General features: G+C 48.0%; 1 protein-coding gene across 1 annotated transcript; it reads right to left on the minus strand.

Annotated features, from left to right (window-relative positions):
- Positions 1-19,472: 19,472 nt before the first annotated feature.
- LOC121833889 (calcium-activated chloride channel regulator 2-like) lies at positions 19,473-42,691 on the minus strand. The gene is made up of 4 exons (XM_042287600.1): positions 42,536-42,691; positions 32,407-32,692; positions 29,391-29,488; positions 19,473-19,592 (listed from the first exon to the last, which is right to left on the minus strand). The coding sequence occupies exons 1-4, from the start codon at positions 42,689-42,691 to the stop codon at positions 19,473-19,475; spliced, it is 660 nt and encodes a 219-aa protein (XP_042143534.1).
- Positions 42,692-72,089: the final 29,398 nt, after the last annotated feature.

Consider the following 72,089-nt stretch of genomic DNA (forward strand, 5'->3'; position numbering starts at 1 on the left):
CGTGTCGCCTTTCCTCACGCAACTCCCGCAAGTTCATCTAGTTGCCGATCCACTGCAGCCTCGGCGTCGCTGGGTACATACAAGAGGCGGCTCACGCCGGTCGTCCAGCAGCATACTGGAGGAACGCAAAGCTAGTAGCCTCCTTGGTGCACGCAAGACGATGCTGAGCAGACCTTCAAGCTCTTCTTACGCACATGTTCACTCCAATGAGACCGGTGTTGCACCCGGATTCCTAGAGATGTGGTCGCACTGGCAGTCTTGTTGGTCCTTGGGGGCCGTCGAGGAGTGCCAGAAAGCAGAATTACATCCTCCTTGCGCAGGTAGTTCCCCAGCTAGTCACTTCCTCAAAGACGACGTCGCACCCTCTCTGGAAGCAAGCTTCGGGATGCTCTTGTGCACCCATTTGCAGGTCATGTCGCGTTTCCTCGCGTAACTCTCGCAGGTTCAGCGAGTTGCCGATCCACTGCAGCCCCGGCGTCGCTCGGTACATACAAGAGGCGGCTCACGCCGGTCGTCCAGCAGCACACTGGAGGAACGCAAAGCTCGCAGCCTCCTTGGTGCATGCAAGAGGAGGTTGAGCACACCTCCAAGCTCTTCTGACGCACATGTGCACACCACTGAGGCCGGTATCGCACCGGCAGTCTTGTTGGTCCTTGGGGGCCGTCGAGGAGTGCCAGAAAGCAGAATTCCATCCTTCTTGCGCACGTACTTCCCCAGCTAGTCACTTCCTTGAAGACGACGTCGGACCCTCTCTGGAAGCAAGCTTCGGGATGCTCTTGTGCACCCATTTGCAGGTCGTGTCGCCTTTCTTCACGTAACTCCCGCAAGTTCAGCGAGTTGCCGATCCACTGCAGCCCCGGCGTCGCGCGGTACATACAAGAGGCGGCTCACGTCGGTCGTCCAGCAGCACACTGGAGGAACGCAAAGCTAGCAGCCTCCTTGGTGCACGCAAGATGAGGCTGAGCAGACCTCCAAGCTCTTCTGACGCACATGTGCACTCCAATGAGACCGGTGTTGCACCCCGATTCCTAAAGATGTGGTCGCACTGCCAGTCTTGTTGGTCCTTAGGGGCCGTCGAGCAGTGCCAGAAAGCAGAATTCCATCCTTCTTGCGCAAGTAGTTCCCCAGCTAGTCACTTCCTTGAAGACGACGTCGCACCCTCTCTGGAAGCAAGCTTCGGAATGCTCTTGTGCACCAATTTGCAGGTTGTGTCGCCTTTGCTCATGTAACTCCCGCAGGTCCAGCGAGTTGCCGAGCCGCTGTAGCCCCGGCGTCGCTCGATCCAAACAAGAAGAGGCTCACGTTGGTCGTCCGCCAGCAGACTGGAGGGACGCAAAGCTCGCAGCCTCCTTGGTGCATGCAAGAGGAGGTTGAGCACACCTCCAAGCTCTTCTGACACACATGTGCACTCCAATAAGACCGGTGTCGCACCCCGATTCCTAGAGATGTGGTCGCACTGGCAGACTTGTTGGTCCTTGGGGGCCGTCGAGGAGTGCCAGAAAGCAGAAGTCCATCCTTCATGCGCAGGTAGTTCCCCAGCTAGTGACTTCCTTGAAGACGACGTCGCACCCTCTCTGGAAGCAAGCTTCGGGATGCTCTTGTGCACCCTTTTGCAGGTTGTGTCGCCTTTGCTCACGTAACTCCCGCGGGCCCAGCGAGTTGCTGAGCCACTGCAGCCCCGGCGTCGCTGGGTACATACAAGAGGCGGCTCACGTCGGTCGTCCAGCAGCGTACTGGAGGAAAGCAAAGCTCGCAGCCTCCTTGATGCTTGCAAGACAAGGCTGAGCAGACCACAAGCTCTTCTGACGCAGATCTGCACTCTAATAAGACCGGTGTCGCACTGGCAGTCTTGTTGGAGCTTGGGGGCCGTTGAGGAGTGCCGGAAAGCAGAATTCTATCCTCCTGGCGCAGGTAGTTCCCCAGTTAGTAACTTCCTAGAAGACGATGTCGCATCCTTTCTGGAAGCAAGTTTCGGGATGCTCTTCTGCGCCCATTTGCAGGTCGTGTTGCCTTTGCTCACGTAACTACCGCAGGTCCAGCGAGTTGCCGAGCCACTGCAGTCCCGGCGTCGCTCGGTGCATACAAGAGGCAGCTCACGTCGGTCGTCCAGCACCACACTGCAGGGAAGCAAAGCTCGCAGCCGCCTTGGTGGTTGCAAGACGAGGCTGAGAAAACCTCAAAGCTCTTCTGACGCACATGTGCACTCCAGTGGGACAGGTGTCGCACCCCGACTCGTAGAGATGTGGTCGCACTGGCAGTCTTGTTGGTCCTTGGGGCCGTCGAGGAGTGCCAGAAAGCAGAATTCCATCCTTGATCCGCAGGTAGTTCCCCAGCTAGTCACTTCCTTAAAGACGACGTCGCACTCTCTCTGGAAGCAAGCTTCGGGATGCTCTTGTTCACCCCTTCGCAGGTCGTGTCGCCTTTGTTCACATAGCTCCCGCAGGTTGCAGGGCAGCGAGTTCACACATGAGCCCTATTCGTCCCCCTATTGATGGTCATATGAGCTCTATAAACCAACCTTGCCATGTTGCTTGTCCATCTCCGGCTCCATTCTTGGCACTCTTTGCTGATTAAATCATCGTATCTTGTGATTATGTTACATGGAGCGTGCAGAGCTGTTTTGGGTGCAGTTTTCACAACAGAGCTGACATTTGAGTGAAAATGCCTTGGTGCTGCAGTGGATTCGTGACCCTTATCAATGCCCGCGAAAGATTACCAACCTCGTCAAGAACTGTCGGATGGTGCTACCTCTTTCTGCGGCACTCTGCTGACGGCACATGTGGTGGATTCGCAGCTTGAAGAAGTATTCCAGGATTGTCTTGACCATAATTGCGCAGTGGGACTGGTTGTCGATTGTCTGTGCCAGGAAGATGTGGTCAAAGCTCTTAAACAGCGGGGTCATGAAGATGATGGCCATTGCCTCTGCCAGCAGTCTTTGTCGCCAGTTTCGACCTCCTTTGGCCGCCTTGTCAAAGTGCCTGCGAAGCACCTTCTCCGCTATTTTGCATAAGCCCAGGATGTCCTGTGAGGGGCTGTGGAGCCCCCCAGCATCCTTGATCAGTATAAGGTCGCTCTTGGCTCTTGTAAGAAGTGCGATCTTAGAGCATCCTGCGCACTTGGTCATTTTTGCAAAGTTGACTGCCACGTTCCCAGCAATGTATTCTACAACACATTCGGCGAATTCTGAAAGCGGCTTTGAGGAGACAGTACTGTTGGCCTCTTCGCCTCTTGCATCCTCAGCCCTTCTCTGACCTTGCTGGTGCTGCGCCGACGAGCTTACGAGAAGCGTCTGGGTGCTGTCGACCTGGCAGTTGCCGCAAGTTGAAGGCAGGACGTTGGCGAGCAAGCACTTTCTGTATGCTGACCGAAACTCTAGCGCTGTGGTGTTCTTGTTGTTACCCGTCCTGTTGCGTACAGTGGCAAAAAACAGCTCAAGGTGGTTCTGACTGAGCTTTCGCGTCAGCAGGCACCTGAGTGGCGGACTGGGGCTCCAGACCAGGTCTTCTCCCAGACCTTTGATGGAATCAAGGACAAGTAGGAAACCGAGGACTGGAGTCTTCCTTGCCCCTTGGCTCAACGGCTTGCCCATTATGTCTTTCAGGGCCCGAAGGTAGCGTGAAGCTTGCTCAGTCCTTTCCAGAATGGTGACTTGGTTGCTGGCACGAATGGGACATTTGCTTCCACGACCAAGGGGATGACATGAGTTCGTCAGGTCAGATATATCATCGACTGCTGCGGCAAACTTGGCAGTCGCCTCAGCACCCTCGAAGCCTTTGATACCCTTTTCCTTGCAAAACAGCAAGGCGGAGCTGACGGACCGGCTCAAGGTTTGGGCTGCCAGTGAGACCTTCATCTTCTGTCTCTCGAAGTCAGTGTGCTGCTTTCGGCGCTTGTTGGCTGCATGAAGGCCTTCTTGCTGCTGCAGGTTGTCCAAGGCCGCAAGGTACCGCCAGGCCACGACCTTACCTGCCCCATCTCTGATGCACCCTTTCTCGGCCAGCAGGTTCCGAATGAGCTTTAGCATATGGCAGGCGTCCAAGACGGCGTGGACCCTGCTGGTGGGGTCCGATGGATGTGTGAACCAGCTCTTCATCGGCTGAGGAAAGCGCACTCCGAGCGCTGTGAGCATGGTGATGTTGCAGTTTGTCCCGTCACAGGTCACACTTATATACTTTGCTCCAGCATCCTTCAGTTTAATGATGTACTCCCGTACCAGGTTGGCGCGAGCGTTGCCGTCTAGACCATCGATGAGGGCGTAAACCAGGGGGATCTTCCAGTTTCGGTTGACTGCCACCGCCAAAAAAACAAGTGCGTGCTTTTCAAAGGTGACGCAGTCGTTTCGGATGATGCCGTGACCCAGGTCACAGTACCCGACGACTTCTTTGGCATCCCAGTCTGTGTGTCTTTTTATTCCCATCTCATCGACCATCAGGCTGACGAAAAGAGGTCCCTTCTGGGCTTCCTGTGCAACTTTGTCGAACGACTACTGGGTGAATCCTTGTCGTGCATCAACCACCGCTGCCTATTTCCGCAGAGTGCTTGGGAGTGGTAGCTTGACGTGCTTTCGCAAAAAGCTGTATGCCTTTGCCGAGTAAAAATGGAGCGTGAGGGCAAACTTGCGCAAATCCTCTGTACATAAGTTTTCGTTGCGCCTGACTCTTTTTAAGACGAGGTTGCGCATTGTGTTGGTGAACGCGTTGTCAAGTATGTCAACAGCTGGCTTAGGAAGTCGTGTCCTCAGTTCACGGAGCAGCGTGTTCAGCTTCCTAATCCTGGCCGTCTTCCGACTGATCTTCTTCTTTGCCTGTTTCAACAGTTTCCTCGCCTTCTGCAGCCTGTGCCTACTCGTGGCCAGGACCCTGTGCAGTCGTGGTGACACAGCTGCGTACGAGTGGTCACAGAAGGAAGTGTTGCGTCGCATGAACACAGCTTCAGGGGGAGTCTCTGACGTCCTAGCCTGAGAGGGGGAAGCAACCAGCTCTGCGCTCCTTCCAGAACCAGCAGCAGCTTGGGCCTCTCCTGGGGTTGGCTGATCAGTCGTCGATCCAGGCCTTCCCGTGCACATATATAGTGCTCAACAAGGAAAGCAGCTTGTAAGCTGATCCCACTGCCAAAACTTCAATTAGATTCATGCCTTCCGCAGGAGGAAATGCGATTCCCTACAAAAGTATGGCATTCTTATTGCTAGTTTCCGAGAGCAGGGCGATTTGAATAAATAAGCACATACCTTAACCTACTGTTCCTCAGAGTGACTCAAAGAAGTGGTCAGTCTGCAAGATACCAGATTCTTGTTCATTTATACATTTGTAATGTGCCTAAAACAGTCTTTCACCAGATGGCTTGGTGCATTTCTCTTTGCATGCAAAAAAAGAGGTTTCACAATTGCTTCATTATACCATCACAGGTTGCCACTGAATGATCCGGAACTCCTAAAGGCATGGACGGAGAAGCTGCCCTGCCGAGACTGGAAGCTCAGTAGATGGTCCAAGTTGTGCTCACTGCACTTTGCGGACAACTGTTCCTACCAACTGAACAATAAGACGTACCTCAGGCAAGGAAGTGTGCCAACGGTGTTCAGCTCTCCAGCAAGCAAGACAAAACGGTCACCTCGGAAGCGATCAAGATCGCGGTCTGATGAGGCCTTCCTTCTGTGCCAGCGACCGAAGCACAGGCATAGATATGAATAGAGCAAGTTTCATTGCAGCAGATCACAATATCGTTATTTGCCTCAAAATCATTGTTGCAGATGCATTAGATGAGGGGGATAGGTTCCATGGAACTCCAATAAACTAGCATGCTCACTGTTTGCACTTGACAACACTGCACATATAGAAAATGTCAGTACAACAATGACAAGGTAGAATTATACATGATGCAGGCTCCAGTCTTCAGGTACTTCGGGCGACTAGTTGCACAATTTGCAAAGGTGTGTCTCTTGTATCTGAAAGTTGTGGTCAACGAATCACTAGAAAAGTGGCATCTTTGGGATGAAGTTCATAGGTTTGAGTAAAACATTCAGGTTCTTTGCAACACTTTCAACCATCACCATTATAATAATTCCATGGCATGCTGTATGCTTTTTACAATCATTCAATCATTAATGGGTTCCGTGTTTTCAGTATACACTGATATGACCTCCAAATGATTTTTCTTGAAATCTGCATAAACCGAAAGAACCCGAATTGAGCTTGCTTTGAAGAAAAATTGCACTTTCCACGGCAGGGAACCTTTATAAACGTCTGTACTTTGGTTGAACCGCAACACCGACCGCGCTGAACTGTCTGCGAGGCTGCTCTTTTTCTTTGGAAATTGTTTTTATGTGCTCCATTTAGCAATGAATAGAGCATATCATGTTGCGTCTCCTAGAAACGCCACAGATATGCATTTGCTTTTACCACATAAGTACCGTTAAACTCAGATTTTTGGTCGATATCAAAAATAGACACCGAAAAACTCAAAATTCGAGAGAACAAATAAGCACCAAAAAATCACCCCCCTTTTGAAAAAAATAAAACGTCGAGAGCACCTCAGCTTTCTTTCATGATGTGAGAATGCGTGAGCATTACCTGTGGCCGAGTTATATCGACGTCAATGAGCAAGGTTGACGCAACGAATAGCACACTAGTTTTGCAATCACGAGAGCATAGGTTCGAAACCGGGCAGGGGATAATTTATTTCTAGGTTTATTTTTTGTTCGATCACGTGATTAATAATTAAGTCACATGACGAAAATGATAACGTGAGCACAGATGTTTGTTTTTCTTGTATTTTCTTTTTCCTTGGATTGCGTCGCATTGGTCACGGCATTTGGACACAACTTTTGGTTACGGCTTTTGGCTGCACCCTTTAATCACGGCTCTTTTTTTGCTCACTGAGCCAGGTAATACTCACAAATTAAAAACACCCAAAACATGGAACCCTATTCATGAGCCAGAACTCCCAGCACCCCCTTTTTGTGGGTCAGTGCCAGTTCTGGCCAAAGCGTAAAAGGTGTGGTCACATATCACACTGCACATTATAACCTGCCATGAATGCATGCCCTGGCACACAGTCTTGTGGAATACAGTCAGTCTTGAATGTCACCACTCGTTGTTCTGCTGACAGGTCTCAACCTCCAGAGAGGCAGCCTGGATCGACGACTGATAAGCCAACCCCAGGAGAGGTCCAAGCTGCTGCTGGTTCTGGAAGCAGTGTAGAGCTGGTTGCTTCCCCCTCTCAGGCTACGACGTCAGAGACTCCCCCTGAAGCTGTGTTCATGCGACGCTACACTTCCTTCGGTGACCACTCGTACGCAGCTGTGTCACCACGACTGCACAGGGTCCTGGCCACGAGTAGGCACAAGCTGCAGAAGGCGAGGAAACTGTTGAAACAGGCAAAGAAGAAAATCAATCGGAAGACGGCCAGGATTAGGAAGCTGAACACGCTGCTCCGTGAACTGAGGACACGACTTCCTAAGCCAGCAGTTTACATACTTGACAATGCGTTCACCAACACAATGCGCAACCTCGTCTTAAAAAGAGTCAGGCACAAAAAAACCCATGTACAGAGGATGTGCGCAAGTTTGCCCTCACGCTCCATTTTTACTCGGCAAAGGCATACAGCTTTCTGCGAAAGCACGTCAAGCTACCACACCCAAGCACTCTGCGGAAATGGGCAGCGGTGGTTGATGCACGACCAGGATTCACCCAGCAGTCGTTCGACAAAGTTGCACAGGAAGCCCAGAAGGGACCTCTTTTCGTCAGCCTGATGGTCGATGAGATGGGAAAAAAAAGACAAACAGACTGGAATGGCAAAGAAGTCGTCGGGTACTGTGACCTGGGTCACGGCATCATCCGAAACAACTGCGTCACCTTTGCAAAGCACGCACTTGTATTTTTGGCGGTGGCAGTCAACTGAAACTGGAAGATCCCCCTGGGTTACACCCTCATCGATGGTCTAGACGGCAACGCTCGCGCCAACCTGGTACGGGAGTACATCATTAAACTGAAGGATGCTGGAGCAAAGTGTATAAGTGTGACCTGTGACGGGACAAACTGCAACATCACCATGCTCACAGCACTCGGAGTGCGCTTTGCTCAGCCGATGAAGAGCTGGTTCACACATCCATCGGACCCCACAAGCAGGGTCCACGCCGTCTTGGACGCCTGCCATATGCTAAAGCTCATGCGGAACCTGCTGGCCGAGAAAGGATGCATCAGAGATGGGGCAGGTAAGGTGGTGGCCTGGCGGTACCCTGCGGCCTAGGACAACCTGCAGCAGGAAGAAGGCCCTCATGCAGCCAACAAGCTCCGAAAGCCGCACATTGACTTCGAGAGACAGAAGATGAAGGTGTTCCTGGCAGCCGAAACCTTGAGCCGGTCCGTCAGCTCCGCCTTGCTCTTTTGCAAGGAAAGGGGTATCCAAGGCTTCGAGGGTGCTGAGGCGACTGCCAAGTTTGCCGCAGCAGTCGATGATATATTTGACCTGACGAACTCATGCCATACCCTTGGTCGTGGAAGCAAATGTCCCACTCGTGCCAGCAACCAAGTCACCATTCTGGAAAGGATTGAGCAAGCTTCACGCTACCTTCGAGCCCTGAAAGACGTAACGGGCAAACCGTTGAGCTAAGGGGCAAGGAAGACTCCAGTCCTCGGTTTCCTACTTGTCCTTGATTCCATCAAAGGTCTGGCAGAAGACCTGGTCTGGAGCCCCAGTCCGCCACTCAGGTGCCTGTTGACGCGAAAGCTCAGTCAAAACCACCTTGAGCTGTTTTTTGCCACTGTACGCAACAGGACGGGTAACAACAACAACCCCACAGCGCTAGAGTTTCGGTCAGCATACAGAAAGTGCTTGCTTGCCAACGTCCTGCCTTCAACTTGCGGCAACTGCCAGGTCGACGGCACGGAGACGCTTCTCGTAAGCTCGTCGGCGCAGCACCAGCAAGATCAGAGAAGGGCTGAGGATGCAAGAGGCGAAGAGGCCAACAGTACTGTCTCCTACAAGCCGCTTTCAGAATTCGCCGAATGTGTTGTAGAATACATTGCTGGAAACATGGCAGTCAACTTTGCAAAAATGACCAAGTGCTCAGAGTGCTCTAAAACTGGACTTCTTACAAAAGCCAAGAGTGACCTTATACTGATCAAGGATGCTGGGGGTCTCCACAGCCCCTCACAGGACATCCTGGGCTTGTGCAAAATAGCGGAGAAGGTGCATCGCAGGCACTTTGACAAGGCGGCCAAAGGAGGTCAAAACTGGCTACAAAGACTGCAGGCAGAGGCAATGGCCATCATCTTCATGACCCCGCTGTTTAAGAGCTTTGACCACCTCTTCCTGGCACAGACAATCGACAACCAGTCCCACTGCGCAATTATGGTCAAGACAATGCTGGAATACTTCTTCAAGCTGCGAATCCACCACATGTGCCGTCAGCAGAGTGCCGCAGAAAGAGGTAGCACCATCCGACAGTTCTCAACGAAGTTGGTAATCTTTCGCGGGCATTGATAAGGGTCACGAATCCTCTGCAGCACCAAGGCATTTTCACTCAAAAGTCAGCTCTGTCGTGAAAACTGCACCTAAAACAGCTCTGCACGCTCCATGTAACATAATCACAAGAGACGATGATTTAATGAGCAAAGAGTACCAAGAATGGAGCCGGAGATGGACAAGCAACATGGCAAGGTTGGTTTATAGAGCTCATATGACCCTCAACTGGGGGACGAATAGGGCTTATGTGTGAAGTCGCTGCTCTGCAACCTGCGCGAGCTATGTGAGCAAAGGCGACACGACCTGCGAATGGGTGCACAAGAGCATCCCGAAGCTTGCTTCCAGAGAGAGTGCGACGTCGTCTTCAATGAAGTGACTAGCTGGGGAACTACCTGCGCAACAAGGATGGAATTCTGCTTTCTGGCACTCCTCGACGGCCCCAAGGACCAACAAGACTGCCAGTGCGACCACATCTCTAGGAATCGGCGTGCGACACCTGTCTCACTGGAGTGCACATGTGCGTCAGAAGAGCTTGGAGCTCTGCTCAGCCTCGTATTGCGTGCACCAAGGAGGCTGCGAGCTTTGCGTCCCTGCAGTGTGCTGCTGGACGACCAACGTGAGCCTCTTCTTGTTTGGATCGAGCGACGCCGGGGTTACAGCGGCTCGGCAACTCGCCGGAGCTGCGGGAGTTACGTGAGCAAAGGCGGCACAACCTGCAAGTGGGTGCTCAAGAGCATCCCGAAGCTTGCTTCCAGAGAGGGTGCGACGTCGTCTTCAAGGAAGTGACTAGCTGGGGAACTACCTGAGCAAGAAGGATCGAATTCTGCTTTCTGGCACTTCTCGACGGCCCCCAAGGAACAACATGACTGCCAGTGCGACCACATCTCTAGGAATCGGGGTGCGACACCGGTCTCATTGGAGTGCACATGTGCGCCAGAAGAGCTTGGAGCTCTGCTCAGCCTCGTATTGCGTGCACCAGGGAGGCTGAAGCTTTGCGTCCCTCCAGTGTTCTGGCGGACGACCAACGTGAGCCTCTTCTTGTTTGGATCGAGCGACGCCGGGGTTACAGCGGCTCGGCAACTCGCCGGACCTGCGGGAGTTACGTGAGCAACGGCGACACAACCTGCAAGTGGGTGCACAAGAGCATCCCGAAGCTTGCTTCCAGAGAGGGTGCGACGTGGTCTTTAAGGAAGTGACTAGCTGGGGAACTACCTGCGCAAGAAGGATGGAATTCTGCTTTGTGGCACTCCTCGACGGCCCCCCAAGGTCCAACAAGACTGCCAGTGCGACACCTCTCTTATTGGAGTGCACATGTGCGTCAGAAGAGCTTGGAGGTCTGCTCAGCCTCGTATTGCAAGCACCAAGGAGGCTGCGAGCTTTGCGTCCCTTCAGTGTACTGCTGGATGACCGACGTCAGCCGCCTCTTGTATGTACCGAGCGACGCCGGGGCTGCGGTGGCTCAGCAACTCGCTGGGCTTGCGGGAGTTACGTGAGCAAATGCGACACAACCTGTGAATGGGTGCACCACAGCATCCCGAAGCTTCCGCCCAGAGAGAGTGCGACGTCGTCTTCCAGGGAGTTACTAGCTGGGGAACTACCTGCGCAAGGAGGATGGAATTCTGCTTTCTGGCAGTCCTCGACGGCCCCCAAGGACCAACAAGACTGCCAGTGCGACACCGGTCTCATTGGAGTGCACATGTGTGTCAGAAGAGCTTGGAGGTGTGCTCAACCTCGTCTTGCATGCACCAAGGAGGCTGCGAGCTTTGCGTCCCTCCAGTGTGCTGGCGGACGACCAACGTGAGCCTCTTCTTGTTTGGATCGAGCGACGCCGGGGCTACAGTGGCTCGGCAACTCTCTGGACCTACGGGAGTTACGTGAGCAAAGGCGACATGACCTAGAAATCAGTGCACAAGAGCATCCCGAAGGTTGCTTCCAGAGAGGGTGCGACGTCGTCTTCAAGGAAGTGACTAGCTGGAGAACTACCTGCGCAAGAAGGATGGAATTCTGCTTTCTGGCACTCCTCGACGGCCCCCAAGGACCAACAAGACTGCCAGTGCGACCACATCTCTAGGAATCGGGGTGCGACACCGGTCTCATTGGAGTGCACATGTGTGTCAGAAGAGCTTGGAGGTGTGCTCAACCTCCTCTTGCATGCACCAAGGAGGCTGCGAGCTTTGCGTCTCTCCAGTGTGCTGGCGGACGACCAACGTGAGCCTCTTCTCGTTTGGATCGAGCGACGCCGGGGCTACAGTGGCTCGGCAACTCGCTGGACCTGCGGGGGTTACGTGAGCAAAGGCGACATGACCTGCAAATGGGTGCACAAGAGCATCCCGAAGCTTGCTTCCAGAGAGGGTGCGACGTCGTCTTCAAGGAAGTGACTAGCTGGGGAACTACCTGAGCAAGAAGGATGGAATTCTGCTTTCTGGCACTCCTCGACGGCCCCCAAGGACCAACAAGACTGCCAGTGCGACCACATCTCTAGGAATCGGGGTGCAACACCGGTCTCATTGGAGTGCACATGTGCGTCAGAAGAGCTTGGAGGTCTGCTCAGCCTCGTCTTGCGTGCACCAAGGAGGCTGCTAGCTTTGCGTTCCTCCAGTGTGCTGCTGGACGACCGACGTGAGCCGCCTCTTGTATGTACCGAGCGACGCCGGGGCTGCAGTGGATCGGCAACTCGCTGAACCTGCGGGAGTTACGTGAGGAAAGGCGACACGCCCTGCGAATGGGTGCACAAGGGCGGAGGGGTCCCGCAAAGCTTGCTTTATGAAAGAGTGAAACATAGTCTTCAAGTGCATGCCTAGCTGGGGAACTACCTGCGCAACGGGAATGGAATTCTGCTCTCCGAGTGTAATAAAGTGACTTGCGCACTGAACGTGACCCTATTCACTACTATTATCAGGCGCTGTGTCTAAAGATAGGTCTGATGTACCTAGGATGCAAAATCTAACGATACGTCAGACGTACCCAGGACGCGGAGTCTGTGTCGGGTGTCCTAGCGTGGGTAGTCAGACTGCGGCCAGACGCTCCCGCTGGTGTATTTACAGCAGTCCGAAAGTGTTCCACACTTGCGTCTTATCGACCTTGCATAAGTGGCTGGCAGCCGCTTGGCCTGGCCGCCGTGTGATACACGGGCGTCTGCCTGTCGTGTGTAAAAACGCGTGGAGTGCCAAGAAAATCAAACATTGTGTCTAACAAACTACTGATTTCAAATTCCCCGACTTTTCCAAGTTTTTCCCTGACTATTTTGATCAAATTCCTCGAGTTTTTGAGTCGAAGGATGACATTTCGGCAACGTCATTCAGCATGGCCGTGCCGACGAGCAACCGCCATGCCGCTTTCACTAGTCGTCTTCCCTTCTCTAGCCCACTTTTTGAATGATTCCCTGACTTTCCCCGATGATCCGAAATTCCCTGGAAGTTCAAGGCTTTCCAGGTTGGCAGATACCTTTTGAAAGTTCGGCACGCGTTTGCGGGGTTTAGTGATCGGGAAGCTGCTCGAAAACAACATAACTATAAGAAAAGCTGGTACAGTACTGCTTACAGGACTGTCGCCCCTTCACAGAAGGCACCCGGCAGGCTGCCGGGAGCCGCCGTCCGCCCGGAGTGACCGACGTTGGTCTTTTTCACGTCACTACGGATCACGTAGTGACGTGGTCCGTAGTTAGCTCAGCACCGAGCAGTTCGGAGATTTCAACACTTCTCTCGCTGCTTCAAACGCGAATCTTGACCGTCGAGCTAAGAAAATTGCCCGGGCATGTCCGCCGTACCGTTAGAACTCCGCGTTCTGGCTACGTCCTACATACCTTTAGACTCCGCGTTCCGGATGGGTTCGACGTATCCTCCGACACAGCGATTATCGAGGAGCTCCCGTGGTTAACGATTGCGGATATTTTAATTAAACTCGAACGACCGAGCGATGTCCGAGATAGTGATCCGAGCCCGTACGAGAAGCACGGGACCGAATCTGGCTTACTCTGAATTAAATAAAAAAGAAAAGCCTCATTCCCTCGTACTTCACGTTATTCCTACGCGGGAGGGCACACAAAACCCTGAAAAACAGAATTCCGCACACGAAGTCCACACACTCCGATCAACGCCCACAACGCTTCCGACACGCACTGGGCGCTGCCATCTTATCGTTGACGCGAGAGATTTGGTCTGGTTACGTCATAGATTTGGCATGGTCAAGTGTCTAGTGGTCAAAATTGTAAACATGGCGGCGGCCAATTGGGGGTCACTTTCAGCTGCCAGTTTATCACTCTAAGGCCCTATACCTCGTTGTTCTTCACCAAAGTGGAAAGACTTAAAGTTTTTGTTTTGACTTTTGGTGGGTATAATATTCTCACAAATGACTATTGATGAGGCGATGATAACTGAAGAAACTAAGCGTTTCTTGGGGCGAACTTGTGCCCCAATCGAACTAAAAAAAGGCTAGCGTCGCAGGCGTCGATGGTGGCGAAACAGCAGGATCGAACGCTGGGGCGAAGTGACCCTAACTTGCCACGCAGAGCGTCTTTTGTAGCCCGGGTAGGTTTGTGGAACATTCAGCCGAGAACGTTGGGCACGTAGATTATGCGTAACTGGATCAGACGAGAAAGTTTTTGAATTTGCGAAAACGCCAATTAGAAATAATAAATAAAAGAACAGTCCGCTCCCTGGAATCGAACCCACACCTTCTGCGCCACAGCCAAGCGCGGTAACCATTTGGCCACGCACGCGCTCGCTCAGCGACGCGCGTGCCATTATATACCAGACAACTAGGGTTCGCAATGTATATGGTATTAAGCGGCCGGTGCATATCGCAAATCCTGGAACCCATTTCACCCAAAAATTGTATGGCAAATTGCAAAAAAATTTCTGATACGTAAAACGTTCTACGCGTGACGTAAATTTTCCCGCTAAAATAAACAGGGTAATTCAATGGGTGTGTTGGTAGGGTGACATTGCTTTTTTCGCTAAATTTAGAGAAGACAATTAATTGCCGTATTCGCGACTTAAAATCACAGTAGATGGCGCCACTGGTTTTTCAAAATTGCTGTTAAAGTAAGGGTCGCAGATGGGTGCCGGCATACTAGTTGCTGAGCCTGTCTACTGTGCTGGTTTCACTGAGCGATACAAATTAGTCCTGCTTATACGAAGAAGTTAGGGTGTTATGAGCGCAGGTCATCGCTTCACCCTTAAAACGATCCGTCTAAACGTGATAATTACGCCAGGAGGCACATTTTGATTCGTAAATGAAACCAAAACGAACTTGTATTTCAGATTTAATTTCTTGCTATAGGCGTTCATTCCGCTTTGTCTCCTAACCCAAGATGTGACTCACAGAGAAATTATTCCACGCCGTCGCGCCTTTGCGCTGCACCAAGTGAGACGGCTGCGAGATACCGACGCCCGAGATACCGACGCCGGAGACGGCCGACGCTGCCAGATACCGAATTCGCCAAGACAGCAGAGACGGCTGTCTACGCTGTCTCGAAGGCTGCTCATGACGATAGATGATGGCAGTCACCCCTCACATTACAAAAGGGGAAACCCCCCACGCTGCCCGCATTCAGCTGATCTAACAACGCAAAACCGATCGGATGCAAGGCCGCTGCATTTTTCCGGGATGAGACGTGTCCTCTGGTAAAGCATATAATTGAAATTTGTTTCGATGGCATGGGCCACGTCAGCGCGAGCCAGCTGCGCACGTGGAGCAGCAACGCGCAGTTGGATAGAAAGGACAGAGGCGCTGTGGCGTGCTTTTCCGTTCCTCTCGGCCTTCCAGCTCCACGACGGCGCGACGCAGACCACTGTCTTGACGAGGACAGTGGGCTGTTCTCCGGACGAACGACAGGCTCCCAGCCAGCACCCCTCAGAAAAATCGAAGCCCTTACATTAGCGTTTCGACGCCTTCGGGTTTATACGGGCAAGCGCACACACTGGTGAGACACCAGCATTGCGTTGGGGTACGGCTGGAACTCGTAGCAAGTCAGAGCGTGAAAGCACGCTCGTGGTTAAGCTCGGGTGCAACTATTGATTTGGCGTCTTCCGAGTTTAATTATGTTCTATGGAGTTACATCAGACTGTTGACAGGCTTTGATTTTTCTAGATGACGTGGTTTTATCTCGCTACATGGCACTCGGCGGTCATGCTGCTCCATTCCCGTGGTACACCGTCTCCATGCAGAGACCTCGATCGTCCTCCTCCTTCCCGGACCCCCGAATGCCTCTCTGTACCATCTCCCTAAAATGCCTTCCAGTATAGCCGCAGCAATAAGCACGGATGAGTAGCTCTGCAATGCAGTGGAAAACATAAGCAAAACAGCTACCGCAGCCTTCATGAGCTGTCACAGATGCAATTCTATCGATTTACGCATTCCCGATGTCGGTAGGGAAGCTCGGACGCAGTTGGAAATGCCTGCGTTAAATGAGCGCCACAAAAAAAAAATGAGCATAGAACTTTTCACGCCGCCTATCTCCTGAGGCAGAGCCCAGCAACACAGTTCCAAACTATCGTAAAAATTTTTTTTTTTACGAAGAAAACGAGGTAATAAACCACGTCACATAGTGATATTAAAGCGATTGCTTGACCCTGCACGGATCTTGCTTGCTCGTGTTAGCGATTTGGACTTGGTCCCAATGCAGCAGTGCCATATAGGTTAAAGTGTAATGGCCCGTTTACACACTCGAAACCTAACCGCTAGACCGGCTGAGACAAAAAAACGCTTCCTAAGCCTCTTTCGACGGCGTACAACATAAGTGGCGCAGCTCTTGGTTTCACGCAGCCTCGTGCAAATTACTCGAAAAAAGTGATAAACTTGAATTAAAATTACTTTCGTTTAGCAATAATTTGATTCGATTATTTGATTATTCTAGACGAAAACCAATTGGCCGTAGTTTTCAGACAAATTAAAAAAAAAGGCTTTCGTACTTTCCGTAATTGGATCAAAAATCGCCGATATATGATCTTTATAATCCACCGATTTTGGTAAACGGTCCTCCTGTTGGAGACTTCGTTCCAAGATTCGTTATAGAGTTCATTGCGATTCAAGGAGGTAGGGCGAGGGAAAGGACGGCGGGGAGGAGGAAGCAGAGGGAACGCCAAAGAGAGGAGAAGGTTTCACCCTCTCAAGCGTTCCGTCTGCTTTCTCCTTCCCGGCTTTCCTTTCCCTCGCCCTGCCTTATTCACTTGCAACAGGCTATAGTAGGAGACTTGAGTGGACAAAGGGCGTCCTTAGAGGGGGGAGGACAAAGTAGCAACAGTTCCAAAGTGTAGTTCTTCGAAAATGTTATAAGATTACTGAAGACAACGCACCTAAGTAGACGAGCTGGTTATTATAAGGCAGTCTACAACCCCAGACGGAGGTGTACAAGGAGGGACAAACACAAACGTCTCAAACTCAGCAACTACATTTTTAATAGATTTTTAATCACCAAAACTTTCTTTTATACAGCCATTCAATCCTCGCATTATCCCCGAAATTGCCCACGCCTCGTCTCGTTATCTAGAAGTCAATCTGTTGTACCCATCTTCGGGGCGGTTCTCCCTTCGACCGGACCCTTACAGGCCCCGTTAGAGTTCCGAAGGTCAGGGGACACACTGTCATGCAACAGAACGACACAATATGCCTCGCTATCTAAAGTTCACACTGTTGGACCCAACTTCGGGTGGTCATCTCTTCTCCAATTCGTCCCTTACCGACATTCCGATAGTCACCAAGGTCAGTCGGGCAACTCGCTGGCAAACAGTAAACTCGCCCTTCCAGAAAACAGTTCGATAACGTACACTGTTTTCATAAACGCGAAAACCTCTTTGTCACCACATGGAGTGTCCTTGAGGGTAGACTAATACAATACCTCAGGGAATCAATCCGAATGGTTTCTTTTAATACACATTTTATACAATTCCTATCCTCGAACAAAGCAGCCGGCTACTCCCATTTTGCTATACAGTTTTTACATTCCTGAACGTGCTTCGCGATCTCGAAGTTAGCAGAGTTATTTTTGTAGCTCTTTTATGTTCATTTAACCGATCATTGAAACACCATTTGGTCTGTCCGACAAAAAAAAACTCACACGATATCGGTATATCATACACACCGCTTTTGCGACAATCAACAGAGGCATCTTTGTGTTTCTTCTGGTACCCGATGTTGTCCTCCCATGAAAAGCGATAGTCTGCTCAGCTTGAAGTCTGTCATAATTATAACATTCGCCTTGAACCTTCTTGTAATAGGCAATAAATTGTGAGAAAACCAATGAAATAATCGAACGAACAAAACCTGCTCAACCTTTTCGATTTGCCCCTTGTTCATCACTCTGATCTTCCTCATAAATCTAATCGCCACGCCTTTTATCATATTGTTGTTGTAACCTGTATCTTGCGAGCGGAGCAACTAATTCCTTACAGAAATTGTTTATTTTTGTGTTAACAGATCTTTCTGAGGGCAGCGTCCCAAAGTGTCATCTTTATGCCTCTCTTAACTAACTTGGAATGACAACTCTTAAAAGGCAACAAAGGTTTTCGGGCCACTTTGCCATACTTTCAACAGAGCCCACCGCGTACAAACAATCTCAAATCCAAGTATTGAATCACAGAACCCACAGGTTCTTCAGCACAAAACACCAACTCAGACGCTGCGCTCGTGGTCACATGCATGGGGAGGCGTGTGGCAACTTGGGGAGGTTACGAGGATGGGATGGCTCTGTAAAAGGACGTTGTGGTGATTAAAATGCAGTTGCTGAATTTGAGACATTTGCGGTTGTGTCTCCTTATAACCCTCCGTCTCGGGTTCTCGAATACCTTATTATAAGATTACACCTGGGATTACTTACTAATAAATGTATTCAAATGATTACAAAACCCCTCCAAACTGTAATCGATTACAAGTAATTTGATTTTATGAATGGGCATTTAAGCAATTGCCATATGAGTATTTTTATTGATTATACTGTTTTCTGACTTGCGGCAAAAACAAACACCACCAATGAAGCCTTGACAGCACGGTCTTTGATAAGTATCTCACTCGATGTCCCTAGTGAAGGTGATATACTTTGCTGCTCAGGTAGCATGAATGGTGACGCAGACATCCTCAGTGGTTCCAGTTTAGAAAGCCATTGAATGTATATCGAGCTATTCACGTAAGCCACGGTCAGATGTACTTTTCCGCAATAGCCATTATCAGAACTGGCGTTGACTTCCAACTGGCTCTAGCATCGTCATGGAAAATTCATTGCTGGACTACGCTGCCAGCGTCGTCTGGCCAGCAAAGCAAGTGTCAAGCAATCAAAGGAGCTTAAGGCTATGTTTTATGCTCTCCAGTTCCTGTTCAGTCCTGAAACCTTGTATGCAGTTGTAAATACACTGATGAGGTGATGATTTTTCTATACGACGGTATTTTGCATACTGAAAAACCATAAACAAAAAAAAAAAGAAAATACGAGCGGCTCAGTTTAGTGACAGAAATAAGCGGCTAAGCTTTAACCGATAAGCTACGCGGCTGCAACGAGAACACCACACATACAACCCTGGTAGACTGAATTATTTTTCTTTCTGCATATTCAAGCAGTGAGAGATGATTCAACTGAATATTAGATGTTGTACCAGGTCGGTATAACTGCTAACCTGGGGTGTTTAACCCAGAGTTAGCAGTCATACCGTTTTGGGGTAAGAATAACAAGCACAGCTTGACTGTAATGTAACTGATATCGTAAATGGTTTAAATTGCTATCCACAGCACCGCTTATTTACCTTAAAGACCCATCGACAACGCCGCCAACGGCGCGCTATGCGCACATTTATCGCACAGTGCGCTATGCAAGGATCCCAGATTTCTGCACGAACATGGATGAATTCGAGTGGCACGACGCGATTCCGAAGCAAAGCTTGGGAGTTTCGGAAGTCTGGAAACTCATTTAGTGACTCTACTTCGTATCCCAGCCAGAGACAGTGCTTTGCCGTGACATCATAAACAGGAGTTGTTGTGAACGCTTTGTTTGCTTCCATGCTAATACGTTCCTTGAACAAACCTCACCGAAGGAAGTCATCATGTTTGCTTATCACATCCCAGGTGGACACTCCTTGGTGACGCTCGTTTTGCAAATTAGGAGCATCGGGATTATGGGTGTCCTGGTCGCAGAACTGGGACACCTAGCAAGGAAGAAGAAAAAAGCTACGAAACAAATCAAAGCGAATGCTTTTGCGAGGACATGAAAAAAATGTTTTACACTTGTTGAGTATTTCACGTAAATTGTGCTAAGACAGCATGACAAGTTTTCATTCATGTTTGCAATTAAAAATTGAAATTAGGTGGGAAAACAATACTCATTTGACCCTCTTCTCTTGAAAAAAATACAAGCGTTCAGTTTTAACTCCCCTTTCCCCCTTAAATATAAAAGTAACAGCAGGTACCGGGGTAGATGTGATGAACTGAGCACCAATTAGACACAAAACTGAAGGTACTGTGAAATTCCGTTGGCCTAAAAGACAGCGTTTTTGAAGCAAAGCTTACCCCGTTTAGGTACGGTAAGAACATGATAGACGCTGGAGCTGGCTCTTTTTCCTGGTGAAAGGCGACATCACAGAGGTCAGACATGTCTGTGCAGGCATCATTTTTTGGACAAACCGACCCATGGGCGTTGCTTAGTTTGAATCCAATCTCATCAGTGCATCTTGTGGCCTCCATCTGAGGAAATAAGAAATAACAGAAACATAACACGCTATCTTATTCAAAGGTCGCTAGCAATTTTACAAATATTTATATCACAGAAAATGAAAGACGTTTACAATTCTCTGTAATGCCGAATTAGAGCGCAGCTTTTGAGGAGGAGGAAGGAAGGGTACGGAGGGAAGGGTATGCCCCCTCCGTACCCTAACCTCCTCATCTTGTTCCCCTCCCTTTTAGCGGTAAATTTTTCGCAAATTTCCCACTAAAATTTAGCGGAAAAATGCTTCCGTTAAATTTAGCGCGTTGTTTCCCCGCTAAATTTGGCGGAACATTTTTCCGCTAAATTTAGCGACAAAAACGTTCCCGCTAAATTTAGCGTAGAAATTCCTTGTTAAATTTAGCCGAAAAATGTTTAACTAATTTTAGCGGGAGCTTTAGTGAAAATTACCGGCTAAATAGTAGGGGAGTAGAAGGAGAGGGAACGGAGAGAGAGGACGTGACGTCACGTGTGATGCCACGAGGGCAAAATTTTCTCGTTAAATTTGGAGGTGAAATTTTTTTCTTGAATGGCGGGAAATTTTTTCGCTAAGTTTGACGCGGATTCTTGTGCTACAAATTTAGCGGAATAGTTTCCCGCTAAATTTAGCGGTAGCATTTCCCCACTATATTAAGCCGGAAAATTTTTCCGGTAAATGTAGCAAGAAATATTTCTGCCAAACTGACGTGTGACGTCACGTGATAAAAAAATTCACGTGTGATGTCACGTGACGTAACACGTGACGTCGCGTGTTACGTTAATGCGGGAAACGTCCCGCTAAATTTAGAGGAAAAGGTTTCCCGACAATTTTAGCCGGAAAAGTTTACCCTCGTGACGTTACAAGTGACGTCACGTGTGACGTAATTATGGTAAGCGTCCCATAATGCAACGCGCGGTCAACCACCGGACAAAAAGCGAGTTGCGCGGCCGGAACACGGATGGCGCCACCGTCAAGGTGTACAGCAGCGCTCGCGTGGTAGGAGGCGCTCACTACTAAAAACTAAACAAAACAATCATGAACCAAACTTCATTTAGCTCTAGTTTTAACTGCATATTATTTCTTTAAATACAAATTCCGTATTCTTAAAAATATAGCATATTTTTTTTAAAGTTCGTGTCAACATCACGCTGTCTAAATTGTGCCCTTTCTCGGTTTTTAGCGCTTCTTAAACGAAACCGCTGCCTGTGCCATGCGCGCTTGCACTCTGCGCGCTCCGAAACTGGTGGACCGTTGTGGAGGTGCCCGTGAGTCTGCTCGGTCGGTGCCAGTGTGTAAGATAGACATGTGGGGAAACGAGAGCCAAATGAGTGACCGGATTGTGTACCCTTCGGTTTTCTCTTTTTTTGTGGCGCCATCTATGTGGAGCACCGTGAACTCTCACTCCGGGTGCGCGACCGGTGGCGAACGGCTAAACTGACGGAGATGGTTTCTCGTGGATTTTCAATGGAGGACTGTCGTGCTCTTGGTCTACTTTGCGCACTCTCCCATAGAGTTTCACGCAAATCCGATTCTGACTTTATTTCCTCTCGCCGCAGCGCCATCTGTTGGAAATCGGGAGTACTCGCAAGCAGACGAGTACACAATCCGGTCACGGCGCTGCGGTAGGCTTCTATGGGCCGTTTCGGCGTTTCCCACCTGTCTATCTTACACCCTGGTCGGTGCTTTCGCTCGCCTTCGGAGCATCAAGCGTCGGCGCCTCGATCATCGCACAGCGCGAGACTCGCATTTTCGGGCGATTGCAAGGCTTTTCGCGTCTTTGAACTACCTCATTCCTGCTGTTACGGAAAGTGGTGCCCAAGCAGCGTCGGGGACAAGAAGCACCTGTTCGTTCGGATCCTAACTGACGATGGTGAGTTTGATAGTTTTCACCCCAATTTAAACTTTTCCTAAGCTGATCTTCCAGACACAAATTGCTCCATTTGAGGGTTTTGCACTCTTTTAGGTGATTGAATATATCGTTTTATTTTTGAAATTCACAAAATGCCACCGTGATTTTATTACAATGCACACATTTCGGCGAGCGCTTTTGGCCCGTAGTTTTGTGGATGAAGACCGTCCTGCAAATATTTCATGATCTGTACACTGTTGGCGAAATCTCACCTCCTCTGCATCTCGTCGATTTTGTGCAGAGCAGTGTAGATCCCCGTTGAGTAAATTGTAGTCTATATATGAATATACTTCTGCCAGTTTTATATTTCACAGAGTTCGTATCTTACAACATGTGCCTTTTTTTATTAATGTATCTCATGTAGATACTTTCAGAGCCCTACGACTAGTTAGCCATGTTTTATTTCCTTCAGTAATAAATACAGGGTGTCACAAAAGAAAATTTACACGGTCTTTTTTACCGCAAAAATAAACTAGGCATCGCCGAACGCTCATTCTCCGCCCAAAGGTACAGCTAGAGGTCACAACCAGATGCCAAAGTTTCAGCCCCATCCGATAACTTAATCAAAAGTTATTAGTGATTTTCTGAAAATCTCAATGGGAAAATGGAGCCCATTTTCGCCCGTTTTCGGTTTCTGGTGCCATAGAGCCCCATGTGTTTGAAAACTCCGTCGGCCGCCATTTTCCCATTGAAATTTTCAGAAAATCACTTATAACTTTTGATTAAGTTATCGGATCGGGCTGAAACTTTGGCATCTGGTTGTGACCTATAGCACTACCTTTGGGCGGAGAATGAGCGTTCGGCGATGCCTAGTTTATTTTTGCGGTAAAAAAGACCGTGTAAATTTTCTTTTGTGACACCCTGTAGAAAGCTGGATAGTAAAATAATTTAAGTTTGAAAGACACTTTTAAAATCTCGTAAAATTTACGCACAGAAGGGCAGAATGCCAATAGCAGAGCTTGATCGCGAGATGTGCTATTCGCCCTTCTATGCATAATTATTTCGCAAGATTTCACACCTACCAACGCACTCCCCTCAAAACAAATGAAACTCACGTTAGGCATTTTTTTCTCTCTTTTGTTTCACATAAAATAGCAACATTTGTATTATGTGTTCTTTTTTGTGTATCCATACAGATTCTCAAGGCATGAAAATCAATCCAACATGGCTCAGGGACAGGGAACCCCAATAAAGAAAGGTAATGTCTGCGCTCACTTTTTTGTAAAGTACACTTGATTGCTGGCCAACCTATCAAGCTGAATATATAACCATCAGCATGCTAATTTCCGCCATAGTGATCTATGCAGTTTAATCTACGGTCAACTGTAATGTAAAACGGGAAAGGCTGGGGCAAAGAGGATGATAGCAAAAACAATAGGATAGTAGGAGCAGCCCTATGGAATGTTTCGTAGACCTGTTTCTATTCTGCAAGTGTGTGTGTTGCGACGACACAAACTAATGTGTTCTTACATTCTTCTGTGCAGTTCCTGAGGAGATAGAGAACACCCATAGAGCAAAATGAGAAAGCACAATGAAGTGGCTGGTGCATTCCATGGGCAGCATAGGATCTCGGGGGCCACACCAAGAAAACCTGGTTCAACTCATGTTTCAACTCGACGGTGCAAGCGACAGGTACCGGAAGCTCCTCAAGAGGCCAAGAGAAATGAGAAATACCGAAGTCGTCTATAGACAGCAAGGTGTACACAATATTAAGGAATATGTCTTGTTGGAGGAATAAGGAATATTAAGGAATACGTTGGTTCAGATCTGTAAGTAAGCAACGAACAAATTTGCCCCCAAATAACAATGCATTGTGTTTATTTGCATGGACCAGTCAGAATGACACGAGCTTTCAACTGGGCATGAAATCTTTCGGCTGTGCTTCTTGAGATCCTCGAGAGACAATATTGTCTCAGGTTGCTCTTTGCATGATTTTTATAAAGCAACATCATAGACTAAAGGCTCTGTTAAGGCTCTGTTATACTCCAACGTAACGCGTACGCGCGTACGAACGCATCACAGCGACGTCACGTCGGCGAAAACCCGAAGTTCTATACTCCGCGTAACCGACGCGACCAGCGACGTTCGACGCAGCCTGACCGCCTCGACGCCAAAATGGAGCATGCCGTATTCCGCGCCGGCCGCGCCAGCGACGCCGGACCAGGATACATCACGCGCTGGCTCCCGGGAGCCCTCGCGTGGGAAGCGCGGCGAATACGAGCAATAGCAGACGATAGGAGCACCACTCCGTGTGGCGTCAGGTTTGAAGAATTGGACTCGGTCGGTCGAGAAGCTGATCGAAGGAATTCGTCCTCACCCGTGTGTCTACGACACGAGGAACCTTGAGTACCGTAGACCGGGAGCTTGTCAAAGATACACCGTATGTACATTGACTGCCTACGCTTGCGGCGCAGGCGGTGCACCAACAATGCAAGCGCGAGTTTTCGTCGTGCAAGGTACGTCCACGCCATCGCTCGAACTTGGCGCTCAAGAAGCGCGGGAATTTTCGTCTGCTATTCGAAACGAAAAGAAACCGGAAGTGGCGCACTCTCGCAGGAAACGTGCCCTCGTAGTCAGATTCTGCGCATGCGCCGCGCCGGCGGCCCACCGACGCAAGCCGCGGAAGCCGCCAGGGGCGCCGGAGTATAGACGATTGCAAGCTGGGCGACTGGCCGCCGCCATGTCTCTGCTCGAGCAGGCACGCCCGTGCGATTACGAGCTTGCCAAAGCTACGTTCACCCGCGCGTTGCACGCGCTTGCACGCATGGGGCACCACTTGTGGCGCCATGCTTGCAATTGTCTATAAAGAGGGCGAATTTTCGACGCACGCGGCGTGACTGACGTGACGTAGCCGACTTCGGCCAGCGTTCGCTTGCGCGCGCGTTACGTCGGAGTATAACAGAGTCTTTACAGAAAGAAGCCTTTGAGCATCCACTTTGAGCATCCACTTTGTTCATACTAGTTGTTAGCCTGCTGGTGGCCAACAACCTTTGGGCAGTTCTTTTCTTTAGGGGGAGAGGGGGGAGGGATCTGATGCTTCGAACCAGTGATACCAGGACCTTTGGCAGCTAGAAATCAAACTCCCACTTGGAGAGTTTCACTCTTTGAGATCTCAAGTTTTGATGGACAATATCTTACCCACTAAAGTTTGCGTTATTGTCTTACTACACAGGCTGAACAATTGATATTTTATCGTAATACACGTTCGGTCGGTATTTGAGATTCCACAACCATTAGGGCTGCATATTTACTTCACACTGGGTTTGCTTCTATATAACACATATCAGAAATAATAATTATTCTGTTTTCATGCCACAGAAACAAACATTCGTGTTTGCCATTACAGTATCTTCTCTTTAAAATGAACATCTCCAGTCCCCTAAACAATTCTTTGTAATGTTAGTTATCCATAATCATGGATCAATGCCACGATCACAAATAATAAATAATGAAGGTGGTATGTTGTTCATTTTTGTCATTTGCAACTGGGATAGGGAAAGAACTGCAGGTGATTCGGGCTAGAAACACCTGAAAATTTTAATAATTGACAGTCACCAATGTCTTAACTGACAATGGCGAAGCTCTGGGTAAATTCTGTAACCGAGGGGCTTTACTATTCTTTTTTGTCCCACTAACATTCTTTCGTTTTTTTTGTTTTTTTTTTTGTTTTTTTTTTGTTTTTACGGAGACGACAATAAAAATATAAAAAAAATACATGTATTTACCCATTTCGTTCCCAACCTAGCTGACCATAATTCGTATTCCAGGTTTCTTTATTTAACATGAGGAGTTAGAGTTGTAAGGGGACACATATCAGTCCCCGAAAATATGGCTTATATACCACGTGACCGAAACGATCGACGATGTTAGCGACACACGACTTTATTGTGTTTTTCAATCGCGAAGACAGATATTCTCGCGTCATAGTTGCATCTGAGTTTACGAAACATAAAAGAGTCACTTGGCGAACTCAGTAATATTTGCTGCCCGCTGATAGCCTTTAAAAGTGAAAAAGCAGTATGTCGTGTTCGCGCTAACAGTGTCGCACAGTGTATCTCCACTGCAGCACCTCTTGGTAACATAGATACAACGCGCATTCTTAATTTATTTTCCGCGTAGCAACGTTTCTTTGAAGTGACAGTATAAATTGTTTTTCCTTGTCCTGCAAATGACTGAATAAATGCGTCAACCAGTGCGAAAAATGCTGCATCTCTTTCGATTCCCTGGAAGACGGCGACGACAAGTAACGGACTGTCAACTGCTGGACACAAGGAAGGCAAGCAGAATATACAATTCTTTGCCGTGACAAGTAGCAAGGCACGCGCGAACGGTAAATTTCAAAACAAAACCTACCGCGGTACCGGCGGTACCGAGGCAGGGAGCAGCGGCAGAGCACGGCAGAAGTGCCGCGCCATGTTGGATTTTGAGCGGGTTCGTCTTCGCGAGTGGCTAGGAAGCCGCTCAAGCTAGCTCGACGGCGTCAAAAGTCATAATTAAAACGTTAGCCCTCCATTTTATGGATATGCCTTTTGTATATTATTTTAGTTCGCAATCTATCGATGGAGCAATGAGTCGCTGATTCGATGCAGTAACGAACGCCTCCGACCACGGAAGCGCTGCTGAGCGCCCACTTTACCCAGAAATTGACTTCTTTAGGCCTATGGCAGTAACCGGGCACTGGCACGGTTACGCCGATGGTGACGCCGTTCAAGCCGGAAACGGGCGCCTAAAGCGCGATCCAAACCAACGTGTTCGTGTGCGTGCGAATGCGCTGCCCGGATATTGCGCATTTCGTCGCGTTTTTGCTGCTTCCGGCGCGCTTTCTGAGTCACAACCCAGCGGCTTGGTTAGGACGCTGTGGCTTGGGGCCAGCGGAGAGCATCTGCGCCAGACAGCGAAGAAACGCGGAGCCGGAACTATAAACTGATTGGCCGGGAGGGGAGCGCCGTACTACCTCACAGTGCGTTTTCTTGCGCCTTCAGAAAAAGTTGAAATCATCCAGCTTTCTTATGCGCGCCAGGAAGACGCACGGAATCAGCGCGACGTCACGCAATACGCATTTTGTGGGAGCCGCACCGTCTACGCGCGCACAAATCAGCCTTGGATCGCGCTTAAGAGCTGCGCTCTAAACGAAGGCAGGCAGACTTTGAGAATACAAGGAGACAAGCGACCTCTGTTGCAGGAAACGGGACGTATTACATTCGCAGAATATTTTCTGAACTAACCTTTGATTTCGAAACCTGACAACGTTGGGCATTGAAACCAATTGCCTTGTATTTGTCGCAAGCACTATATTTGGATAGTATTTGAGTATTAGGTGACGAGCAGTTCATTTTTGCTGTCGCATAAAAAATGAAAGCCGTTTACAACTCCCTGTAGCGCCGAATTTGAGCGCAGCTCTTGAGGAGGAGGAGGGAAGGATACTGGGGGGATCAGTTGACCTCGGAAAGGGGGGGGGTCACGTGACCTGGAAGATCACGTGACCTCGGGGGAGGGGTCACGTGACCTGGGGGTCACGTGACGATGACGTCATCAGTGATGATGACGATGACGATGCGGATGCCGATTACGCCATTGGCATCCGCATCGTCGTCGTCATTATGACTGATGACGTCATCGGCATCGTCATCGTCATCATCACTGATGACCTCATCGTAACGTGACCCCCCAGGTCACAAGACCCCCCCCCCCCTAGGTCCTCCCGAAGGAACCCGAGGTCCTCCCGAGGTCCTCTCGAAGGAGCCCGAGGTCCTCCCGAGGTCCTCCCCGAAGGAACCCGAGGTCCTTCCGAGGTCCTCCCGAAGGAACCCGAGGTCCTTCCGAGGTCCTCCCTAAGAAACCCGAGGTGCTTCCGAGGTCCTCCTGAAGGAACCCAAGGTCCTGGGGGAGTCGCGTGACGATGACGTCATCAGTGATGATGACGATGACGATGCGGATGCCGATGAAGTCATTGGCATACGCATCGCCATCGTAATCGTCACTGATGACGTCATCGTCACGTGACGCTCCCCCCCCCCCCAGGTCCTCCCGAAGGAACCCGAGGTCCTCCCGAGGTCCTCCCGAAGGAGCCCGAGGTCCTCCCGAGGTCCTCCCGAAGGAACACGAGATCCTCCCGAAGGACCTCGGGTTCCTTCGGGAGGACCTCGTGAGGACCTCGGGTTCCTTCGGGAAAATTTACCCATAATGCACCGCGCGGTCACGCCCACGGTGACGCCGACGCCGCTCAAACCGGAAACGGGCGCCCAAGAGCTGCGCTCTAAAACGATTCTTTTTTTCTTAGCAGTCCGGGGCGTATATTTTTGCGGAGCAGGCGGTATACAGCCCAGCACCACCGCTCACACCGGATAGGCTGCTCGTGGAAATCAACGCTGCAGCCGTCACACATAGCAACGCGCAGGAACTTCGATTTGGGATTCCTACGGCGCGTGTATCGCTGGAGAGCGTGTTAAGTTAGCCCCCCGCCTGCGTTCACGCCGCTTCGCGTAGACGGTGTGCGGCTGCCAATTACAGAACTATTTTTTATTTTATTTCACACTATTTTTTTCAATCAGCCGATAAGAGCTCGGCGCTCTGACATCATCGCGGCTCCTGTACAAGAAGCAAACGAAATTGCACTCTAATATATTCCCCATATTAAGAATGGAAGTTGTGTAGAAAACAACGAATATTTATTATATAATCATCCTGGAAAGCGAGGGAAACTTCGGGAGAAAGAAGGAAATTTCAGGCGTCCGCTAGGGAAATTCTGGCTTTCCGTGTTGGCAGCGCTGCTCAGCAGCCACCTTCTGTAGAGCTATCTCCATTTCAAACAACCCCTTCCATTGCGAAATATTGTGAGGAGTGACATATTCCTAGAGCGCTTCGTGCATCTCACTCTTCCGCGATCCACCCACGTGCGCAATATAGATACAAGAATGGCACATGTTTCTCACTCTGCCTTACATGCGTAAGGTTTTCAGCGTGACGATCGCAATTTTAAACTGAAGGAGGCTTACGGATAGAAATGTTCGTAAACCCAACCAACTTTTTTTTGAAAACCGCGTTTCTCCCTCCGCTAAGTCCTCCGCAATGAAGAAGCCGCTACTGCGCCTGCGCTCCAATGGCTTTAACTGTAGAGTTCGGGGTATCGTGCCGGGTTGCGGACAATGTAGCGAGACTTCCAAAACGATCTGCGAAAATTCCCTAATAGCTACTTTTCGGAGACCGCCTCGCCATAGAGAGAATCCGCTATCTCACTGAGTAAATAAATTTGCGTGCTGGAAGGCTGGTTCATCCGGACTTCGGGCGTCAGCTTCCGTATCATGGTTTCCGCATGGGAGGCAGGGGGGAAATTCCGGAATGCTGCGTACACTCACTTTGTTGTTACTGCAGTAGAGCGCCTTGTCGGGAGAGGAAGCGTGCTCCGCGAAAACGCCGTAGCGGTGGTTGGCCCAGTGATGTATTAGATGGTACTCTGAATGGAGACGAAGACGAGCAAATGCCATCAAAACATTTACTGCTTAAATATCATCCACGCAAAGAGCCTAAACAGTGAGCGGTATATTATACGGTGGCCGTCTATGAACCATTTCCCGCTCTAAAGAACACTTTCGAGCACCCCCGACAAACTGTAAGGTTTTAACAACTCGATTTGTGCTCGAAAACGGGCTGAACAGAGATGGCCACTGGTGTTGTTTTCATTACACCTTTGTCACGCGATTTTTTGTTACACGCTTGATAGGAGCTGCTGGACTTTTGTCTCTGACGCGCTGCAGATTCTAGGAAAACTCATCTAGCACGCTGCGATCTCTCCGGACCTCCCAGCCAACCCCTGATTTACATAGAGCGTTTTTGCGGCTCTTGCGTACTGGTGCGTTGTGCGCGAGCAACCTGAGCGTGAACGTATTTGAAAACGCCCCTCCGCGAGGTCAGGGCATCGCCGCTTCTATCGTGTAAAGTAACTGGATCCGAGGAAAGTAGCGCCGAACTCCCCGCATGGTCGCCATTTTGGTCCTTGGAATCAGCAGTTTCTCCTCGATCTCTCCATTCTTAGTGAGCCGATTCGATTCGCGGTGACAGGTTGCTTTGTAAAGGCATTTTCCGCATGCCCAGATTGTTTATCCACACCGGCCAAGCAAGCCCGCATCTTCGCTTCAATGCGGCATCACCGCTTCGTGGCATGGAAACATACTTTGCTTTTCTTGAAAGGTGCAAAAAGAATATTATTGTAAAAAATCTGTGGAAATCAGCATACTTTCTTCGTTGATTGCATAAACAGTGCCAATGACGTTTATATTGGCAAAGATCACTTTTAGTGCAATGATGCTTCATATCGGACTTGAACAGGACGTTTTTGATGTTTCGATGTGGGGAAAAGTAAACGAAATGGTGATTACCTTGGCAACAAATACCCATCAGCCAATAATCTTGCGAAATTTCGGTCGCCACTATGAAAAGGCTGAACTCCATGGAACGAATAATGTGACGAATAACTGGCGAACGCAGCCCGACATCACGCTTGCTTTGCGTGCGACGTAGCAGCCACTGTGTTGATTCCTAGCGCAGAGCGAACGCCGCCGGACAAAATCCGTCGGTTATTCGCAGAACATTCACCCCATGGAGTTCAGCCTTTAGGGACAGTTTGTGTCCTGCAGCAGGCAAGGAAGGCAATAGCGCTACTCTCTCGGGATTCAATGACTGTCTACGGCGAGCCTCCTCGACCGGGACCATATAGTTATACCCACGGATCAGAAAAGCAAAGGGCGCTTTGCTCTAGCTTTTTACGGTATTCCGTAGGGCTGGGCGTCGATTAAAAATTTTAACCCGATTAATCGCCACCCTTTAATCGATTAATTAATCGATTAATCGGTTGCGTTAATTTTTATAAATAATATATTCAAAAGAAAGCAACAACTTGTCTTGCCTTTAAAGACTTATTTTACTCTGTGTTCCACGGTGCAAAGGACATTTAGAACTGAGAATACATATAGTTCAACGATTCAAAGACTCGCATATTTTTGCTCCAGCTTCCATGACAAAGTTTGTCCCCATTCTCCGACAGGAAGACAAGAAGTCAGAAATTGGGCGATGCTTTCTTCTTTTTTCGAGAGGAAGGAACCTCGATGAGAAGGCGCTGATTGTTGTCTTTTCGTTCTGGCGGATGGTCCTTGCTGCAGTTACATGGGTGCTTCGCTGGTAGGCGATACTGAAGAGAACTTACGCTTCCATTGTACGAAAACGGCTTTTTGCAGATGATGCAGTGGACGTCCTCCAAGTTAAAAACTTCACCGCTGGAGTTTACTTTAAACCCAACTGGGGACGGACTTCTTTTGAGTACCGATTAAAAAACCGATTAACCGGCTAAAAAATTTGATCGCGATTAAAGCCTTAATCGATTAATCGGAAAATTAATCGATCAATTTCGCAGCCCTAGTATTCGGTCTTGCTTGGTACGTAACTGTGAAACACGACGACTCTATTTTCGTAGTGACATAATGGCGCTGCAGCCGCAGTGACAGACATCGTTTTCTCTCTTGGAGAGCGGCACCGGAGTGAGCTCGGTGTGTGGCACTGTTGATTCGCGAAGTGGTTCGGTCCGTCCTCGCTGTCGTCATCTCCTCACGGCTTCATGTGAGTGCGCTTGGGAGATGGACGATTCATGGATATGCAGTGACGTGATCAATCCGGCCGCCGGTAAGCCCATCTTGTGAACCTTTTTTAACAAAACGTGTTCCTGCCTTTGATGGAAATCCAATTAACTGAAAGAACACTATTATTGTAGCTTCACAAACTAAATGATCACTTCAAGAATAGTCTTATTTTGCTATACATTTATTGTCAGAAGTTAACATTTAATAATGGACTTAGTATCTGAGGACCAGGGTCCAAGCAAGCGCAGTCTGGGAGCTATACTCTGCATATAAACAATATACGTGTAATAGATACGTATAGTAAAAACAACATATACCGTATTTACTCGAGTAATAGCCGCACTGTTTATGAAGAAAATCTGAGCGTTCGCTTTTCTGCAGAGCACGCAGATTGCCAATCACCACGATCGACAGCATGATTCCAGCTGTTTGCAGGAAAGAGATTACGTCTTCGGGCGAAGATGCCATCTGTGAAGGTTGCATTTGTATGGACCATCGTGTTCTCGATCTGGTTATTCGCTATGTTATTTAGGCGCAACGCAATGATTGGCTGTATATTTGTTCTGTGGGAAAGCGGACACACGGGACTTGTTCATAAATAGTGTGGCTATTACTCGAGTAAATACGGTACTCCCTTCGCGAGAGATTAATAACATTACAAAGTTAGGATATTTTACTGCATTCGTTTTTACCTAAGGTACTCAGTGACACCCAGCGTTTTTAGCGCGGCTCAGTCGCTCACCTGGTTTCCCGAACTTCTTGGTTGTTGTTGAGTTCAAGTCGCGGACAAACTCGGACGGAAACCGGACCGGATTAAAGTCGCCCGGAAAGGAACGACTCGGATTCAGAGTGTCCGGTTCTTTCAAGCCAGAGACCACCTGGACGTCGGCTTGGTTAAACAGGTCCTCCCAGACCTTCTTGCGGCCCATTGGTGGCCAGCTGCTGGGCACACTGATTATGACTTCCTTGAAGTAGAATTTTCCCTTTGTGGCCGCCAGGAGGAAAGCAGATGCCTTTCTGAATAAAGCCTGCGTGCAGGGAAATAGGGTCAGCAGACAGCCGTTTATTGCCATCGATAGATGGCGCAGCGTAAGTTCTCTTATGTAGTGCCTTAATGCCAGCGCCGCCTCCAAAGTGGAGACATCCTCTATATTAGGTCAATATTTTGGTTGCTTTCGTAAGCGCTTCCTTGCGTCAATGTTCATGAAATCACACAAGAACAGCTTTTCGACAGACGAACTAATTCTGCACGCAATAAAGCAGCAGGACCAAATGTGGCCCCTTTGCGTCAGATAGACCCGCTCGCACTAGTCAATCCGTGGTCACATTCTGGAAGTGGTACTGGCTTATTCGATGCACCCTGAAACCCTGCAACTAAGTAGCGCAAGCCGCCGCCAGAGGAAAAGTGTTCAGCCTTAGGCATCCATCTATTCATTCTCGTGGTTCTGGATGGAGACTTTAACCTCACCATTTACATGTTCTGACAGACAGTAGATAGGGAATTTTTCGAATCATTTAGAAGCAGGTATTAAGGAGTTTGACGCGTAACAAAATTAAATTTGGGGCAATGACGGCCAATTAAGAAGAACCTACGCGATTATGCAATCCTCTAAGTCTGCTTTATCCTGGACTTTAAACAAAAATAAATTGAAGATAAAGACATTCATCATCCGCTAGATTTAGCTCAATTTACGTAGATTGCGAAGATCCTCTTTGCATGCTACTCACTGGAACGTACGAGAAAAATTACGCTAGAGGTTGAATTTGTTTATAACAAAATATAAAAAGCACAATTTTCTTGATCACAAGTTAGAAATAAAAGCCACACATTTTCTGTTGCTTACTACTGAGTTAAGTATTCTTATATTAAAAGTGAAAAGGCGTTCTCGTTGGACATTTTAAATTTTTTTTAAGAAACCAGGGAACAATTGTGCAAAGTCGAAACTATTCTCTTCGATACTTCTCTCTTTTAAAACATCGAACGTCCCTAACGCCTGGTTCACATGGTGCGGTTTAACTTGCAATTTCTGGCGACGTCACTCGCCGGGGAAGTAAAGCCTGATGTGAATTGCGGTTTTCGGCGTTGTGAATACGAAATATGAAGTAAAGTTCGTACCGTGTGGATCAGGATAAAGGTCCACCGTCAGGTTCTTTTGCATTGCCACTAATATCTCAAGTTTGCTTTGTCCTTAGGAAAATTGGCGTTTTAAGTTCATGAAACCACGTTTGTTCTTTAATATATTTAAGGGGCGAAAACACCAACTAGGTACAGCTAAACTGCAGCTTCAGAAAATACGAAAGTGAGCTTTGAGATATATATAAATTAGGTTGGATCAATTGAACTCTGGCTGTGAACTACCAATTTGACGTGAAATTAGCCTTTCAAGTGCCTAAATAGGCTGTTCGTTCCTGGATAAGTAGTCAAACGGAAGGATGGAAAAAGATATACGAGAAGATAAATGTGTGTACATCTGTAACATAAAAGTTTGCAGACCTATGTGGTCAAGATTGTTCGGTTTGGCTCCCGAAGTTCCCATCTGCAGTAGCTATACTTCGTTTCAGCTGAAGTACAGACGCAGCCGATGCTACGAGCGCGAGCTCCGGGCTTTCAGCATCCCTGCCAAGCACGCACACTCGTGTTGTGAAAGCACTGTCCAGGGCGACATGCTCGCGCTCGTAGGTTCAACTGCGTCTAGACTTAAGCTGAAACAAAGTATAGACTGTCAACATCTGCGACAGACTCCACCTCTACATAAAGACGAGTGAATCTAAGTAATGTAACGAGGAAATCTAAGTAAGGCATTTATTAGAAAAAGTTATATTTACGTTAACGTTTATACAGGGCGTTCAATATTAGGTTTTACGTATTTAAGAGAGGGAACCACGGGAAGGATTCTTTGCTACGTCGTGAAGACTATTGTATCTTTCACAGTGCTCTGTTAAAGCTACACTGTTAGCGAGTACCGTGTATTTAGCGAATATTTGGGGTGAAAAACACGCTATTTACACAAATTACCATAAATTTACACGTTGAGTATCGAATAATTCGATCAAAAATCATGCGAGGTTGTAAAAAACGTGTTTTGGTTCGGTCATACACGCATAGCCGTGTAGCCGACCTCGAAAACACGCATCACCCCCGACGACGACCGCAGCACTGACGGCTATCGAAGCACCGGAATGCTTGGGGACACACCTAGAAAGGATCGCTGAGAGAAATGCCGCGCAAAGAAACATGTCTGGGAGACAGATATGCACCAAAAGCAATTACGCCATGTCGCGGGACGTGGCGAACCCCGCGCTTATCGCGCTCGCTGCCATTCCTGCCATTCCTGCCATTGATTCTGGTCGATGACAGTGCGGCTTTCCTCATGTCGCCCATGTTTGTATTTATTTTAAGGGTCTTGATAATAGTTTCTTACATACCACAAATAAAATTATGGGACTAATTACTCGTTCTAAACAGTTAAAATTGGTATAAAAAGCGTGCCCTCGATCTGAACACGTGACATTGCAGTTGGTTTCGTTTTGCCTTCAACCCTTCAACTGCAAGCGAAGGTGCCGTCGCTTCTTATGCACCCTCCTCAGCATTTACGGCGCTCCGTGGTGGGCCGCCGTATTAAAAATGTATACCAGTTGCTGCGTCTCTAGGTCGTCTTTAAGTTAGAGCTGACAGAGAAAATCTGGCCACGGCGCAACGCTGATGTACGCTGGAAGCTAGAGCCGGTTTGCTTTCGTTACCTTTGTTTGGTCGGTAAAAATCTGGCAACAACGCACGTTTAGCATGGCGCCGGTATTGTTTTGGTTTGTCGGGACGCTAGATGCTCGTAGGTTTGCAAGCACATGTTGCGAAGACGTGACCGGAGAAGTGCCCCTGTGATGTTCCCAGAAGACGGAAAGTATCAATCGTAATCGTCGTGAGTGCTTTGAAAGCGAAGAGAGCCACAGGGTCCACGAGTGCGCAACCACAAGCCAAGGTTCACTACAGCGCGGCGTTGACTTCGGCGATCTCGTCCTGTTTGGTGCAACACGGCGATGCGAAAAAGAGCTGAAACGTTCGTCGTGTGTAGTGCGGTGTTTTGTGTTCCGGGTCTGTTTGAACCGCGCTTTTAACACGGAGCGCAAATTCTTTGTTGCGGGGTGGAGGTTCAACGGGTTCAGTCCCATCGTCGTCAGCTGATCCGGTCCAGCTGGTCCGGGAGGACGCAGTGAGCGTTTTTAAAAGTAAATCTTCCTTCGTTCCATTTCAAACTGTGGAAGTATCCCGACAGATACCGTGAGTAAGAAGCAGCGGGCGTTTTCAAGAAAATTACGTCGTTTTAATTGAAAAATGGACTCCGGATTGTTGTCCTAAATCTGCCGTTTTTATGCTTCGTGTTGGACTGCGTTTGTACAGCGACGCACATCGCTCGAGTAGATGATTCGGTCCTGCAAGGAGTGTGTTGCGCCCATCATGCGGCGTGAATAAATTGGCAAGGTTTCCTACCTCCCCACAGATGCATGTACTGAGAACATTTTTTACGCAGTGAATGTAGTGCTTTTTCTTTATTTTGGGAAGAAGCGTTGGTGCATTTATTATGGTACAATCACTCGAGAGTTGAGAAATTGGAGAGCGAGCAAGCTTTCCCAACTTTGTCTCTTTCTCTGTGGCACTGCCCTGTTTCAGTTTCAGTAGGCATATCTACTAGCAGGTACAAACTGCTCTAACGCAGGTAAAAAATAGGGGAAGCTTAGGACGCTGCGGACTCCATGTTTCGCGCTTTTCGCAAGGTGACGGGGTCAATGCTTTTGTGAGGTATGCGGAATATGCAAGCGATTTTGTTATGCCCGTCGTTTGTGTCTCTCCAGCTCCCAAGCCCCACCGCTCCACTCGACACCGACACGACATACGACAACAAACTGCATCAAAACGCCCGAAAAGTGAAGGCGTCTGCTCCCGTACTGCAACTAGCGGAAGTGAAATGTTGGGCGGATATCCGTCACAAAAATATATAGAAAATGCTTTGCGCAAGGATCATTTTCATTTATTATTGTATACGTAATGACAAAATCCCAATAATTTGTTTTCCTATCTGATTCAAGCTAGTCGGACTGCTCATAACACTGGTCACGCAGAAAAATAACAAAAATTTGAACTTTTTCGTAACCGGTTTAAGATTTATTGTTAATATATCGTTATTTGTCGCAACGGACTAACATTATAGATTGTGCCTCTATACTTTTTAAATGCAAACAGTTCTAACACACGGCTGTCCATTGCGCCGTGTTTTGTGTCTTTATAAATCTGTAATGGTCAGCGACCAAAGAGCTCACCCGCACATGTCAAGCTTATATGCGCCGCGGGGAGAAATGGATATCGAGTAGGAAGTGTCGGGTATAGTGTCGTTTTTGTGTTTGTGTACATGTCGGCGCTGTGTAATACGTGGTACTGGTGTTGCCTGCGTTGTATGTTGGGTTGCTGTCGTTGCTGTCTGGTCGTGGTCGTTCGCAGTGTATTAACAGACTCGTCGTTTTTTTAAATATAGGCTGCTAGAAATCTCGATAGGTGGCTCAAGTTACCGCCCGATTCTAAATAGATTGCTCAGATTATTTATCCATGTGAGTTCGGCATTCGTTTTTTTTTTTTTGTCTAGCGGCTCCGTTGAAGCTACCGACGCTGCCGACCGCCGACGACGCACGTACGTACCTTTGCACGAAGCGAAGTCCGCGGCTTGGAGACTTTATTGTGTATAAAAGACATCAATCGAGAACCAACGCGTCCTGTGTGCTTTCAATTCGGCTGAAAGGCGCGCGGCTCGCTGGGCTCGTCTCTCGCCTGTTCTCGGCCGCTGGCCGCCATGTTTCATAAGGAACACGCTCGAAACGTGTTTTGCGGAAGGCAGACACGGTGTATCGTGATAAGTTTACACGGCACCTCGTGTGTAGACAAAAAACACACATGGCTGTGTGTAAAACGAACACGTTTCGACGTGTCCGCTAAGGGACAACGGTTTACACGTCTGGGCGTGTTATTTTTGCTAACAGTTGTGGGAAACACGTGTTTTCCGTCTCCCTATCTAGGCCTAGCACAAGCAGGCCGTGGGAGCGTTATGGCGACGACATCCCGGATACGGGGGTAAGGCCGCATTCCTCGAAGAGGGCGTGTCTACCCTCGCCCTTTTGGGTGAAAGTGCCTCCGGCGCACCCTTCGGAAATGATTGTGGACGCGGCCCACCTGCGGGATAAGCCACACTACCTACCCCGGGCGCGTCCACTTTCCGCTGGCTAGATAAGCGGCCGCGAACGGCGGCCCGGGCTCTCGTCCGGGGAAGGCTCTGGGCCACGGAGCCTCGTTCTTTTTGGAGCTTTCCCCATTCCACGAATCTGCCTAATGCGGCAGCGTGGGCCCCCTCCAGGTGAATCTGTCTAATGCGACAGCGCCGACCCTTTTCCGTTCTTTCTTTTATTAGTTTGGCCGATGGGCACAGCGTGGTGGCACAGGAGCCAATTAAACCCGCTTCTTCAGTATCTTTGTGTTTTGGAGTGAATCCTCTCCTCGGAGTCCACGGCAGCCTCCGGACGGACCCGGCCGTAGCAGTCCTCAACATCGAGCTACGGAGTGGGATCGACCTCGTGGTGCAGTAAGGCAAGTCGAATCCCACACAGTGTAGGGTGTCTCAACGGGGCCCGTTGCTCTCTTGTCTTGAGCAGCGCTCCAGGCCGACACAGATAATATTTGTAGGTCGTGTTTCGAACTTGGGTCATTACACTTTTCCACTAGAGCATCTATGTTTCGTTCGATTGCAATTTCCAGCGTAGCAGAGGCTAGAAGAGCGAGGTCAGAACCAGGGTAGTAAAAGTTACTTCAAAAATGTAGCTTAGAGACAATCACAGTTAGTCATATAAAAGGGTACCTAGGTACGTACCTTGGTACTCACTTAAAATGTACCTATGGAGACAGGTACAGTTACTTCAAAGATATTTTCTTTATTTGTTTTCCCAAAATTTGTCGGAATATATTGAAAGTAAAGCTTTTTATATTAAATATAGCCACAAAAATGAGTTCGATAAATGATTTTATTGGTGTCAATGAGACAAATGAGGAAAACCATGTAGCAGAGACGGCAGGTGCCACAACCACACAACATCGTACCATCCTGCCGAAAATGGTATGGTTTAGCGCCTACATCACCAACTCAAGACGGCACTCATGACTAGAGAAGATTGAAACCATTGGGTCAACTATCTTCCTCTTGTTCTCCTTGGAATTCGCGGCACCTTTAAGACGGATTTAACTTGCACCTCAGCCGAACTGGTTTACGGCACAACACTTCGATTACCAGGAGATTTTTTACGTGCCCATCATAAACACAGCCTGACATAGCTTCATACCTTGAAGAGAGGAGAAAATTCTTCACTACCCTACGGCCGGTCCCACCAAGACAAGGAACACAAAGACGGATTTATATAAGTGAAGATCTGGATACGAGCCCTCACGTATTAATGAGTCGGGATACGGTACGCGCACCTCCCATTCCCTCGTACGACGGACCATTCGAAGTAATTTCATGCACCGAAAAAACTTGTACGGTCAACATCAATGGTCGTCATGACGTTGTCACACTCGATCGAGTAAAACCCGCATACTTGGACTCTTCCCTGACAGACCTTGTGCTCCTGCATCATCCATCAGCCGTCACACCTGCTCAAGTAAAAGCATCCGTTAAACCACCGACTCCCCAAAGGACCGTGACGTGGGCCACAACCACAGGGGTTGCTCCACGACACTAGGGGGGGGGGGAGGGGGGGATTCTGTAGCAGAGACGACAGGTGCTACAACCACACGGGTTGTAGAAAACACCCGAGTGAATGTACCTCCAGACTAAAAACAACCGAGGCTCCACTGCGCCGAGCACGGTGCCGATGAGCGCGCCTGCTCAGGCTACCGCGTGGCTTCGGGAGCCACGAGAAATATAAGACTATATGCCTTTTGAACTGAACTATGAGCTGGACGTCCTTTTTTGTCCTCCGACGCTTTCGAACACACCGCCGACAACCGCATTCACATAAGAATTCCAGGGCACGTTATATTTTTCACGTAAGCCGTCTATTTGGCTTTAGAATCAGAACCTTCTCGAAGTGTTCATCTGACATCTTCGATCGCAGTTTAGGAGTACAGAAGAGAATACACCACCTTTCCCAAATACAGGGGCTTTAACACAAACTGCGCACATCTTTCAAGTTATCTCCTCCCTTGTATAGCTGTCAGAGGAGTTTCAAACACGCAATGAAGTTGATTTTTGTTTGAAGGGAAGCAAGCAGGTTGCTAGTTTCCTTAAACGCAGTTCTAAAGGGATTCGATAAATCGGTGTCGGTAGAACGGCATCGCTAATCCATTGCTCGCTCAAATTAACACCACCATTCGCTAAAGTGTCGTTCGATGAAACATCATCAGCGGGGCTTCGTTCGCTAAAACGTCGTTCGATCAAGTCACTTCTATAAGAGTGACTTGAACGCCCCTATAGGAGGCTATGGCACGAGTGATTGCAAGCCTCCCAAAGACATATTCTCGAGCTTGCTGCTGGTCAGTGTCGGTTGCGTTTCTTTGTCGTTCAGGGAGGACTCAGCCACAAAAATAAAGGCTGGTTCACAGAGCAACGTTTTCTTACGTTTCTTATGTTAGGTAGAAGCATAGCCTCCTATATACTGACAGAGCCTGGCAGATCGCCACGAGAAGGGGCCGCCGAAATGGAAAAGGGTCATTCCATCTGAAACGTCCCAGACGTTGCGCTCGACCACCTGCGATTTCTAAAAAAAAATTCATGGGCTTCGGCCACAATGTCCGTAGCCATACCCTAAAATAGTTTTGACGAAAAAAATTTGTGATGACGTGGGCGCGATTTTAATTTTTGAAAACAGCGTGAAACTAGGCATCACTCAATAATTTACGAAAAATCAGCTTTTTTATGAAACACAAAACAATATTTTTTTCTTAAATTTGCACGGTCGTCGGCTTAAAATGTGGTTGAGTTTGTGCTGTTTTGTTTAACTTAAATATTTTTAAAAAATACATAATTTTATTCAAAAATCAACATTTTTGTCACTTTATTAAAAAAATATATAAATGCTCCCGGGACCTAATATAACTTTTTAATGGTTGCCCTCTAGGTATATAACCTATAAAAAATATTTTAGACCCCTCAATTAAATATCTTGCAGTAAAAAAAAATCCTGAAGTCGCCAAAAAGTGCGTTTTGACGCATGAACAGCCGTTTATTTCACCCTGAGGTGGTCCAAGTAAAAATACAAAATATGGTGGGTTTGGAAGACCGATTGATCGTCTTTTGATTCTGAAAGTTTAATCAAAGTTATTTTTGTTTAAAGCGAGAAAACAATTTTTGAATTTGAACTCTCGCACCACTACCCGGAGTCGCTTCTTAAACGCCTCTTCGCCGCACAGCACGCCACATGCGACAATAGCCGAACCGATTAGGTCCAAAGAAACAACGGAGTTTGCTGCCCGCTTCCCCTCGTACCTCTTTTCTGGCTGTAAGGGAAGAAACGGCGGGTATCGTGAACTAATCGGGGGTGCCGCCAGTGCGTAGCCATAGCATAGCCATAGGGAATCCATTGAACTCTTCTCTCGACTGCGGAGAGATTTGAAACGGGCGCATCACACTTGTGGGAGGAGCTTCTCCTACCTTCTTGACTTGTAACTGACTATATAAATCCTAATTTCTTCGAGAGTTCTAACATTTGTTTTTCAAAATATGATAGCTTTTTTTTTGCGCCCAGTATAGCTCTGTATCATCGGACAGATGGCATGCACTCGTACACTGGCTCGTACTCGCAACGCTTTCATCATTGACCTCCATCACGTCGATCCACTGACTCTTCTTCCTAAACCTTTACAGCACGCAAACTAACCAACGGTGCAGCGATAAAGAGCTCGCGGAACTGAAACTTCGTTCTCTACGATCGCTTGTACGAAGTGCAGAATAAAAAAAAAAAAATTAAAAAAGTCTTAGGTGCGGTGGCGGAGAGCACGAGGAGTGAGACCCAAGTGACTTCCGGCAAACCCACTTTTAGTGACGTAGGTCGATGCCTCCTCCCTTCTGAGCGCCCCAACACCTTGCTGCACACTCTTACGTCACAGTGTACTGGCGAGAACTTTAAACTAGGTCTCGTATTTCTATTTTTTATTTTAAAAAAAAACTACGCAACTCTATAGTGAAACATTTTTTTTTGTAATATCCTGATTTGTCATTTCAACGCCTAGCATGAAAAAAAATTAGTTTTGGGATATCAGGGGCCATTACCGGACTGAAATTGGTTTTGAACACCATGCATATTGATTGACCTAAAAACCTTTACATCTGATATTAAAGTGCCGACAGGGAACAACACAAAGCTGCTTCACATTCCTGCAGGGATCAAAGTTGAACTTATATTGGAATATAAGTTGCCCTATGTTCAGTGTTTGCATACAGTATTACGAATTCACACGGTGTTGAGGTGAAATTCCCAATTCAGGTACCAAAATAATGAAAAATGATACTTAGGCACACAATCAGCAAGGAATTAGAAATAAAGATAAGGTAATCTTTTTCAGATTTTATAGCATTTTGTTAAATTTAGTATCAATTTCATACGAAGAGAGGAGAGGAGAGGGGCGGGGTTCTTTGAACATTTGTGGGTCAACGGCGTGCATCAATGTTGACCAAAGTTCATTTTCTTTCGTGGTACACTTATTCAAAGCAGAGGTTTCGACGGTGCACAGCCGGCAATGAACCATGTAGACACAAATCATTAAATACCAGTAACACCGAAGAAGAACGGCGTTTTTAACTGCCGTTCTTTTATACTAGGTTAGAAGAAACACTGGCGGATACCTTTAGGTTTACGAGGATGTCTCCGTGGTACGCGACGTCCTTCCCGATGGCAACCAGCACGTGCTCGTATCCCCCGTCCTGCTCGTTGACGGTAGCTGTATCCACACATCCCAGTGAGGCGAACACCAGGGAAGTGAGGAGCATCGGGTTCATCATCACCTTCAGGGAACGTAGCCAAAGTCACAGCAACGCTATCTTTAAGTGGCATAGTAGTAGTTGCTATGTACTATCGCGGACACTATTAGCTATAACATGTCAGCCATGGCCGTTCCGTACCCCATCGCCACATAGCAGGCGCACTCCGACACACCGTGCATACCGCCCTATACCCTGTGCGGCGGATTTACTCTTCCAGGTTGCGATCACACTCTCTCTCCGTAGTCTGCTAATCGCAAAATAGACGCCACCGCAGCACTTGCTGATGTTTTGCTTCACAGACTTTTTTTGCGTGCCTCTTTCGTTGGCGTAACCTGGAAGAGCAATTCAACTGTACAGGGTAGGTGTGGAAGGCTCGGTGTTTTTGGGTGCTCCTGCTATGTTGCGCTGGGGGTAAGGAATGGCCGTGGCTGCCGTGTTATAGCTAATATTATTCGCAATATTACGCCTGTTTATTGTTCAGTCATGGCTGCATGCACTAGACGCCTTTTGTTTTGGAGACTTTAGGTGCCTGGTAAAGATATCTGAATTCGCGTTAATGTTGGTTCACACACCACCGTTTGTCTCGGTTTCCGTAATTTTTGTTAAAACACAATATTTTTGGTACCTCCCCTTTCGATAAAATTACTGATTTCCTGTTGCCCAGTTTAGTAGAAAAGCAGCTTTCTTTAAAAAAATAACTGTTTTTGGCAAATGAAAAGAAACGCGTTACTGTTCTGGAAGCTTGTGAAGCAAAACATTCTCTTCTTAAAGAAAGAAAAAAATGTCTTAAAAAAAAGCGTGTTTCTGCTCTGAAATTTTGTGAAAAATAAAGGGTGTTTTTTCCAGGTTGAGAGAAAAGTTTAACGGCGAACTGCATCGCTGGTAGTTACCTCGCCATTCAAGCTATAAATGCGCAAAAAATCTTGAGAATACGATACAATTCACTCACACATATACACAGAATGTCACATAAATAACAACAACAAAGAAGCCAAACCCATCGTGCACCCTCCTGTACGCTTACCACGTTCACACGCTCGCTACATGTGGGGGATGTATTTTTCGAATTCGACTTGCCCGGTGACTGCGTCATTCGTCACATAAACACGTAGAGGCTGACTAAGTATTACTTCTACTAGATATTTTTTTTTTTAAATGCTCACAGTGAATATTTTTTATCACTCAATCCTGTGGCTTTCGGAATGCCACAGCAAATTAAGTAACTAAAATTCATTATTTAAATTTTATTATTATCTGAAAAATTATGTTGAAATGCATTATTGACGCTGATTTATGTTTAAGGCTATAAGAATGATAAGATCTTAGTTAATAATTCAATTAGTGCGACGACTGCTCTCCCATCTAACGCACACTGAGCACCAAAACACACAGGGAAGGCACGGAATTAATGTAGCTGCCGTACCCTCTTTTTATAAAAATCTGTTCGATTTAAAATCGAACGTCTCGTATATTAGCTACGACAAAAATTACAAACCGAGAAATCATTATCAAATTTGTGTATGTGTAGAACTACTCCTCTACCGATGCATTGTTAACCGCGAACGCTAAATCGCTTATCCCCTGAACTTCCCTTTTTATTTCGACAAAGTTGGGGTCTGGCTTTTTGATCCCTAATGCAAGCCTTCTCTACTCCCTTTTTAAGGGTCAAAATATCACGAAAGGTTGGCGTTCTAAACACTGGGGCAGTTCATAGGGTTCTACTGCCACCATACGGCCGCTACTGCCGTGAACACGGAGGAGTTTTCGTCCCTGTTTCACTCGCCACTAGACAGCGCGGCAGGTAAATTGGTGAAATGGAGGAACCAAGCAACGTCGGTCCCTTTCTTTGGCGACAGGGAAAAAATAGCTTTGGTTTTCACTTCTCCTCCCGTTTTCTTAAAGCGCAGTTGTAGTTATTATGGTTGCCGTAGTGGGGCGTAGGGTGTCCGTCGTCAATGTTGAATAATCCTTGAAGATCTCCCGCCCCAAGCGGCAATCGAACCTGGGTCCGCTAAGTGTGAAGCGGGGCATTGCCACAGACCTACGCTCGTTTTCTTCTTTTTATTAACAACATTTATCTACATTACGTTTTACAGTTTGTGCATGGCAGATGAGACCTGCGTGGTACCATCGCTACTGCGCTGTCTGGGAAAACGGCCTTCGGGCTGGAGCTTGCAGATTAAAAACGAAGGTAGAACAGAAAAGTAAAACCGCCGAGTGCAGACTTGGGCGCCAGTGTCTCATTTCGCGCCGAGGCCCTGCCTCCGGCCTGCCCTAATAAGGAGCTCTCCACGAGGCCCTGCCTCCGGCCTGCCCTAATAAGGAGCTCTCCACCATCCGTCTTTTTATACGTGCGGAGAGGTCGGCCTAGCACTCCAAACCAGGCTGATCTGTTTCCTCTGTTACTGAGGTCACATAGCAAAAGTCCTTTACAAAATGACGCCAGGCTGGCTTCCCACCCTACACCGCATGCAAGCACTTTGTCCTTGAGCGCCCAAGCACCCATAAACCCAAAAGGGCGAGTACCTCCCGTGCTATGACAGTGGAACTTTTTACAAAAATTGGGAACTTCGCCTTTTAGCACTCCACATATATTAGATCGATATGAAGTTTTCCCGTGAACATCTCGGCGTTAATACATTGTACAAGCCCATCTTGCAAGGTTTCGGGGAAAGGACAGAGTGCGCGGCAGTCAACCATGTCTCAAAAGATTGCTTTTGAACCAGAAACGTTTGTATGTGCAAAACGTTAAAGTGAAAGCGCAAAAAAAAAAAGTTTTTCATCGCTGTTTTAACGGGATATTCGCGGACCCGGTGGAAGACATCCATTGACCCTTCTGAGTTTCCCATTCATGAACGACACAAGGGAGGTAGGATCAATAAATCTGAGGCGTCCCAGTACGATATCCTTCGCCGAACCTTGCTTTATACTCAGTGTTTTTTGTTGTACTCTATGCGGACTACACGCGCTCTGTGGAAAAATAAGAGCCGATAACAAAATGTCGTCGTAGCACTGTCAATGCCAAGAGTTCGTGCTGGGAGAAAGGCTTTCACGCGCTCAAAGGCATAACAAAAAGAAGAAACGAAATCGTTTGGAACAAAATGGTCAGACAATTATTTTGTTCCGAGCGCTTTTGTGCACGCACCCGACGGTGCGCGAACGCCACGCCACGCCTATGCCTAAGGACTTCTCCGTGACTTGCTGCTGCTATCGCTCTGACTGTACTGTAGAGTAACACAGGACTTCGCGATATTTATGTACAGTACTATATCCTGTATTGCAAGCGATCGTTCCTTCATAAAATAATTTCGTTCAGCTATGACTTCTTTCACTGACTTAATGATCACCAGTTACGGAAAGGGGGAAGCCCGAATGAAGAAATACGTGGCACCGCTTCTCTCAAAGATGCTAATCTGGTGAATGCACAAATATACAGGGTGCCCCGAAATTCGTTTAGTATTTTCGTTTTTATCTCAAAAATAATTTACACAATGCTGAGCGCCCAGTCTCTACCAAATGCAGCGCTAGTGGCCTGGTTTAGCTGCCAAGTTTTCAGGATTTGCTGTTATACCAATCAAAAGTTTTAAGCCGGTTTCAGAATTTTTGAAGGGAAAAATGGCGGCCGCCGGAGCCACTGAGTATTTTGAGAACGGCGCCAGTTACAAGAAACGGGTTCCTCTTTCCTGCGGAATTTTTTTAAAAATCAGGTATATAACTTTTGAATAACGTAGCGACGGTACAGCCATTGGGCCAGTTGAGGTCTTGGGAACCAATTTCGAGACCTTCAGTGAAGGCCAACAGGAAGTAAATTCCAGTTGACCTTTACGAAAGGTCGACGGAAGGTGAACTGACAAGAACAGCGCACAAAGTAGATCCGATAACAGCTGCGGGGACCGACGGTATTCTCATGTCCATCATTTGAGGTTTGGGAAGGAAGATGCGAGCGGTGGTGGCCGAGAGCCTCACAGAGATCATCACCAAGGCCAAGATTCCAGACTGTTAAAAGGACACACGTGTTAAACTACTATATAAGGGAAAAGGAGAGAGGACAGAGCCTAGAAAGTATTCCACACTATGTATCACCTTAGTGCTGTATAGGATCTGTACCTTGATCACAAGAGCAAGATTACAGCGATGGGCGGAGAAAGAAGGGGTGCTGGAGGAGCTACAGAGCGCCTTCCGCACGGGAAGATTTGTAGAAGATAACCTTTTCGGTCGTCACATAATGCATCGAGGTGGCAGCCCAGCTTTGCAGTACTTCTTAAGTCAGTTACAGGTTAACAAACGTTTTCGAGGGAAAGGAGGGAACGGGAGGCGGAAGCAGACGGAATGCTAGGAGGAGAAGAGGAAATCACCTCCTCTCTTCAGCATTCTGTCTGCTTCCTCCTCCCCAGCCAGAAAACTTTTCTTAACCTGTTACTGACTATAGATATTGGGGTGGAGGGGGGGTGGGGGGATCGGTGGCCGAGTGGTCTAGCGCACACGAGCTCGGAGCACGTGGAGAGAAAGCTCGCGCTGCAGAACCCAGGGATCCCGGGTTCGATCCAAACCCCTGCCCGCTTCGATCTGGATGGGATGGTACCGGCCTACGGTCGTGTATCACTACAACGTGGAGCACTTTGAAGACCACAGGCTGGCGGTTGTACTGCACTGGCTAAATTGCTCACCTACAGCAGAAAGACAAGTCGCGCGTTGAGGCAGACTAAGCTCTAGGCTGTGAAAACATACAAACAACCCAATTTTTTATATATATGTGAATGGCTATGACAGGGGATCAAGGTATATTGTGGAAAAGACTGAGGGAGCTGATTTGGACGAAAAGATATGAAACTCTAGAAGCACTGTATTCTGGGATTGCTATACAATTTGAATGGTTGGGACACAAGATGAAGCCAATGTGTTCATAGGCCTGACACAGGGGTGCTCTCTATCCCCCTGCTTTTTATGCGATACATTACACCATTAGAAAAAAGCTTTGGAGCAGGCGGGAAGTGGTTTCAACTTGTTATACATGGTTGTGGGGGAATGGCCAACAAAAACGTGCTGGCTTCATGTATGTCGATGACCTGGTACTCCTTGCCAACTCACCAGAGGACCTGCAAGAGCTCCTGTACGTACGTGAAGAGGTATGCATATGCTTCAAGCTGCAGTTAAACCAGAGCAAGTGTTCAGTCCTCAGTTGGAGAAATCGGAATCAGCAGAATAATCAGCTGGTGGAACAACTGTGGACCCTACAAGGCAGAACGTTAGATTCGTGTGACACCGTCAAATACCTGGAGGTGAACATTTATGCGGGGTCAAACTACACTCGCTGATAAAGAGGGACAGAAAGACAGCCGAACCCAGGGGAAGGGAACTATGACAAAGAGAACTGTCCGGACGTTCAACAGGTATGAGGGGATCCGAGGCCTGTCGAAGATGGTCATCGTCCCATGTGTCACTTTTCAAAAGGTGTGCAGATACAATCGTCACCAACAAGGCAGTTCCTGGAGAGGCGGCACAGATATGTGGGAATGATGACCCTGGTGGTCACGAAAGGGGCGCCCAACGAGGGAATCCAGGGGTACCTGGGCTGGTATACATTTAAAGGGAGCGACGCCAGATGCAAAGCGAGGTACGGATGCTGAAAATAATCCCTGGAGAAGGGGAACAAGAGGGACAAAGGACAAACACAAATCTCCAAACACAGCTAGGTGACTGGTGCGCGACCGAAAAAATCCGCCTGGTCCGGGTATCGAACCCGGGACCTCTCCATTACAGGTGGAGCGCTCTACCAATTGAGCTAACCAGGGGTTAGACATCAGTAGAGCAAACGGGTTTTATCAGCCGCCACCAGTCTAACACCAACAAGGGTGAAGCTTGCAATTTAAGGTTATAATTAGAATGCAATTAAAATGCAAAGGTGCAAGCGAGCTGGACAAGAATGATGAAAATAATCCCTGGAGAAGGGGAACAAGAGGGACAAAGGACAAACACAAATCTCCAAACACAGCTAGGTGACTGGTGCGCGACCGAAAAAATCCGCCTGGTCCGGGTATCGAACCCGGGACCTCTCCATTACAGGTGGAGCGCTCTACCAATTGAGCTAACCAGGGGTTAGACATCAGTAGAGCAAACGGGTTTTATCAGCCGCCACCAGTCTAACACCAACAAGGGTGAAGCTTGCAATTTAAGGTTATAATTAGAATGCAATTAAAATGCAAAGGTGCAAGCGAGCTGGACAAGAATGATGAAAATAATCCCTGGAGAAGGGGAACAATTGCAAATTGCAAGCTTCACCCTTGTTGGTGTTAGACTGGTGGCGGCTGATAAAACCCGTTTGCTCTACTGATGTCTAACCCCTGGTTAGCTCAATTGGTAGAGCGCTCCACCTGTAATGGAGAGGTCCCGGGTTCGATACCCGGACCAGGCGGATTTTTTCGGTCGCGCACCAGTCACCTAGCTGTGTTTGGAGATTTGTGTTTGTCCTTTGTCCCTCTTGTTCCCCTTCTCCAGGGATTATTTTCATCATTCTTGTCCAGCTCGCTTGCACCTTTGCATTTTAATTGCATTCTAATTATAACCTTAAATTGCAAGCTTCACCCTTGTTGGTGTTAGACTGGTGGCGGCTGATAAAACCCGTTTGCTCTACTGATGTCTAACCCCTGGTTAGCTCAATTGGTAGAGCGCTCCACCTGTAATGGAGAGGTCCCGGGTTCGATACCCGGACCAGGCGGATTTTTTCGGTCGCGAACCAGTCACCTAGCTGTGTTTGGAGATTTGTGTTTGTCCTTTGTCCCTCTTGTTCCCCTTCTCCAGGGATTATTTTCATCATTCTTGTCCAGCTCGCTTGCACCTTTGCATTTTAATTGCATTCTAAGTAAGGATGCCGTCTCCAAGAACTGCCAGAGGACAACTGGGCTCACCGGACGCTGCGCTACATGGTATACACGGAGAGAGCCACCAAGTGGATCCATCACGTACAAATACTACGCAGCGCTACAAATTGCCGGCCAACTGGCTTGAGGGTAATAGCACGTGCAGAGTCAACTCCGCAAAGATTTGGGAAACCATACAGATGGCGGAGACGAGCAGGTGGACAGTCAGAATGGAGGCCAAACCTTCCTTTGGACTGTACTTCACAGAAAAAAGGCCATTGAAACGGAGTCATGTCATGGCAACTCTAGGGGTAGTGGGCTTTTAGCAGATGCCAGCATGGGAACCATACGATCTTGGCTCTGGAGAGCCAAATTCACGGAAGGGCGAGACAGGGCCTTCTCACTTAGTGGACTGACGGGTGAGACGACGGAACACTTGGTGCGATGATGCCAATATATCGCAGTGGAGCCTCTGACGACGAATTTGTCAGTCGTCCTGGGTTTCCTGAGCGGCGGTGAAGAAGAGGAAACACCCGGGGGGCTGGATGAACAAGAAGGACGAACGAATCGGCAACAGGAAGACATTAACTTGACTGTGAAGGTGACAACGAGGAGACTTGAGGTTTGATGGCGGGACACTCAACGACGGGGAGAAAGCACGGTGGAGCGTGCTCAAGTCTCAGAACGGCAAACACAGATTGAAGAGTCAACGGAAGAAGAGGTTGCAGAGTTGACCGCTGGCTAGATTAAGGATCCAAAGTTCTGTGATCCCCTGCTACAAAAGCGAAGCCAAAGAAACCAACGACACGTTGCTGAGTTGGGGGGGGGGGGGGGGACCCCAAATGGAAGGCGTCAATTTTTGCTTGCCCCGCCGAGGTTGAAGCACTTAGATATCAGCGTTAGCACTTGTTTTACAAAAGAGGTCAAAAGACTCCGCCGCTCTATGCCGACGGACCTTCAATTACACAGGATCCTAGAGACACATCTGTCCTTAAGTGTTGAGGAGTTGCCACTCCGGAGTTGGAATGATTCCGGAATCATTCCGCATTTTCACGACCCCGGAATGGAATGGGAATGGAATGGCGGCAACGTTGAGGGGAATGGAATGGGAATGGAATTAGGTGCCATTTGCCCGGAATGGAATGGAAATGCAATGGGGCACGGTTCTTCTTTTTTTTCTTTTGTAATGTTTACGGTCAGCTGAACCGAGCCAGTCAGCGAGTCAGTTGCTCAGAAATAAAATGAGTGGGAAACTGCTAGCCCGCGTGGAGCCCTAACAGACTCATACGCCAAAAAAAAAATGCAATAGAAAAAAGAAGCTTCAAATAAGGGAGCGAAGGGGGAAAGGGGGTAGCGTGGCGCCTTACACGGACGCGCAGGCGTCGGGCTTCGATGGCGTTACACGAGAGTGAAACAAGAAACCAAGCACCAAGCAAAAGAAAAGGGAGCTGCAAAGAAAGAAACCGCCATGCACAACACCTCATCGTCCATGTTGTCATGCTTTTTTTTTATGTTGTTGCAACGGGTTGTACAATGCACGCGCGCGCACAGACTGAGATCTAGGAGCGGAAGCGACTCCTAGCTCGTGGAGCTCTAAAAACTCGTTGACTCGGGCGCCGTCAAAAGATGATCAGGTATTGTTTTCTTATAGTTCGAGGCGCGTTGTTCAGCAAGCAGCCAACCCTGCTGCCTTCCACGTTCATTCGTGCGCACTTCTTTGAAGTGCAAAATGTGGGTTTGTTTCGGCATTAAAACAAAGCGAGATTCACTTCCCTGGCGCTTTGCTCCGAGGCTTGTTTTTTTTATACTGCATTTGTAGTGTAAGTCCGCCTATTACTTGGTCTTTGTTCCGATGCTTGTTTTCTGTGTTATATGTTTTAGTGGGTTGGCGTTACAAGCAAGCCAGCGGATTCCCTCTCATTTCCTTTGACTTTAGTCTCTGCATACTTCGTTTCACCTTGCGATGGAGCGCTGCGGACGCTACGAGTCACCCTAGGCAATCCAGCACCGTGAGCGGGACTGCAGGGTCACGCGACACTCAGAAAGCACTTTCGATGGCTCTTGTGCTGTCTGTTGAGGTCCATCGTAAGGTGAAGTAGACTATCGTCACCGCTCTTGGTGTGACCGAACTGACTAGACCTCCAGAAAGATCGCCCCGCGCCAGACGGGGCGCGACCGTTGCTGTGAGGGCAACTGAGAAGGAGAGCTGGGTGATAGCTTCCTCGCGTCTCAGGCTGTCCGGTCTGCATTCCTGCTCCTTGTCTTGGACCCTATTTGAGGCGGTGAGAAGTCAGTTGGACGGTGTTGTTGAGGAAACACGGGGAATGTCAATTCGAACGGTGCGGTATTACCCCGTTAATTGTATCTTGATGTGAAGAGCTTTCTCAACGCTGACTTCAAGACCCGTCGGCACAAAGCGAACAACCGACACCGAGGTAGAAGAATGAATCGGTTGGTACCGTCTGCTGCCTGAACCCGCCACTCGATCAGCGCGAAGAGGAACATCACAATTCACACGAGAAGACAAGATAAATACAAATCGAGTCATGGCATCGTAGAAGACATTTTTCTACATTAGTCGCGAAGAAAATAAACAAGCTGCACGCTGAAAGTTGTGAAACGAAACTATACACGGTGCAGTTGGCGTATATCAACGAACTTTATTCGCCATCTGAAGAGGAAACACGAGAATGAGTATGCGAAGGGTGGAAAAGGGCAGGCGAACCAGCCAACAAGCTTAATTAAATATGATAAGAAATATCGAGATTCGTTAAGCAAGCGTGAACTTATGCGTTTTAAAACAGGTTTCGTGACATGGTCCATACGGTCCCTCGTGCTGCGCCGCAGAGGTTGCATTTTGTTAGAGGATGTGTTCTTGCCGCTGTGCATGGAGTCGCTTCCAGCAGTGTACTAGCCGTGTTGCTGTGCAGGTATTGAAAGAATACAGTAATATAGCTTATTTCTGCGCCACGCACCAACTGGATATGTTTATGCTCTTATCAAACAAACACGCTGGCCGTACGTGTATGTTCTTGAAGACAATTGCCAAAACGTTTGCCAAAAAAAATTAGTGTATTTAAGTTTCGCTGTTTGTTACGAGCCACGTTGTCACGAGACTGATGTCTTAAACAAGCATCGACATATCAAGGGGCTTTCTCAATGTTTGCAGTACATTTTAAATAAACACTTTCTGCCATCAGCGGTCCGCTTAGTAAAAATCGGTGCTTTATCAAGGAATTTAGCTTTTTTTTTTTGCAATTGTCTCTGCATTTCATAATGTCAGCTTTATGCTGCTTATGCCGGCAACAAAATGTAGCTGTCACGTGCGAATTTTTACGTTTAGGAATTAAAGGAATGGAATGGAACGATTGAGCCATTCCAGGAGTGGGAATGGGCTTAGTGTCTCCATTCCTAGGAATGGAAAGGAATTGAATTATCGAAAACTATAATTCCCCGGAATGGAATTGGAATGGAATGCGGGTGCCCATTCCGCAACACTGCTGTCCTTAACTTACCTTCGTGTCGGGTGCCGGGGATGGTTCGTACTGCTGAACTCGGTGCTTGGAATGTTCTGGGCACGCGATCATGCGACCACGCCATAGCGACATACCGGACCGCTCGTGAAGAAACAAAAAACAATACTCAAGCAAGAAAAAAAAAACAAAAAAAACAAGACGTAGTTCGCTTTTTTGACTTCCCTATTGAAAATTCCATCAAGATACTTAATTTGGGACACTGACTGCCAGACAGCAGCCTTGGTGGAACGTGATGGACCATCAGACGTCATCTGATGTTTATTTCAAATGTTAATTTCTAGGCACATTGTCCGCAATAAGCGCTAAAATCTCTTGAATCGTCGATGTTTTCTTTCGCGTTTATTTCAGCGATGTCCTAACGTTCTAAATCTTCAACTTAGAAACTCTAACCAAGCTTTATTAAAAAGCAAAAATCCCGACGTTTCGGAACCAACTCAGTCCCTTGATCACGGGTGACTGTTTTTGTCCCGCGGAACGGCCTGCCCACGAACCCGAACACCCCCGGGTGTTTTGCGGAATATCCCTCTTTACCCCGAAACGTAGCTGCTGGGAAGGGTCCCCGTCGACCGGTTTATGTTGCCACGTGTGCATTGAATGTGCCACGACTCCCACAGGAGGCGCCTCCGCCAGTTTTTCTCCGTTCCGAGGATGGAGCTGTTGTCAAGGTCGATGGAGTGGTTCGTCTTCTCGACGTGTTCGGCCAGCGCGCTTCCCTCCACATTTTTCTTCGCGATGTCGTAGCGGTGGCGCCGCAGGCGCTCTGGATAGTTTTTCGTTTCCCCAACGTACGACGCGGGGCAGTCACCGCAGGGAATTTTATAAACCAGTCCCTGTGCCCTCTCCCTCGGGGGGCGATCCTTTGGCAGGGGGAGAAAGCCGCCGATGGTCGAGACTGGCTTGTGTGATACCGCTATGCCGTACTGTCGCAGTACTCGGGCGAGAACCTCGCTTGTGCCCTTGATGTAGGGTACACACACGCGGGTGGAGGGAGGGGGGGGCGTCTTGGGTTGAAGGGGTGCGTCGAATTTTTTTGATCGTGCTTTTTACAAATCCAGCTGGGCAGCCATTCTTCCGCAGGTCTTGTTTGATCGTTTCGATCTCTTTTCGAAGGGTCTCCTCTGATTTGCAGACCGTGATCGCCCGTCTGACGAGTGCCGAAGCCACGGAAGACTTATGTGTCCTAGGGTGGCTTGAGGAAAAGTCCAGGTATCGGCCTGTGTGTGTCGGCTTCCTATACACACGGAGGTCCAGGCGGCCGGACTTTCTCACTGCACAGACGTCTAGGAAAGGGAGAGAGCCATCTGATTCGTGCTCAATCGTGAATTGAATCGCTGGCTCGATGGAGTTGAGATGTGTGTGGAGACAGTCGATCTCACTGGTCTTTACAACACAAAAGCAGTCATCGACATACCGCAGGAAACACACGGGTCCTGGAGAGAAAGTGTCCAGGGCTTTTCTCTCGATCGCCTCCATTACGAGGTTTGCCACAGTGACGGAGACCGCAGCACCCATAGCCGTACCACTGGTTTGTCTGTAGAAGCGGCCAGCAAAAGAAAAATAAGTGCTGGATAGGCAGAATTCCAGTAGACGGCAAATCTCGTCCACCTCAAGGCTCGTTCTTTCGGAGAGTCTCGTGTCAGACGAGAGGGCCTCCCGCGTCACAGACACTGCGAGAGGCACAGGCACACTTGTGAAAAGCGACACGACGTCGAAGGAGACAAGGCTCTCGTCGTCCCGCAGTTCGAGGCCCGAAGTGAGCTCGATGAAGTGTCCAGAATTTTGGACGTACGTGTCGGTCTTCCCGGTTAAAGGCGACAGCAGTCGATGGAGATGGTTGGACAACGCACGTAACAAAGACGTGGTGAAATCCACTATGGGTCGGAGGGGGACATCTGGCTTGTGCACCTTCGGCAGGCCATAAAAGGCCGGCGCTGAACCGTTCCGGCAAATGAGACCCAAGTAAAGGCCTCGGGACTCGGGATACCCATCAAAAATCGTAGAGAGCATTTTGTTTAGACTTGCCTGAATCTTGGCAGTCGGGTCCTTTGGCAGAATCATGTATGCGTCGTTGTTGAGAAGCTCCACACACATCTCAACTCCATCGAGCCAGCGATTCAATTCACGATTGAGCACGAATCAGATGGCTCTCCCCCTTTCCTAGACGTCTGTGCAGTGAGAAAGTCCGGCCGCCTGGACTTCCGTGTGTATAGGAAGCCGACACACACAGGCCGATACCTGGACTTTTCCTCAAGCCACCCTAGGACACATAAGTCTTCCGTGGCTTCGGTACTCGTCAGACGGGCGATCACGGTCTGCAAATCAGAGGAGACCCTTCGAAAAGAGATCGAAACGATCAAACAAGACCTGCGGAAGAATGGCTACCCAGCTGGATTTGTAAAAAGCACGATCAAAAAAATTCGACGCACCCCTTCAACCCAAGACGCCCCCCCCTCCCTCCACCCGCGTGTGTGTACCCTACATCAAGGGCACAAGCGAGGTTCTCGCCCGAGTACTGCGACAGTATGGCATAGTGGTATCACACAAGCCAGTCTCGACCATCGGCGGCCTTCTCCCCCTGCCAAAGGATCGCCCCCCGAGGGAGAGGGCACAGGGACTGGTTTATAAAATTCCCTGCGGTGACTGCCCCGCGTCGTACGTTGGGGAAACGAAAAACTATCCAGTGCGCCTGCGGCGCCACCGCTACGACGTCGCGAAGAAAAATGTGCAGGGAAGCGCGGTGGCCGAACACGTCGAGAAGACGAACCACTCCATCGACCTTGACAACAGCTCCATCCTCGGAACGGAGAAAAACTGGCGGAGGCGCCTCCTGTTGGAGTCGTGGCACATTCAATGCACACGTGGCAACATAAACCGGTCGACGGGGACCCTTCCCAGCAGCTACGTTTCGTTGTTAAGAGGGATAATCCGGAAAACACCCGGGGGTGTTCGGGTTCGTGGGCAGGCCGTTCCGCGGGACAAAAACAGTCACCCGTGATCAAGGGACCGAGTTGGTTCCGAAACGTCGGGATTTTTGCTTTTTAATAAAGCTTGGTTAGAGATTCTAATTTGAAGATTTATTAATCATTCCTAACCAGACGGATGTCCGTCGAAAATGTTTACATTTAAGTCTCCTAACGTTCTGTGTATGTTTTCGCTATTGTGTAAATTGTATGAATATGCTACTTATCTTGTATAGCGTCAGCTCTTTTTTTGTCAAGTTTCTCAAACATGTAGTACACATGTCATGTTTTATTTTTGTATAATTTCTTTGGCGCCTGCATCGGGACTGGTGGTATAGGTGGCTCGGGGCTCGTCAAGCTGTTTTTGCAGCTTTTTTTCCATGTCACCTTTTCAACATTGTATTTTGTTGGAAAAAATAAAGCTATTATGATTATTATTATCTGACTTCTATCAGATGACGTCTGACTGCCACTGCCAAGGGAATTTCATCAACAAGGCCAGCATTTATATAAGAGTAAAGCTATACGCACTCATATACATCGCCAAATGCCTTGATAAAACAAAAGTTTCGAGAAAAAAAAGAAAAAAAAAGCAGGACCACCGCGGATCAAACCCGCGACCACTTGCGTAGAATCGGACATCTTAACCCCTATGCTATTCCACCTTTTTTTTTCTTTAATACATGGAAGATTGCGCTAAAGATTCAGGTTACAAGGGCATAAGGTGAACAGATGACTATGCACACAGTGATAGAAATGAGATGAAAAGTTAAGGTGATTGTCTTTCTGAACCACAGTCCTGGAGCAGATTTTATCTCATGGCACTTCACAAACACTAACAAACAACGTTTCACGTACGCAATAGTCTCAACCATTTCCAAATATTAAAAATTTGGAAGTCTTAAGCACGGATCAAAAAGGGGAAACCACTCAGGCACCGGTTGGTGAGCTTCATAAACACTTCTTACCTTAGATATTTCTTCTAGAAAAATGGATTTAGTGGTTCGTGGTGTGTCTGCATTTTTTTCAATCATCCGGCATCTCCAGAGGCTTTGTAGGCCTATCAGCATGAATAAATCATAAGGAATGTTTGTTTCGGTGGGGACGTATAGAAAGCGAATACTCTGGTCTGTAAAGTCTATGTCCTTCTTAAGAGTTCGTTTAAGGCTGCGGTCCCACGGCAGCCATCTTGAACAAGGCGTTAGTTCAACCAATAGATGGCAACACGCACCCGTGGGGTGGCCGAAACATTGGTTCACGGTGGGATGGCTCGAGCACCATCACGTTCCCTTCGCGGCCTTGCTCGCGCCGCTGCAAGCTATGCTCAGCTAGCTCAAGTAGCGTAGGGTGCCTTCATGTGCGCTCTGCTTAGGGTGGTGGCATCTCGCCATTTTGTCACACACGTTTATTTTTATTTTTTGTTGAGAAGCGCGTGAAGGAGCGTGTCCCTGCACGCGCTCGTGGCGCTGACTGTGCTATGGCGACATTTTGTTTTCGTCGATTTCTTTGTATTTTTCCCGTGAGCGCGTGCTGTCGGCATGTGTTACTACAAAGGGTGGCATCACCCTAAACAGAAGGACATTGAGGCACCCTAAAGTAGCCTGGCCCAGCAAACGAATGTATGCGAGAATGTCAGGCTAAGACCTTTCTCGCATAACCTCAAACCAGCCAGTAACTGACGTACCCTCGACCTGGTGCATTTTTAGATTGCCTGCTGACACAGGGTATGCAACCGCCAAGGATATGGGCGAAAACACTTAAAGACGGACGTCGTGCATGAGTTAGTTCCGAGTGCTCCTTTTTACCGTGCTGCAATTTTCGAAAATCTATGGTTGTCTGGCTACCACTGCGTGGTCGTCAGATGGATAAATAATTTCAAAAGGCATAAGAACAATAGCAGAAAGTGTGCTATGAGCACAAGAAGCTGCAGCGCGAGTGTGGCTGCAATGTTATCGAGCTTCGCATTTTCCCCAAGAATCCTTATTTATGAAATAAGTCGATTGTTATTCAGTGGTGGTCTATTTACATATTATTTACAGGAGAAGACTGCCGAGATCGGAGGTGAGCTACGAGCCCTGCGAACATGTCGCTAGCTCAATCAGGAACAGTGCGTGAGGCGTGGCCCGTGCTGAGGCCGCGCGTCTTGCCTATTGCAAAATGAAGACGACGAAGTCCCATCGTAACACTTCCCCCTTCTCGATAAAACTAATCAGTTTCTCGAAAACGCACTGGTTTGTTTGTAACGCGCTTGGGGCGTGTTCTGGGTAGAGGAACCGGAACAGACGAGGAGGATGGTCCAGGAGAACTTTCTGATGTCGGTTCAGTATTCGGCATAACAGAGCCCTGTCCCTTGATGATCGGTTTAGGCTCTGGAAGTGAAAACGCACCAGATGTGTTCGCTGTTGAGAATTACGTCTCTGAAGATGCCTGGCCTGAGGCACATACATCTTTTTGTTCATCGGGATCCGAGTCCAAAAGTGGATAACTTGAAATTCGAGACGATGTTGAACTGCATTGTTCCGAATGTTGGGCTAACCGACTTCGCATGTCGTCAATGTGTCTTCTTTGTATTCTTCCATCTGAAGTCGTTAATTCAAATGATCGGGAACCAACCTGACGGAGCAAGTTAGCTTCTATCCATTTCGGTTGTCCCGCGAATCCCTTAATAAAGACGGCTTGTGAATTGCTGAACTTAGCGTCTTTGTAGCCTTCTTCACCTTCCTTACCCCGTGGATGAATATAATCCAACGGGCAAAGCAATTTCCCAGTTGTTGAGCTTGGTGTTGTATGTTGCTTATACAAGAACCGTGCCAGTCGGCAGTTCAGACTTCCTTCTGAAAGTTTGCGGAGCGACTCCTTCGTTTCCCGAACCATTCGGTCGGCTTGGCCGTTGGTTGCTGGGTGATAGGGGGCGCTTGTGATGTGCCGGATGTTATTGGCTTGCAGGAATTGATTGGTTTCCTTGGCTAAAAATGGCGTGCCATTGTCGCTGCAGACGACTTTCGGGATGCCAAATGTGGCAAACATGGATCGGAGGGCGTCAGTGACGGTGGCAGCAGTTGCTGACGCGCAGATGTGGACTTGCAACCATTTGGAATACGCGTCAACAACTATCAGAAGCATCTTTCCTTCAAAAGGACCGGCGAAGTCCATGTGAAGTAAACTCCATGGCTCCTGACGGCGTTCCCAAGTTGGACTTGGTGCTGGAACAGGAGCACGTACTTGTTGCTGACACTTTGAGCAGAGTTGGGCGCACCTGTCGATTTCTTTGTCGAGGTCAGGCCACCAAAGATGACTTCGTGCACAGCGTTTCATGGCTGTTACTCCTGGATGGTTTGCGTGCAGGAGTTTCATGGCTGCTGGCTGTGCCTCCTTCGGAATAACCACACGTGATCCCCATAAGACGCATCCCTTGTGGGTCGATAGCTCGGTAAATTGCCTCATATAGCTTGCGAACTGTTTTCCGGTCATGCATTTGGAGGCTCCGGACTGGACGGCTTGGTAGACCTTCGCCAGGAGGGGGTTCTTTGCCGTAAGACGGGCTATGTCCTTTGCTGAGAGGGATGGTGTCTCGAGCGCCTCAATCATAAGGATGTCTGCTGGACCGTGTGGTTCGTCCACGTTGCTGGGCAGTGGAAGACGGCTCAGGGCATCCGCATTTTGATGGAGTGCACCGGGTCGGTAAACCAGGTTATAGTCATAGGTTTGGAGATGCAGGCACCAGCGTAGCATCCTCGGGGACAGTACCAGTGGCATCTGCCTGTCTGAGTTGAGGATGCCTAGCAGGGGCTTGTGGTCAGTGTATATTGTGACGGACCTTCCAGCAACATACTGATGAAAGTGTTTAACTCCAAACACTATGGCCAACCCTTCTTTGTCAAGCTGGGCATAGTTCCTTTCACTCTTACCGGGCGTTCTAGACCCGTAAGCAATGGGAGCTTCGCGGCCTTGGTTGTCTAGCTGGGCAAGTACGGCTCCTACACCGTAGGGAGAGGATCGCAAGACAAGAAGAGCGGCTTATCAGTATTGCAGTGCGCCAGGACCTCTGCTGACGAGAGCAGGTCCTTCAGCGCTTGGTAGTCCTTCTTATGTCGGGACTCCCATTTCCATGGCACATTTTGTGTCGAGCAAGCGATGCAAGCTTTCGGCCACAGTTGCTCGATGTCTGAGGAACCGATTGTAGAAGGCAATCATTCCAAGAAATGATTGTAGATCCGACTTGTCTTTTGGCTCTGGCGCTTCTACAATCGCCTTGACTTTTTCTTGTGTCGGCCGGATGCCTGCAGCATCAACTCGGTATCCGAGGAATTCAACCTCCGACATGTCGAAATGGCACTTTTCTTTGTTGACCTTGAGGTTAGCTTGACTCAAACGTCGTAGAACTGCTTCGAGTCGCTTTAAGTGCTGGTCCTTGGTGGAGCCAATGATGAGGATGTCGTCAAGGTATGTGGCGACGCCCGGTAGCCCAGCAAGACATACGTCCATACATTTTTAAAAGATAGCCGGAGCTACAGATACGCCGAAGGGTAAACGCTTGACGCGGTACAGTCCCCTGATCGTATTGATGCACAATACCTCAGACGTAGCTTCATCGAGTCGAAGCTGCTGGTAGGCTTGCGCCTAGTCAATCTTTGAAAAGTGCTTTCCTCCACTGATTGTGGTAAGGAGCTCTGGTACAGTCGGCAGTGGGTAGGTCCCAGGCTTTACAGATGCGTTGACTGTGCTACGATAATCACCGCAAAGTCTTAGCGATCCATCCTTCTTCCTCACTACCACTACTGGAGTTGGCCACTGAGAAGATAGGACAGGTTCTATTATTCCTTGTTCTTCCAAGCGATCCAGCTCCTTCAGCACAGAATCCCAGATAGCGAATGAGACTGGGCGGCACTTCAGGAACTTGGGTGGTGCGTCCGGCTGCATTGGAATAGATATGGGGGACCCTTTGTGACCGGTCTGTAGTTCAGTGAAAACATCTTGGTATCTATCCAAGACGTTCTGCAGTGAGGTGGAGGCCACGGCGTTCACTCCAGAAAGGGAAATGCCCAACGGTGCAAACCAGTCCCTGCCGAGGAGACTTGCGCCTTGTCCTTTTACAACACGCAGAGTGAGTTGGACTGGCTGCGTTCTTGCGGCGGTTGTTTTCAGGACGTTTACTTGAATTTTTCCGAGAACTGGCAGCCTTTGCCCTGACCAGGTGTACAGTTGCTTTTCTTCAGAGTGAAGCTTCGCTGTTCCTTTAGACCATAGTCTGCGAAAGGTTACGTCACTGATGAGCGTGATTGCAGCTCCCGAGTCAACTTCCATTTGCCAAGATTTACCGTCGATGGTGAGGGTAATCTGAAAATGGGGTCGACGTGGTGATTCCTCATACGTTTGTAGAGGGTGTAAAGTTCTGCATTCGAGCCGTTCCTTCCGGGACGTCCAACTCGTACCGGGAGTGTAGTCCGGAATTCGACCTTGCGCCATCCTCGCTGAACCATTCAGGTTTATCCTCGTCGCCAGTATTCAGTGGTGGTCTATTTACATATTATTTACAGGAGAAGACTGCCGAGATCGGAGGTGAGCTACGAGCCCTGCGAACATGTCGCTAGCTCAATCAGGAACAGTGCGTGAGGCGTGGCCCGTGCTGAGGCCGCGCGTCTTGCCTATTGCAAAATGAAGACGACGAAGTCCCATCGTAAAAATTGCGAGATTGAATCGCGAGAGATTCGTATCAGACTAAACGTCACGTTTAAGCTCACGACCACTTCGTCTACGACAAGAGGACAGATTTTAATTCCCGGTGCAGGTGGTCCAATTAGGTTATCACTGCAAGCCCCATGGTATGTGAAAGGTATGAAATAGTCTGCATTCCACCACTCAATATGGAGCTATCAAATGTCGAGAACTTACCTGCATATATATAGACTACATTAAATCGCTCATATATACTTAGCTGTGGAAGCTCAACCAAAACACCCCACCGTCTTCGTCCTCATTCTCTCGAGGCGGCAAAGTGATGGCCTGTGAATAGCCAGCTGTATTTAACCGGACAAGCTCCAACCAAGTTATTGCAGCCGACCATAGCCAAGTCTAGCCAAGTTCCCCCCATACCCACACCGTTGCCTACCCAGGCAGCTATGCTGCCAGAACAAGCCGATATCTCTTTTTCTAAGCCGCTAGACGGCGTCGTCGGCGCCGCAATTCTCAAGATGGCAGCGCCTTTAAAGAAAAGGTCTATAGGGAGATGCGGTTCCGCGGTTGTGACGGGCTTTAGCAATAAATCTTACCAAGAAGGAATCAAATGTTGATTGACGTGTCAATATTCTATCAATGAAAATTTCTTCTGCAGGAGTGCACGCTCAGTAGACTCAATCTTCCAAAACACCAGTGGAAGCGGACGTCAAGTAAACTGCTTCGCCATTTACCTCACCATTTTATTGAAGACTAAAATAACGTCACGAAATATTGTTTCACGGGGTCCGTTGTAAAGGTTGTTACATTATATAGTTCCCAGAAAACAAACGCCGTTGCAATATTTTCGGATTGCAAGTACAGCTTAGGAGGAATATGATGAATACCATCAGAAGAAATAGGAAGACGTTTATTTGCAATGAAGACACTATGAATGAACGGCGTTTAGCGACGGCAAGTTATGAGCGTTCGGGAATTTACAAGTTCGCGTGATTGCTAACTATAGACATGCGGAATATGAAGACCAGTTTTGTCGGGAGATGGTGTTGCGGTGATGACCTGATATCGGACGACTCGTGGCAGACGAACAAGCAAGTTTCTTCTCAGCGAATGGTAAGTGTCCCCTGTCAAGCACAACACGTGGCTACCGACGTTGTCGACGTTTCGAACACTTACCGCTTTCGACAAAAGTCCTGGCATCTAGGCTAACTTTCTGGAAAGACTCGAAGTATTCCTTCAGTCCAACGCCATCATGAACATAACTGGAAACGATCCACTATTCAATCGGTGGGTGGCGAAACGTATCCGCATCTGCGGAGTCATGGGCGATGCGCACTCTAAGTGGCTGGAAGCTTACACGATGCCTGCCACGACGTCCAAACACGTCATTGACGTTCTACGGTCTATTTTACCTACTTCTGCCCTACTGAAAATACTTTTCTCTGATAACGCGCCCAATATTGCTTCCAAAATAAACAAGTTTTTGAAGAAAAAAAACCGGCATCAGGCATCACATATGTGCACCATACCATCCCGCAACTAACGAGCATGCAGAACAGATGGTGTGCGAAACAAAAAAAAGCCCTTTTGAAGCTTACGGAAGCAGCAGTTCAGTGAAGAATCGCCAGGTTGTTGTTCCGGCAGCACGCGACGGTCTCATCTTACACGGTAAAAACACCCGCCGAAGCAATATTCAGCGGACGAAGAGCCACACCCCTCGATCTCATGATACTATGGCTTACAAACGAAGATCGAGAGATTCCCAGATCGAGAGCAATTGCAGTTTATTCGGTCGGACAACTCGTCTACGTAAGGAATTTTAACGGAAGTCAGGCCTTCCATGTAAAACTTGAGTAGAAAAGGCTCTATGTTGGTTGACCAGAACGTGTCATATCTCTGAATGCGTTGGGTATCAAAGCCCTTGAGTGTAAATATAACTAAATCACAAAACTCTCTTTGTGTATTGTGTAACTGCCCTTGTATATGATAGAAGAAGCTATGATGGTGATTTGGACCTTTCACACCAGGCTCCTTTTTCTTATTTTTTGCCTCATACATATTTGCGGTTTAAATATTCTTCAAGAATCTTTTGGAACGGGGACACTTTACGTCTAAGAGGCCCATTTGTTCCAAGTATTCAATCAGGAAATGCTGCTAGAAATCCGTCCCTCCTATTAACGAATAAGCCGCACTTCAGCACAGTGCAGTTTTCCTGTTCCACGTACAGTTGTAAAGCAGCATCCTCATTGATTCTACCATAATCTGATGCGGGCGAAGAAAGTCTTTGGGTACACGATACTTGAAACAAGTCTGGCACTGTAAGTTGTGGTTCGACACCCACTAATGTCGTCGTCCTTATTGAGCCTCATCATTTAATCATTACCTCGTCACCTCATATTGCTCTTCATCAACAATAAGTACAATAGGCTACCGCCATATTACAATCCAAGAATTGAAAAATTGAGTCGTTCAGTCCTTCAACAAGTTTATTATTTATATAATGTTATTACGTTACATTACCTCTGGACGATCGACGTCCATCGTTGATCTTCAAATACTTATACCTGTGTATAGGTTAGACGCACAAGAGGGGGGGGGGGGGTGGAGTCGGTGGCCGAGTGCATGGTCTAGAGCACACCAGCTCGGAGCACTTGGAGCGAAAGCTCGCGCTGCAGAAGCCACCCCGCCCCTGCCCGTTTCGATCCGGAAAAGCATCGTACAGGCGTGCGGCCGTGTATCACTACTGCGTGGTGCACGTTAAAGACCCCAGGTTTGCGGTTCTACCGCACTGGCTAAATTGCTCATCTACAGCTGAGAGTCAGACGCCCACTAAGGCGGGCTAACTTCCGGCTGTATAAACATACACACAACAATTTGCAATTAAACGCATAATAACAAAGAGCACGGCGTGCCGCCTGTTTTCTTTGGATGCCTTTTTTTAAACCAGCGCAAGCTAAAGCATTCTCTCTTTTGAGACGGTTAGAACGGTCGCAACTAAAACCCGCGTTTCTCCTACCCGGCCGCTTCCTCCTCTCATTATGTGTAGTTGGTTATAACTAAATAAGCTATATTGATGGTGTATTATTCATATTTGCTTCCAGTTTCAGTCAGAGAAAAGGAGTTTCGCATGAACTATACTCTGTTTCACCTTTTGATCTACCGCAGGAAAGGCTCCAAGCGCGAGATCCTTGCTCTAGGGCACATCAAGGCAGCACAAGCTCTCGTGCATTCAGTGTAGCTCCCAACGCTATGAGCTTCCGCTTCTAGCCTTGTCTGCGGTACAACATAAGCTGAAACGGAGTATAGGGCCAATAAATTAGCTGCGCTTAGAGTATCGGTGCTCTCTTCCCTGAGAGTGTTGTGAACGCCGCCTTTCTGGTGCTTGTGCAGAGCAGGCGCAACTGCCGATCGTCATGATTCAAATGTGCGACATCCTCAGCATTAGATTCGCTGTTAGGAAGCTCATGATGTTGCTTTGCTTTGTCGCACACTGTTTAAAGTGGAGGAAGGAAAAGCGTTTCTTGTGATTTCAGATAAAGCTTCAAATGACTGGCAACCATGATTTTAAGCCACAATATGGCCAAGTGTCGCTACTCTGGCGCGTAGCTTATTTAATGACACTATTCATGCTCTTGTTCAAGAGGCTTTTAATACCCGGAGGGGCCATGACGTAAGCCCCGTCGATTCCACAACTGCCTTTCGACACCTGCCTCTTCCTCATTGTTCCCGCTTCGGCCAGTAAATTAGCTACGGCTCAGAGTAACGACACTTGGCCATACTGTGGCTTAAAATCATGGTTGCCAGTTACCTGAAGCTTTATCTAATTTTATCTAATATCACAGGAAACGCTTTTCCGTCCCCAACAGATGTTTTAACAACCCGCGACAGAGCATTGCGACATTGCATCAGCTTCCTAGCACCGCATCTAATGCTGAGGAAGTCGTACTTTTGGATCATGACGATCGGCAGTTGCGTTTGCTCTGAACAAGACCCAAAATGGCGGCGCCCAAAACAATTTTGGGGAACGGAGTGCCGATACTTTAAAGCCATTTAGTGACTCTTGCCATGAGGTGAACTCGGGCGTAATATTTTCCTCTTCGTCTTTATTGTTGATTGATTTCAATCATATCGAATAATGAACACATTATATTGCCGCGCGCCAAGTAGTCAACGGGGCCGTGGCCTAACGGTTATCGCTAATGCCTCCCACGGGAAGGGTCAGGGTTCGATTCCTGGGAGCGGCGCATCCTTTGTTTATTCCTGCAGACTAGTATTCTTTTAAATTCGTGAACCGTCTTGCTGATTCGAGATTAGAATTTTCTACGCGCCGAACCTTCTACGCCGAATGCTCCAGAAGCCCACGCGTGTACAAAAGCGGCTGCGCGTGGCGAGCTGGAGTCAGTTTCGCCCTAGCGTTCGACTCTGCTGCTACGCCGACTTCGACACCCGCGACGCTCTGTTATTATCGTTTGTACCCTTTTATTTTTAGGACAAGATCGCCACATTAAACGTTTATTTTTTTCAGTTCACTGTTCACCTTCTCTACGCCTTAATTCGCGACATTTTTGTGGAGGTGCTGGGTACACATCTTTCTTCGTCACCGCGTTCAGCTGCCGGTAGTCCACGCAGAACCTTAGCGTTCCGTCCTTCTTCTTAACCAGCACGACTGGCAAGGCCCACGGACTATTTGAAGGTTGGATTATGTCGTCTGTCAGCATCTCTTGAGCTTTCTCCTCGATTACCTCCCTTTCTTTAACGGAGACTCGGAACGGCGATCGATGCACAGGGCGTGCGTCGTCCTCGGTAACGATGCGGTGCTTCGCAACGGCGGTTTGGCGTACCTTCGACGACGTCGCAAAGCAGTCGCGGTATTCGGCGACGAGGTTAAACAGCTGCCGTCGTTTCGGGCCCGGAAGCTTAGAGTCAATGTCGAGCTGCGCTGGCAACGCGCTGATGCGCTGAGACGGACATTCACCAATCAGTATCGACGGGGAAGGGCCGAGGACCTTCTTCGAATGAGGACCCAGGGCGCAAACGAGACGATCACCAGTTTTGTTGAGGATGTTCTGCGCCTGGTCGCTCGCGCCGACCCTCAAGCCACCGACGAAAAGAAGCTGCAGATCCTGATGCGAGGCGTAAAGGATGACATTTTCGGTGGTCTTGTCCGCAACCCTCCAGCCACCGTCGAAGATTTCGTCAAGGAAGCTACGAGCATGGAACGTGCCCTCCTCAAAAGAGCCAGCCATTACCATCGGCACTCGAGTATCGCTGCTTCTTCTGCATTGGGCCACGACATCAGCCCTAGCCTCCCCGGCATACGCGACATCATCCCTGAAGTCGTCCGGGAAGAGCTCCGCAAGATGCTCCCCGCCGCAGATAGCCCGTCCTCTCTAAGACTCGCCGAGGTTGTCCGAGAGGAGCTTCACCGAGCCGTCCAGCCTGAAATTTCCACCAACACGACGACGGCAGAGGAACCAACGCTGAGCTACGCCGCCATGGCCCGACGACCGCTACAAGCTAACCGCCAGACAACGGCACCACCCCGACGAGACCCTCCGATGCCACAGTATCCTCGGCGTCAGGAAGGACAGGCCCAGTACATCCGTCCGGAGCAACCCTCGACGAGGAAGACCGACGTGTGGCGGACAGCCGACAGGCGACCGCTGTGCTACAACTGCGGTGAGCTCGTAGTTCAGCTCGCCGAGGCGACGAAGTCGCCTCGGCGAGCTGAACTACGAGGTGATCCCCGACGGAACACGAACATCGTCACGCCGCCCACCACGACCTGAGGTCGTCCACGTCGTGCGCCTGAAGCCGTACTACGCTCGATACGACTGTGGACTTTATGTGCTCCAAAGGACTCTTTAGTTTATCGCTCTTTTTTTATTTTGTTTTGTTTTGCATTGCATCGGGGCGATGCACTTTTTAAAGGGGGGAGTAATGCCGTGCGCCAAGTAGTCAACGCGGCCGTGGCCTAACGGTTATCGCGCTTGCCTCCCACGCGAAGGGTCAGGGTTCGATTCCTGGGAGCAGCGCATCTTTTGCTTATTCCTGCAGACTAGTATTCTGGTAAATTCGTGAACCGTCTTGCTGATTCGAGATTAGAATGTTCTACGCGCCGAACCTTCTACGCCGAATGCTCCAGAAGCCCACGCGTGTACAAACGCGGCTCCGCGTGGCAAGCTGGAGTCAGTTTCGCCCCAGCGTTCGACTCTGCTGCTACGCCGACTTCGACGCCCGCGACGCTCTGTTATTATCTTTTGTGCCCTTTTATTTTTGGCACAAGTTCGCCACATTAAACGTTTATTTTTTTTCAGTATCACGCTACGCGTGTGTAAATATTTGTCTTAGATTTATTAACCTGACCCAGTACTTAAGCCATTCATTTATCGATAGTAAATCTTCCAATATATTTTTTTAAATGTGAAAGTAAAAAAAAAACACGGATATTGATGAAGATACAGACGCAAACGCCGCCCTCGGAAATTTTTTGAACACTAGAAATCAGCAGTTTGTCTGCCATCCGCCATGTAGCGCAACAAAATACCCAAACAATTTTTAATTGTTTTTAAAATAAGCTAAGCTCCACACCTATTAAGAAACCAAAGCAAGATCACTGTGAAAATTTAATACATCGCAATGTATATCTATTCCAAACAATAAAGGATATTAGATGCCAATAAATCTGTTTGATGTCCAAAAAAGATATGCGTCAAAAACAGGTAAGTTTGAAGGGCGATTGAAGCGTTATGACTATGAAAATGAAAAAAAAAAAAACCATCGTCCACCTCTTGGGCAACCATTGTAGCTCTAAATGTTATAAAACATTTTATCATGGTTAAATTATTTCCTCAGCGGCATTTGAAGTATCATGACTGGAAGCACAAAAATGTGCTAGGTTTGATATACGATATCTAAACAAAGACATTAGACACAACATTAAATTATTTTCTGCACATTACCAATTATAAGCACTACATCTGTAGCTAATTTCATTGCCCTAGCGCTTGTCATTAAAAACATATTTCTGCTGAAAAATGTCAATTTTAGGGCAATATTTGGAGGGATGAAAAAAACAAAGTAGTGCAAACACCACAAAAGTGTATCGTTACGTTCTGCTCCGACATCATCTTAACAAAACTGCTATATTGCAACTGTGCTATGTTTAAAGGATTGTTCATAAAACATGAACTAGCGGAGCAAGCGAGGGTCCGCGCCATCATATTCGCAACGCTACAAACGCGCATGAACAGTAAAAAACAACATATACATAATATCAAATGAAAGAGGATTGCATTACCTTTCGAATGACATCAATCCCACAAAACAATATTTAAAAGGAGATGAGTAATGACCTGCCAAAATGTACCTAAACTGTCACATTCAGTAGGACCGTGGCCTTAAGGACATCCCAGAAGAAAACTGCATCTGTACAGTAGATAAAGCAATCTTCAATGGTTTCTGGTCGGTGGCATAAACGACAATCAACCGACCACGGTACGAAAAAACCACGTTCTTGGAGCCACCATTTTACTGGAAGCGTTGATGTGTGCAACTTAAAGAAAAATGTTTTAACACTTGGAGATACGCACATTCGTTTCACTCGTTTTAAAACATCGCGTCCTTCACAATCGCTAAACCGTGTTCTGTATAGGGGAATAGGAAAGACACTTTCAATTAGGGCTTCTGATAGTCTTCTTCTTGATACCTCAGAAAGGAATTCTAGCGAAAATAGGAGCTTTAGAAACATGAAGGTATCGACTATCTCTTTCCGAAATCCCCAGAGTTTGCCTGGGGTAGAATTTGTTGTTGAAATGATCATGAAGGGCAAGTGATGTCCCAGTTTTCTTGGAACAACGGTAAGCAGAAAAGAATGGGATAAATTTCTAAAGAAAAACAGTCGCGAAACGAGCTGTCGAACGAATAAATGTGCCAGACCTAAGCCGCCAGTTTCCAACAAAAGGAATAAGTTGTCACGCTTCATCCGTTCCCAAGATGAGCTCCAGATGAAGGTCGCAAAAATTCTGTGGAAAGCTTGTACTTTTGAACGTATACAATGTAATACTTGCAAGGCCTACATTAATTTAAACATTAAAAAATGTTACACGCTGCTGCTTTTGTGAAGATGGAAAGATCTCGCGCCCTCCATGCCAATGATTTTCGTTTGATCTCAGTTACAACAGTTCCTGTATAGGTTATTGGATCTTGTTTGATCTAGTGGAACGCCAAGATATTTGAATGGACAACAATTCCACGACAACACAGAAAAACGTCTTTGCATAGTTGCCCACTCCCATTTCCAGAAGCCATTAGATTTTTCGGCATTCAACCTCGCTCCAGTTAGTTCGCTATAGTTTTCTGTTACATGAAGGGCTTTTTCCACACTTTCCTTATTCGAACAGAACAAGGCCACGTCATCAGCATACGCCAGTAACTTTACCTCAGTGAAGCAAAGGGTATAGCCACGGATATTGTGATTCGTAATCATGCTCATGCATAGAGGCTCAAGGTATAAAGCAAAAAGAAGCGGGGATAGTGGGCAACCTTGCCTAACTGAAGATTTAATATGGATGGAATCGGAAAGAGAGTTGTTTACAATTAGCCTCGTGCTGCTATTTTGATAACAGAGCCGAATGCCCTCTAGAAGCATGGTCCCTACGTTTGCGTGAGAAAGTAGTTTGAATAAAAATGAATGGCTTACTCTATCGAACGCTTTGGACAAGTCAAGTTGAACTATAGCTACTTGATCTTGCTCATGGGATACAGAGTCAATCACAGGTCTCGCTACGTGAATATTTGTTTGAATGTTTCGTTCTCGTATACCACAAGTTTGATGTTCTCCAATTAGATTATGTATTACGATGTGTAAGCGCTTGTTTAAAACTTTTGCGAAGATTTTATAATCCACGTTACAAAGTGATATGGGTCTATAAGCTTCGACCTTTCTTAAAGCTACTGTGTCTTCTGTTTTGGGAATTAGTACAGTGTGGCCATGATAAAAGGTTGGTGGTAGTGTTTGGTGATCATATGCAGCTTTAAGAACATCAAGTAGTAATGGACTTAACAGATCAGAAAATTTCCTGTAGAATTCAGCACTTAAGCCATCAGGTCAAGGTGTCTTGTTTGAAGGAAGACCTTTTATGACACTTTGAATTTCCTGCAAGGTCAGAGAACCATCGACTATTTGTTTTTGCTCGTGTGATAAGGAGGGCACGAGGCGAACTAGCTCTTCTATATCTGTACTTTCTTCGATTGGAATACTCTTCCCATAAAGATTAGTGTAATAATCGACAAAGGCTTGTGAAATATTTGGTGTATCTATTCTCGTACTATCTTTATGTTCAATTTCAACTATTTCTTTTGTTAAAGCATACTAAGGACCTCCGTCCGGGCATCTCTCCGAGTAGAAATTTTTGTGAGCGCGATCGAATCACTGCGTCTCGATGCTTCTCAGCATCGTATCGCTGGAGCTGTGTTTCAGTCATGTTTATTTCTTCTGTGTATTCACCGGGTTTCTTACTTTCAAGCTCATAAAGCGTTGACAGCATATTCAAGAGAGTCTTTAGTTCTCGCCTTTTTTCCAATCTGATAGTACTGGCGCGTTCGATTGCCCAATTTTGAACGTCTTGTTTGAACATGTCCCATTTGCAAAATATGTGTAGTGAGCGTATCTGTTGCACTCGTAAAAGGATTTCTGGGATACGGTCAGTAAATACTTCGTCATCTAGAAGAGTTGTGTTTAGTTTCCATAGGCGCCATTCAGGACGTACAGAATGCCGTTTCTTTTCACCAAGGATAGCTGAGACGAGACAGTGGTCTGAGAAAAATACAGGTTTCACAGTGTAATCTGAAATAGCCTCATAGAGTTCTCCAGAAAGGTATATTCGATCCAGTCGTGCGTGAGAGTAGCGTTGAAAATGTGTGTAATGAACTCTGCCGCCTTTGTGTTCTCCAATGTCAGCTAAGTTGTTTTCGTTAACAAGGGACTGTAGTAACGCGTCACTAGGGTCAAATCTGGCCGTGAATTGGGAACGATCATTAAAATTTAACACACAGTTGAAATCTCCAAGTAGCAGTAATTTTCTATCGGTGCTAAAGTATGGTTCTATAAGTAAAAAGAAGTCATTACGTGCATTCACAGCGTTGGGAGCGTAAACACACATTATGCGCATTCGTCATTGCCATAAGTAAGATCGCACAAGGTAAAGCGCCCCTCCCGATTGGTGGTGAGAGCTTTAGCAGTCAGACCCGTTCCTTGTTTTAGAAACAAAAAACACCCAGCCGAGGTGCCCGTTGCATGGGTGACACATACTTCGATATCATTCAGAAAAGGTTTCAAAGCGATCTCGGTTTCTTCCTCGCCAGATAATTTTGTTTCTTGTACAGCTAA

The sequence above is a fragment of the Ixodes scapularis genome, unplaced genomic scaffold, assembly GCF_016920785.2.
Source record: "Ixodes scapularis isolate PalLabHiFi unplaced genomic scaffold, ASM1692078v2 ptg000005l_1___fragment_3__unscaffolded, whole genome shotgun sequence".
Lineage (NCBI taxonomy): Eukaryota > Metazoa > Arthropoda > Arachnida > Ixodida > Ixodidae > Ixodes > Ixodes scapularis.

Bases quoted from the DNA above. Each gene is read 5' to 3' on its own strand.
- LOC121833889 (XM_042287600.1), bottom strand. From the start codon at position 42,691: ATGATGAACCCGATGCTCCTCACTTCCCTGGTGTTCGCCTCACTGGGA. The intron at 32,693-42,535 runs GTATCCGCCAGT...CCCTGCACGCAG, and splicing joins ACATCCTCGTAAACCTAAAG to GCTTTATTCAGAAAGGCATC. The intron at 19,593-29,390 runs GTGAGTGTACGC...CTTCCTTGCTAG, and splicing joins TCTACTGCAGTAACAACAAA to GTGTCCCAGTTCTGCGACCA.